We start from the raw sequence: 72,089 nt of genomic DNA, 5'->3' as shown, positions 1-72,089 counted from the left end.
CCATACCCTGGATCAGGTGTTTTCGTCTGTCCCACTTACGGAGGTCGACACCCTGCCGGTGCTCTGGACCGATCACAGGTTGATCAGATTTTCGGTGCTGGAGTGCGCGCGGCCCGACAACAGAGCCTCTACCCTATCTAGACCGGCCTCGAGAGCGCTGCACAGAGTAACACCTGATATGCTGGAGCAGGCGCTGCTGGATCACCCATGCCATCTTTCGGGTGATTTGGAAAGCGACATTGAGGCTCTGCAGCTATGGCTTATAGATAGGCTGGACGACCTTGCCCCTAAGGCAGCTCCTCGGTCCTCGGTGGCACGGCAATCTGCACCGTGGTTTACGGAGGCGCTTCGTGTGGCTCGTAGTCAATGCAAGGTGGCCGAGAGGGCCTGGCGCCGTCTGTACGATGGGGAGGCTAAACTCGCCTATAAGGCGGTGGTGAAGGCCTACCATCGGGACATCCTGGGAGCCAAGAGGGACTATTTGGCTAGGAGGATTGAGGCATCTGCGAACTCCTGTAAGGAGATCTTCACTATCGTGAAGGAGTTCACGACCCCCAGCTCACACCTGCCCCCACCAGCTTCTTCGGATGCGTGGGCGTGTGATCTTGCCGGTTTTTTCACCAATAAGATCAAGGCGATCCAGGCCACCTTTGTGGAGGGACCGGAGGATGGAAGTGGCGTCATCGGGGCAGGTTGCGGACTTCCGCGTACTCCTGCGGCGGTGCTGTCCGATTTCCCTGCTGTTGCCATCGAGGTGTCCAGGTCGCTGCTGGCCAATCTCAAATCGGGTTCGCCACTTGACCCCTGCCCCGCCAAATTTTTGGCGGGGATGGCGATGGTGGTGAATCCACTGGTCAATCCCATCCTCAATGCCTCCTTGAGGGAGGGGAGGGTCCCCAGCTCTTGGAAAAGAGCGATGGTGATCCCCCTCCTAAAAAAGCCGGGTCTCGATGTCGAGGCGTTGGCCAATTATAGGCCAATCTCGCTTCTTCCGGCTCTAGCGAAGATCACGGAAAAACACGTCCATGGTGTCCTGTCGAGCTTTCTGGAAGCTAACAATCTGCTCCACACATCCCAATCCAGTTCCCGTCCTAATTTTAGTACGGAAACGGCTTTGGTGGAGGTCACCGAGATCATCAGGGTGACCTTGTTATGTCGGCGGCAGGGCCATGTTGGTCATGTTAGACCTATCGGCGGCTTTCGACACCGTCCCCCACAAGGCGCTTTTACTTAGGCTTTATGACATCGGCCTTAGGGGGACGGTGCTCAGGTGGTTCACATCTTTCCTTGAAGGCCGCCGCCAGACAGTCTGGATCTCCCAGAGTTCTGCCGAGATGCCGCCATTGGGAGTCGGGGTTCCACAGGGTTCTGTGTTGAGCCCCACGCTGTTTAACATCTTCATGTCCCCTTTGGCGGCCTTGTTGGAGGCATATGGGGCCCAGATCGTCTCCTACGCCGACGATACGCAACTCCTCTTCACCTGCGGGAAAAATCAAGAGTTTGACGGAGAGAGAATTCGGGACTGTCTTGCATCGGTCTTCAACTGGTTCCAGAAGAACAGTTTGAAGGCCAATTCAAGCAAATCTGAGGTTCTATTCTTTGGTTGCGTTGTCGATCCAGAGTGGCAGCAATGGTGGCCGTCCGACATGAGCCCTCCTGCACAGTCCTCCGTGGTGGCCAAAAATCTGGGTGTCAAGCTTGACAACCAGCTGTCCCTGAGAACACATATCCTTGGTCTGGCTGGTGCCTGTTACGGAATTTTGAAAATGCTCCGTAAATTTTTGCCCTTGCTGTCTGAGGAGCACAGGCGAATTGTTGTGCAGGCTCTTGTAGGCTCAAGGTTAGATTATGCCAATGCCCTCTTTATTGGCCTCCCTGACTACCTGGTTCAGCGCCTTCAGGTGGTACAGAACTCTGCTACCCGGGCCATTTTTGGCCTGCGCAGACGAGCCCGAGCCTCCGGCCTGCTACAGGCGTTACACTGGCTGCCCATTCGGAAGCGGATTCAGTTCAAGTCTCTTATTCTGATGCACAAAGCTCTGTTTGGATCAGGGGCTGGATATCTGCGGCGGAGACTGGCTTTCTATAGACCAGCCCGCTCTTTGCGTTCGGAATCCCTCTATAAAGCGGTGGTCCCGCGGGTGAGGAAGGCTCGCGTAGGTGGGCGTTCTTTCAGCTGCAGAGCTTCCCAGCTGTGGAACTCGCTTCCCCTTTCTCTTCGTAGCACTGTTAACTTGCTCCAGTTCAGGAAGAGCCTGAAGACCTGGCTTTTTAATCTCTAGTCTGTTTTTACTGGTTACTGTTTTTGCTGTTTCCTTTTCTGTTTCTTTCTCATTTCCGCTGTGTTGTGTTATTTTTACTTGAGTTGCAGGTGGAAAGCGCCGGGACACTCCTTTGGAGTAGCCGTGCGCTATATAAAAGTCACATAACATAACATAACATAACATAACATAACTCCGGTGTCTCATCCCTCTCATCTGCCTTTCTCTTTCCTCTCTAATGCCTCTACTTCTCAAAATGGTGTCACTTCCTTTTGTCTATCCCTCCTTTCACCCAAGCCTCTTTTTGTCTCTCAAATCTGCTCATTGTTTGTTTCTTCCTTTTCCCAAACGCACCTTCCTTCTCCTTGCCTCTCTCTTATTTTACAGTCAAGCTGTTCTGTTAGTTTCTCTTCTCCTTTCTCCCTTTTGACTGTTTACCATCTAAAATCACCCCCATATATTTGTATCTCACCTTCACTCTGCTCTCAATATGTAGCTGCTTTTCTCTCTCTCCCGCCTCACACATTCTGCTCTTTTTGTGTCACCACAATCTTCCTCCTTTTTGTGTACTTGTCTCCTTCCCTTGCACTTATTTCCCAACTTTTTGTCTCTTTACTACATACCCCATGCAAATCTTGTACGTATTTCATTCTCAGATGTGCTGTAATATGAAATATGTTTTTTTATGGACTGTTAAGCTTCCATGTGGGTCTTTTCCTTGTACACACCACAACACATTCTGTTATGGACTGTTATACAGCATCAAGTTGCATTCTGGGCATTACAGTTTCACTCTTTGACTATTCAGTACACTGCCGAAAGTGCACATGATGTTGGCTTTGCTTATGGCTGGCAAAAAGTCTAAAAATTGATACAACCTCTAAGCAGCCTAGAAAATTGAAGTAACTCACTACCATGGTGGAAGCGGTCAGAGTTCCTTACAGTTGCAAGTGGTCAGAGCTCCTTGCAGGTGTAGGAGAGGTCAATGAAACATTGCTTGATAAAGTAGTTCAGTGGGCTTATTACCTGCCCCTTGGGTTGCATGGCAACATGTTTGAATTTCAAACTAACAAGCGTGATTGGAGAAACAATGGGTTTCAAAGTTTCCCTAGAATACACCTTTTAGCCATGTCCCTACGAGTTTTACAGAACGCAAATTCCACAGGCAATGAGTTGCTGGAAATATGTTAATATACACCTTAGTGCTTGTTACTTAATTTACTACATCATGTCTGCCTAGATGACATAGGCGTAAGTTTAGGAGAGCAGAAAAACGCACTACCAATGTTTGCTAATACCTACAAATTTGTGTTTGCTCAGTATACTCGTGTGGAACTCCCATGTGAGCAGCAATTTTCATGTTGCAAACATGTCTGGGTGAAATTTTAGTTTTCCTAGAGCAATTGCAAAATTATTTAATAGTAGTATTGATCAGATGGGATCTGGTGCAGGGCAGAAAATAAAGATCGGTGAATTAAAATAGGATAGAGGACCTAGAAAGGAAATTTTCTTGTAAAAAACAAGAACAGCGCAATATCATAGCAGTTTAAACAAACATCTGCAAGGGGGTAACATGTTTCAGCCTAATGGGAAAAAGGACCCAGGCTTTCTTCAGGGCCTCTGTTCTCAAAAGTAATGCTACTGCATATAGTGCAAATAATGTGACAAAGCAAAAATGTCAAAAGACAATAGTTTTTTACCGGACAATCTGGGTGAATAGATCATGTCCTTACAGCTTAACATTTTGGACATGTGTTCTTTCACAAGTAATCTTTACAGTGGGGTCACTATGTGTTTTTTCTATTGTAGATGTAACTAATACACCAGGTGTCACAGAGGAGAATTAACAGACGTCGGAAATATATCCTTTGCTGTTATAGTATGACACTCACTATTGTCTTTTGACATTTTTGCTTTGTCACATTATTTGCACTATATGCAGTAGCATTATTTTTGAGAACAGAGGCCCTGAAGAAAGCCTGGGTCCTTTTTCCCATTAGGCTGAAACATGTTGGCCCCCTTGCAGATATTTGTTTAAACTGCTATGATATTGCGCTGTTCTTGTTTTTAACAGGAAGAGACCTTCCCTATTAAAATTTCCTTTCTAGGTCCTCTATCCTATTTTAATTCACCACTCTTTATTTTCTGCACTGCACCAGATCCCATCTGATCAATACTACATGGTCCAACAGTGATTGTGGGTCAGAACCCTTATCCACCACAGGGTACGATCCTTGTCTCAATGATCTAGAGACACACGACCCTAAGGACGACCAAATGATAACATTGATCATCACAAGTCTTTGATGGGAATCCTATAAAAGGTTTTGTTGATCTACAGTCACTGGTGGCCCCCTGTTTTAGGTTTTTTGTGTTCTGTTAGAACTATTTAGTCTTGACTCCAACCAGATGTACTATGCTAGACGTCGGGTTAAGTAATTAGGAATTTCCATGGTACTTTCCTGCAGAGACCCCCTAGGTTTTCTTGTTTTTCATTCAATTCTTTAAGGGGTACTACCTAGGCTGGTATATAAATATCAACTCACGTTCTGTTTTTTGAGCCATACTTATATAACTGGGATGGGGTATAGTACATTTGGTGCAGGAACTTATAATGGATAAGCTTAAAGTTACCATTCACCGCAAAACTCCCAGTCATCCGGCAGCTCTCCTCCCACTCCTCATCCGTCAGCTGCTGCGGCAGACATGCATCCCACCTATCTCTAGAACAGGGTGGCGCCGCACCCTCATCAACTTGAGGCATGATAAAGACGGGAGACCAGCTTGACTTTAGTGGTCATCGTGTACACTAACTGCAGCGCCCCCAGTGTTGCCGGTTCATCCGGGAAGCTTGGATACAGACCGCGTAACGCTGCCCGAAGCCGAGCACAGATAAACGTGGGCATCGCCTCAGTCACTCCCGCGGGTATGAAGGCGGGCAGCGAAATGAACGTCCCTCCCACAAACACGTCACCCATCACCCGGACCCGAGTTGCATGCATGACCCTGGGCGCTCCCGTTTCACTCGTCACCGACAGAGCCGCGTGATGCAGCAAAGGCATCGCTAAAGCATATAGTGGCAGTCGCTGCGCTCTCCTTTCCAGTTCAGCCCAGGCCCCAGCCGTGCATTGCACCGTGTCTATCTCCCCACGGTCATATACTGTATGTGTATTGACTATCATCGCCTGCAGGGGAATAGGGTGCACCGCTCCCGCTTCAACAGCAACATGTGGTGTAAATGGTGGCGCATTCTGCCAATAATATGCAAATTGTGCTTGAGCACAAAGATAATATAACTGCATGTCTGGTACCGAAAACCCACCCAGGTCATATGGCTTGATCAACGTGTCCCATCCTACAAGTGGCTTCTTACCACCCCAGGTGAGAGTAATCAGGAGTGAGCGCAATGATGCAAAAAAATGTCGTTTCAGAGGAAGACGGACGTTAACAAATAAATATAAAAATCCGGCAAAACCACCATTTTAATTAAAGCGACCCTGTCCGCAAATGTCAGGGGCAACCTCACCCATCTAGCCACTTTGTCTTCGAGCTTGGACACTGCCACGCCGTAGTTGGCCCTGAGAATTTCTTGCGGGTCCCGATGCACCCAGATGCCAAGGTACCGCACAGGCTCAGAAGCCCATTCCAGCGGGTATTTCAACGTGAAGGGCACCGTGCTCTGGGTGAAAGATAAGATGATAAATTTATTCCAATTTATGGTCAAGCCCGAGAACCACTCGAAATGGACATACTCCCTGATGACTTGTTCCAGATACCGTGGTGGTTCTCTAATATACAGGACCATATCGTCCGCATACATCGACACGGCTAATGGCCGTTGATGGAACCGTAATGCAGAGGCTGCGTGCCTCTGCCGCAGCACACACGCAAGAGGTTCTAAAACAAGCGCGAATATTAAATGAGAGAGGGGACACCCCTGTCGAGTGCCCCTTTGAACCGGAAACACCTCTGAAATATGACCATTCACTCGCACTCGTGCCACTGGGTCTGTATACAACAACTTTATCCAGCTAGTAAAAATATAAGGGACTCCCATACGATGCATCACGGCGAACATGTAAGTTCATGCAATCGAATCAAATGCCTTTGCGGCGTCTAACAGCACTGCCACTGCCGGAAGTTCCGGTTTCAACAGGTGCAGGACTGCAAACAGCGCCCTCAAATTATGTGCCGTAGATCGTGTGGGAATAAATCCTGACTGGTCCGGGAGGACCATAACTTTGAGTAACAGACGCAGGCATGTGGCGAGGATGTTAGCGAGTATTTTGACGTCAGTGTTCATGAGCGAGAGCGGTCCATACGACTCACATTTGTCATACGGTTTGCCCGGCTTCAGTAACACGACAATCAAGGCTTCCCTGAGCATATCCGGCAGTCTCTGCTGGTCGAACGCCTCCGCATACATGGCCGCCAGACGGGGTATTAACAAATCGGCGTATTCTTTATAAAATTCAGACGGCAGACCATCTGTCCCCGCCGCTTTACCGTTGGGCAACGCAGAGATGGCTTCCCTAATTTCCGTTTCCGTTATATGGTGCATCAAAAAATCTTGCTGTCTCTTAGACAACCATACTAACGCAACATCATCTAGGTACTGTGCTATTTCTTCCTCAGCAGCTGTCGGCCTATGGCCGTACATGGTCTTATAGTAGGTAACAAAGCTCTCCAAAATACCAACAGTATCGGAGATGGATCGATCACCCTCCGTAAGCAATTGAACACCACAATATTTAGCCCAAGGTTCCATAATTCTTTCAGCCAATGCGCACCCAGGCCTACCCCCTTCTCCGTAATACCGAGCTTTGCAACGGCGCGATAGGTGACGCACTTCCTGGTCAGCCAAGTCATTGTACTTGGTTATGTGGGAATGTATGTCAGTCAAGGTCGCAGCAGCGGGGCCTCCTCATACTGTTGCTCCAATCGCACCAACTCACGCTCCAGCCGCACCATAGTCCCGCAACGATTTCAGCACCCCAGCCTGTAGACCTATACAAGCCCCTCTAAGGGTCACTTTGAATGGCTCCCAGAGGACACACTCACTCCGCACTGTTCCAGCATTCTCATAAAAATAGTGTTCAATAACCTCTCGCACACCTTCCTTAAATACGGGGTCTAATAAGGCTGTAGGTTGCAACCTCCATCAAAAGGGGGCCGGGGCATAGGTAGGGAGGAGCATTTCGAACAGGACTGGCACATGGTCCGATAAGTTACGTGGTAAGTGTGAGACCTCGGACACCCATGTTGCAACGTCACGCATCGCCAACCAATAGTCCAAACGGGACCAAGTGTCATGAGCATAGGTATAACAAGTCCCCTCCCGCACCCCAGGGTGCTGCAGCCGCCACACATCCACAAGGCCCAAGTCACACATACTGACACGCAAGCCTGTGCAGCCCTCTTGACGTGCGCAATGAAGCGCGATTGTCTATCCAGCGTCTCGTCTAAGACAACAATAAAGTCCCCCCCACATAGAATGGCAGAGACTGGCAAGGCATAGATCTTGTTCCACAATAGTGTATAAAACTCTGAGTCATAAACATTGGGGCGTACACATTGTCCAATGTAATCAGCGTACCACATAATTTCCCCTGTACAATAATATATCTGCCATCCCTGGCAACCTCCTCATGCAGGATCTAGAACGGCACACCCCTCCTCACCAGCACCATGACTCCCCTTGCATACGAGGAATAGGACGCAGGAATCCTCACACCAGCCCATTTTTTAGACACGCACTCCGCAGCGCGGTCGGTAAGGTGAGTCGCCTGTTAAAATGCCAGTTGTACATTGTGCCGGTCAAGATAAGCCAGCACCTGTCTCGTATTTTTAGGGTTTTTTATTCCCCGGAACATTCCAAGTAATGCAAGTAAGTTTACCCGCCTTATGCAGTATCAATCAATTGTAGTGAGCTGATGACATAAGAATACAATGAACCCATTCGTGGACACGCCAGAAGGAAGAGCACCAGCACACCTACTGCACAGACAAACAGCAGCAACCCGAACCCCCACCCCTCCCACACAATAACACTTGAAGTAGAAAACATAGCCAAACCCCATCCCCAAACGCCCAAGCAACCAAGCCCCCCCAAACCTCCCCAGTTCCTCCCTTCCCCCCACCCACTTCAACTCCCCCAACATGCCAAAGGTCCCCCAATACCTCAACAACCTCCCCTCTCCCACCCAGCCCATCAAACCAATGTTGGGGTGCACCCATATGCAGGGGCGTAGAGCCAGAACACTCCCACAGAGTAGGAGCAGAGCATGCCAAGTAGAATAATACATAACACGTCACGCATAAAACCAGCAAATGAGGACCTCCCCAACAACTGCGCATAGCACCCAACAGAATGCAGTGGCATAGAGCAGAAACAAATCATAAATACACAGCACAGATGTAGCATAGCTCAAGAGAATCAAAAACATGCACAAGTTCTGACAGGAATGCAGTTCAAGGCGCACCAGGAGCCACTCAGACCATAAAGACCTCACCAGCCCCTTGCAAGGCCCTCAGTGTCCAGCGCCATCTAGCTCCTCCGCATCCGGCACCGCAGCAGAGTCTCTCTTCTGGCGTTTCAGCTTAGTCCATGGCGGCCTTTGGGGTAGAGAAGATCTTATTATCAGCCATAGCTCCTATACGAAGGCGCGCCAGATACAGCATGGCGTACGAGACTCCCTCATTCCTTAGAAATTGCTTCACGATGCCAAACTCTCTCCGTGCCACCTGCACGGCCACAGTAAAATCAGGAAAAAACGTCAAGGTATTCCCCTGATAGTCAATGGTGCCCTTCTCCCTGGCCAAGCGCAAAATGGCATCCCGGTCTCTGTAATTTAAAATCCGAGCTATGATAGGGCGAGGCGGAGCGCCTGGAACAGGCCGCGCGGCCAGAGATCGATGGGCCCTTTCCACAATAAACACAGGGGATAGATGCTCCGTGCCAAAGATGTGTGTAATGAGGCGCTCCATATAGACTTCCATTCTGCCCACGTTTGTGGATTCTGGCAGCCCCGTGACGTGGATGTTATAGCGCCGGGACCGCGCCTCCAAATCCTCATTTTTGGCCTGTATGAGGGAAAGAACCTTTTCCATCTTCAAATTTTTGCCCGTGACCGCGGTCAGGCCATCCTCCGCCGCTGAGACCCTCTGTTCCACTTCCCCCATTCGTGCGGTCTGTTTCTCCAATTGGGAGGACATATGATCCAGCCTGGTATTGACGGCCGCCATTGATCCCTCAATGGACTGTAGGGATTTTTGCATTGCCATCAAGGTAGCCTCTAGCGTAGATGTATCTTCCACAACAGTGTCCGCCTCCGAATCCGAGGCTGCCCTCTGTGGCGTTTTTGCCGCCTTTCGAGTCTCGAAGGCAAGCTTTGTCTGACTCTTGTCCGTTCTACCCAAGGTTAGGGAGCAGGCCAACAGTGCTAGCACAGAAGACAGGTAAGGCTCCTCCACTCAAACCGGTGTGTACGTCGGAAAACTACAGTGCGCCCTCCGAAGTCAGGAAACGCAACCGTCCAACTAGGGCACTAATAGGGAGTACACCAGCAACTAATCTGGAGATGAACGCGCCCAAACCGCGACGAATGAGGACAAGGACGACGTGTCCAGAGTGCGTAGGCGCAGATACCCACAATATAAGGGAATAACACCGCAGGCCACAGTTCCAGTGCACCATAAAGTACTTCCCCCGCAGAGCCACCACCAGGAGAGTTGGGGCAAGAACAAAATGAAGGCCCAAGGCCAGTTGATGGTCACATAAATTGCGTAAAATCTCCCCAGCAGGCAGTACTGGATCCTCCCCACAGGTGGGCCCGGGATTTGCACCAATGACAGGGCCCACAGGCCCAGATCACCCACAGGAGGGCTCAAGTGTTAGGGACCACGCCACAGGCCAGAAAGAGCCTCCCCACCCCCAGTGCCAGACCCCGCACCAGGCACAGCAAGCCGAGCGCAGACCCAGCCCCAGGCCCAGTCCCGCCTCCGCAGTCCAGGCCCCGAACCAAGCCGGCCCACTCACCGCACCTAGCGCCGACGGGCGCTGACACCAGAGCTTAGGGTTCCGCTCCGCTCCCACTCAGGCATGCAATGCCCAAGTTCTCCGGCAAGCAGCTTCAGAAGGCCTCCCGTCTCGTCACGAGTCACCCGCTCTGCCAGGAGGGCTCCAGATCCACAGCAATCGCTCCTGTTGCCCCCGCAGGGGTCGCGCCACAGCCGCTCCTGCCGCTGCGCGAGGCGGGCCTATGTGCGGGTCGCAGAGTCCGCCCGCCAGCGCACACCAGCCCCGACTGCCGACGTCCACAGCCAGACGGCCTGCAGGTCTTCTCGCGGCGCCGGAGGGCCCCCCAGTCAGAGGGACGTCGCAAGCACCAATCGGGGACCACCACCAACTCTTCGCCGCACAAGTCAGGGCCCAGAACGCCTCCTTGCCCAGCGGCCTACCGGACTCCACCAGCCGCCATCTTCTATGTGCGCAGCGCCTGTCAGATCCGGAGTCGCGTTTCCTTCGGCACAGGTAGGGATTTGAGGGGCAGGAAACACAGCGATAGGCCCAGCAGGATTGTACAAGTCCCCCCAGTGCTTCATGCAGCTTCAGCGACGCGTTCATATATGTTAGGCTCAGGCAGAGTGTGAGGGCAGTTACCCCTTCATATCCACAGGGACCGCAGGTCCTGCCTCCACTGCATGCAATACTTCAATCTGACACACCACCTCATGTGACATCCCATTCTCTACCGTACCATACAAACATCCTGTAAGGTAGACCAGACAAGATCACAAGTAAACTGGGAGACTGACCTAGGCACTACCCTACTAGGCAATCAGTGGGAGAACTGCTGTAGACACACTGGATACATCACTGCCAATAGTCGACTTCGTATGATACATTATACATTTCTTCATCGCCTTTATTACACAACGGTAAAGATCTCTTAAATTTCACTTGAGGGATAGCAATAAATGTGATTGCTGCGGTGAGGAAGCTGCAGGCTTCCTTCACCTGGCATGGGAATGACCGGAAGTCAATCAATTCTGGCATCAGGTACTTTATACATTGACACAAATGATCGGGTCTCCCCTGCAGACATCACTGGTCACAGGCTTACTAGGGTATACAGAGGATGTTGTGGAGGCCACATACAGAAGTACACAGCCCTGGGGTTGTTAATAGCCAAACGCAGGGTTGACTGCAGATGGGGCAGGGGAAGGGCTCATAAATTTAAGGAGTAGATTCGAGATCTCATATTCTGGCAGGAGCAATCACTTCCATATGCGGAGCAGCTTCCGCTATCTTATAGACTGAAAGATATCGGGGATCCTTTGAAAACGTATATATACTGGCCAATCCGATATAATTTATAGGGCTAGGCAATCAGAAAAGCCATAAGAAATAGGAATGTGGCAGCAACAAAATTTGTGTATATGTAATCATACATACCCCCACTCATATAGATGTGTTAAGTCACAGGGAAGGGCGAGATATCATAGATCAAATAAATATAAGCCAAGGAACATGTCATAGTATGATGATACGAAGTGGGCAGAATTGAAAATGGCAAAATCTGATGATATTGAGCAGCTCAATTCGACAATGTATCTTGCAAACTTTAAAACTGCATTTGTGGCTGTATTAATTGGTAAATTGTATTGAATATGTGCTGCTGATTTTGTTATATTTGAGATATGAATAAACAGATTTAAAAAATGAAAAGAGAAAGAAAGAAGGGTTGGGAGGCTTCGGAAAACAACAAGCTCAGTATTGTCAAGTCTTCACAGAAGAAACTTCCAGTGCAAAGAAAAGCTGCTCTAGGTAACTGCACTGGGATATTTCCTTTAAATGATTTGTTGACAACAAAGAGGTGATTTTTTAAATTCGAGTCATCTCAAGAATGTATATTTAAAGTGTGCTTTTGTACAGTGTAAAATAATATTTTAAAGTGTGTGATGTATTTCCCAATGTTTTCAGAATGTAAATGTAAATGTGTGTATACTTGTAAAGTGCACTATCACCTAGAAGGTATCTTGGCGCTGCAGAAGCACCAACATGTGTTATCGATAATGCAGCTAATCTCCCAACCGTGGAAACAACTGCTTGTAATGTAGGGTTGATTTATGTTTTTCTAATTCCACATTTGTCCTCTCTCACCAAAATGTGTCCTGTTTCCAGTACATTAATGTTCTGATTTCCCAATAATAAAATCCCATCACATTAAATCACATCCCTGTTTGGCTTCCAAAAGTATATATTCTGGCCCCAGTAGTATCACCGAAGCAATACCAAGCTGAGGCATAGCACTTAGAAGTGACCTATTTGCTTATGCATGCTTGGAGCATAAGTCACTCCAGAATGTTTACTATTTTCCTTCATATTTTTCAGCCAACTAATCACAGGGGGGCGTATTCACAAGAAACTGGTGGAGCACGGAATTACGCCAACATTGGTAACGCTGCGCTCTGACAATTTCAAAATGCAGGACTTCGCCGTATTTTCAAGAATGCAGCACACCCCTGCGTTACTCCTTGCGCTGTCGCAAAAAAAGCTGCATAGCACCTGTGCCGGCCCCCTAGCTCCATTTAGCTAGGGTGCTTCTGTTGCAGGGGCAATTACATTCACGGCCAATACAGGTAAGATCGGTGGGGCCCGGTGAGGGGGATTTCGACGGACGATGAAGAGGTAAAATTAAATTATTAATTAATTTTCCCCTGTCGTCGTCTGTCTAAATCCCTCCCCCAGTAGGCCACACTGCTCTTACCTACACGGGCAGTGGCTGAGCAATTGTTTATGTGCAGGAAGGGACACCTTCCTGCACACAAGCAATCTTTACAGACGATTTGCTCTAACTATATGTGTTGCAGACTGTAGCACATGTGGAAAGAGCAAAATACAAGGAGAAATGTATTCATTTCTCCTCGTATAGCTTGTTTAATACCAGGTATTCTCTGGTAGATTTTGTGGCACTGCCCCATACCTTGTAAATATGGGGAAGCGTAAAAAAGAAATGCAACACCCAATGCATCCCCCTTTAACGCTAAGTGCAGCTTGAATAGGGGCATTATTTACAAGGTGGCAGTAACCCACGCTAAGTGGCTTAACACTGCCTTGCAAAGGAGTTAACACCACCAGAATTTCGTAAAAAGTGATGTTCTGGTGGCGTTAACTCCTTGTAAATATGCCCCAGTATCTTCTAAGTTAAATGCAAGATCACAAGGCAAGCTCAGTACATCTAAAGTTAATTCTCAAGGGGGCAGATGTATCAAAATACCTATTTGCGTTTCTCAAATAGCGATTTTTTGAGAATCGTTATTTGAGAATAGCAAAATGGTATGTATGTAAAAATTCGCTATTTTTTTGCGATTTCTTAAAATTCCTTAATTGCGATTAGCAAATTGCTAATCGCAATTAAGGAATAATTTCCCAATCATTTCTATGGGCCAGGAGGCCCATAGGAAGGAATGGGAAGTTATTCTCAATTTGCGATTCGCAATTTGCTAATCGCAAATTGAGAACAATTTCAAGGGTGCAAGGGTTGTCTGAAGGACACCCTGCTGCACCCCTGAAATTTACATGTGTGCGCATATGGCGCACATACATGCCCTAAGGGCATGTAAGAGCGCCAAATGGCACCTTTACAAATGTCAAAAAGTGCATTTGTAAAAGAATTTGCAAATTAACACCAACAACAAGTTGGTGGTAATTTGCGATTTCTTAGTGTAAATTCGCAAAACCTGAATGCTTCATACATAAAATTTAAGGAATCGCAATTTGCGATTCCTTAAATGCTGACGCAAACTTAAGGAATTGCAAATTTTGCGATTCCTTAAGTTTGCGATGCGATTTCAATGATACATCGTATTGTCCGATTTTTTGGTCGCAAACGCTGCTGTTTTGTGATTCACAGCATTTGCGACAAAAAAAAACGTTTGATACTTCTGCCCCTAAATGAGATAAATAGGAGCTGTTTGAGGGCTTTGAAATGATAAATAAGCCTAAAATGCAAAGTTGTATAAACAATACATTGGTTTGTGAGCTTCATCTTTTTTTTTCACTGTGGTCAATATAGTGGTTTTCTTGAATGGAATGTTGTAGTGGTTCACTTTGTACGCATCCATTAGTAGCCTTTATGGAAAAAATACATATCTGCTAAGCCTAGGAGAAATGTGTAATCTCCGAGAAAGTTTCCTGGATTTCACCATTCTCTTGTTACGTGAAATGATACAGATTACATCATTATGCCATGTCACGTAACTGAAATGTCTCTTGGAAAAAAATCCTAGCACAGGAAGAATGTGAAAAAAGCAAAAGCAAGCAGCTGTTTGCACAGTTGTTCAGCATGAAATATGTCCTCACATCCAAAATGGATACCATGACATATTTCATGTTGATGGCTGACCAACATTTCACATAATGATGTGTAACTTTTGGGAAATTTCATGTAATTGCTGCAAAGGAAACTACACACATTTTACCTAGGCCTAATATATATATTATTATAACTGTATATAAACACAGGACCCGATTTATTAAGAAGTCACACATAGCAGGGCTGCAAGTACAATTGATGCATTGTAATTGATGCATTGTATTACATTGCAGTGTGTTGATTGGAAGGGAGAAAGCAGAACATCAACATATCTTCTATAATATGACACTGCTCTCTCCCTGTGTTCTGGCCCACTATAGGCAGCTATGCCCCAATGCAGACACCCTTGTACCACTGTCTGTGTTGACTGGAGCATAAGTTGACTGGAATTGGTACCTTCCAGCGCAAAACCTATGCTTTAAGGCATTTCTCACTTTGCATGTGTGCTGTACAATGCAGCACACATGCTGAGTGTTAAAAATGAGGAAAATTAAAAACAGTCCTCCTCCTTTTGCCTGCCTAGAGGAGGCCATTGGTGGTTGCATGGGAATGCCTATGCACCACCCATTAAATGCCCCCTTCACACAAAGTAATGCAAGGCCCAACTTTGTTTCACTTTGTGTTACTATCCAACACAAAACATTATTTGCGTGGGAGAATAAACCCCACCTGAACATTTTGCATTGGGTTTGCTTCAAAAAAAAAGCAAGCCCCAGGCAAAATATTTTGAGCTCTAATATGGATTAATATTGCCATCAAGGGGTTCTGGGAAAATTCAAAACCAGGAGGCTCAGGGGCAAATGGTTTGTAAATGTCACTGGAACCCAGAGAAGGCAATGTAGGACCATATACTACTACATATCTAGAGATTTGTAGAGGGCAACAGCTACTCATTGAGTGTAAGTACTGATCCTAAGTGTCATGGAGTTTAGACTACAAAACCAAAAAGCCAGGTTTTGGGCTGGAGCTTGAAGTCCAAGATGCCCTCTGTGGCCCGAAGCTGCTGTGGGAGGTCATTCCAATCTTTAGCAGTCAGGTAGGAATAAAAGCTGCCGCTCCGCCTGTTCCTTCTTAATTTTGGAATCACCACCAGAAGAACAGAGTGATCTAGGTGGATGATAGGGGATAATCCTTTTTTACCGTATCGAGGACCAGAGTGACAGAAGGCTTTGTCTGTCATGACAAGTCCTTTAAACGTCACCTGCCCCTTGATGGGAAGACAGTGAAGTTCTTTCAGGTGAGGCTGGATGTGAGTCCTCTTAGGCAGCATCAGCAGAAGTCGTGCTGCGGCATCCTGCACAAACTTCAGTCTTCTCATGAGATAACTCGGTAGGCCCAAATAAAGTGAAATTGTGTAATCTAGCCCAGAGGTGAATCACTATTTTCTGCTACAGAATAGGGAGAAAGTAGAGGAACGTTTTAATGCTTCTTGGTAGTCCAAAACAGCAGATAACAACACTCACTACCTGGGGGCAAAGGTATCTCAGTTCTCATTAATTAATTCCAAATTCCAGGCCACCACAGCAGGGGCTGGGAGGCAGGACCCCATTGGGTCAAATGTTATTGTTCCAGTCTGGGTGGGGGGAGGGATATCCTGAAGAGCAATATTTTGGTTTTACTGGCATTGTGTTGCAGGTTGCTAATGTGTAGCCAGCGAAACACTGCAGAAATGCAGGCCTTGAAATTTCTCAGCGCATTTGTTTTTTTCTTTTTTTTCTTTAGGGCGAGGTGTAGTTGTGTATCGTTGGCGTAAATAACAATTTGTACACCATAGCACTCAACATGGGTCGCCAAAGGAGTCATATGCACACTGAAGTATGTAGGACTCAGTGCAGAATCTTGGGGTACCCAGAAGCTTCGATTCTGAAGTAAACGTGGCCATCCATACAGATGTCCCTCTGTCTGCCACGAAGGAACGGAGGTAGGACTTTACAAGACCACTAACACCGATGTCGCCTAGACGCTGTAGTAATATAGGGTGTGACTCATTGTCGAAAACCGCATATTGATCAAGGAGAATCAGGCACACCTGATTCACTTGATCCACCACCAGCTTAAGAGTGTCAGCAACCTACAGAAGAGTGGTCTGGGTGCTGAATCCAGGGCGAAAGCCTGAGTCGGAGGGGTGTAAAAGTTTATTCCTCTCTAAAAAGTCAGAAAGTTACCAGTTTATACATTTCTCCACTATCTTGGCAAAAGCGGGCAGCAAAGAAAGGACAGATTGGATTTGTCCTCTGATGGACTTTTAGTCAAGTAATTAATTTTGCCTGTTTCCAAAAACAAGGAGCAATAGCCATCTGTAGAGATATGTTTAGCAGTTGATTTAGGGTGGGGTTTATTGCTGTGCAGTTGAAAAGAGAATGTTGGGGGGACATGGATTGTCTGGAGACTCAGATATGCACATATTCAGGGTCTGAGCATATTCCTCCATTGAAATTGGGGTAAAGTCTTAAAAGGAGGGGCAAATGAGTGAAGGTGAGGATTTCCTGTCCTACTCGAGGCTCGTTGTTGCCTATAGAGTCGGTGTGTGGCAACTGAAGGGAATCAATGATTGTTTTCATTTTAGAGTCAAACAAATCTGAATGTTAGGCACACAGCTTGAGTTGAAGTATGGCATCTGGGTGTGTAAATGTTTTAACAATTTTGAATAGCTTATCCAGTTTGTTATGGTAAGTGTCAATTTGAGCTGTGAGTAAGTCTGATTGGGTTTTCCTAACTGCTTGGTGGTATTTCTTAAATGCGATCTTATAGAACAATTTGTCCTGGGGAAGGTAATGATGCCTTCCACTTCTTTTGAGTCTTTTACATAGTTTGAAAAGCTCCTTGACCTCCTCGTTGAACTAAGGCGCTGATTGACATTTGACCACTCATGTGGCACCTATGGATTTGACAGGGGCAATGGTCTCAGCCTTCTGAGAAAGCCAAGCATTAAGCAGGTTCTTTTCAGCGGTGGCCATAGTCCAATTTACAAGTAAAAGAAATGCCAGCGTGGTCAGGCCAGGACTAGCCCATTAGAGAAAATGGTGTCTAGTGTATGATATGCTACATGGGTTGTTTGGGTCACGAAATGGTGCATGTCCCATTAGGACATGTTATCTAAAAGAAGTTTCCAGTGTGGGTCAGAGGATGAGGCCATGTGTAGGTTGAGATCTAAAATCATAAATTTAGAGTGTTTTAACATGTATTTAGAAAGAATTTCAACTAGCAAAGAAAGAAATTCTCCTGCAGGACCGATGGAAGATATGCCAACACTCCAGCCATGACTATGTCTGCAGAAAGTGTGATACAGAAATCCATTGATTCAGTCCCCTGAAGCTCCTTTGAGTCAAAAGTGGCACAAATATAGGTGTATCCGTATGCAATTGCAATGCCACCCCTTCCTTTGCCTACTCTGTCGCAGCATAACTTAGAATACCCAGCTGGAATGGCAGTTGTGACATCCAGTGCTGAGCTGTCGGACATCCATGTTTCAGTGAGGAAGAATATATCAACCTTATCCTCATTATGGGCCTCATTTGTGAGGTTTTGGCACAGTGCAGCGCTGCAAGGAATCTTGCAGCGCTGCCCTACATCAAAAATAAAGGTCAGGAGGTGCGTTGTATCTATGAGATAGGGCACATTCCTGTGCTTTTCCTTTGCGCTGGTGTACAATGGGCTGCCATGTGCCAACGCAGGCACTCTTGCATCATGGTGCGAGGGGGCATGCATTGTGGGGCTGATTGATTTTGTGCAGGAAGGGACACCTTCATGCACAAAATCAATAATTTGAGATTTCCTATTTCTATGTGTGCTGCAGAAATTAAGACATTTCTCCTTGTTGTGCCTCTCTAACACCACGCCTGAGGTGGCGTTAGAATCTGATGCATTCCCATGTTCACGATTCCTCTGGACAGCATGGCTATTGCTGAGCGCGGGCTGAGCACGGACAGGCCCAGAGAGGTTTGCCTTGGGCACGCCAGCATTGGGTTCGTGCACCGGCTCGCTTTATATGAAGTGCAGGAATCTGATTAATGCCTAGAAACTAGACCACTGACCGATCTAATATGGCGACTGCAGCAGTAGTTTGGAGAGTGCGAATCCCCTACTCTCTTCTCAAGAATAAAATGCAAACTCTAGTGCAGTTAAGATAAAAACGCTCCTGTTACAACTCTCCTGGTCAGAGTAACTTTACAACTTTTTTTAGTAAACACAAAAGTAAAGAGCATAAGTGACAAATTCAGATTTACCCAAGTTACTAGTAATGCCTTATATTACATGTATATTTTGCAGTGGTTGGAATGAAAAAGCTGTTTCCTTCTAAGTGCAGCCTTAAATGTGCTCTTATTTAAAGACAGATATTTTGGTTTTGTTTACTGTTCATTAATAAACTGTTGATAAAACAACAGAAAATGGTTCATGATAGTCGTTGTATACAAGTCCATGGAAGCAGCATTTATCACATAATTATAGATTCACCATATTTGCTACTGACCTTTTTGAATAATGAAATAATTTGCAGAAACCACATGAAATACGATTTTTTGCTCAAATGCATCAATATAATCTTTTCAGTAATATGCTGCATAATTAGAGTTTTTTTTGTAGCATTGCATTCTGTGCAATGCAATCCCCGAAACATGCAATATATATCAGGGATTTCCAATCTATTCTATATTGAGAGCTATTTCAATGAAATTAGTCCCATAGCTACTAATGGCTTTGACAGTTGTTACAGTAGTGACCACATTAGAGACAACCAGAATAGTGGCCACACTTTGCAAAAATACTTGTAGTGGCTATCCAGATGTATGGCAAAGTACTGAGTGATTTCAAAATAGCATGCCTAGAATACTGACTGATACAATATCAAGAATGTACACATACGGGTAAGAATAGATTTACAATTTACAACTCTACATCTACACACATTGAAGAAATAAACCTTCAAGACAAATTCCTGTGGAATTAGGAATATAAATACAACTATGATTATCTTTACATACTTACCTTTATGCTATTTTAGTCTGTGTGCTTTATACACTATTTTGACTGAAAAATATTTAGAATTCAATATTGTTATTGAGCACCAACCTCCCCGATGCAATACCTGTAGCAGTGCCAGGAAAAGCTGCATCGTAATAAAACGCCTCCAGATGACTTTGGGGCCATATGTATCAAAATACCTATTTGCGATTCTCAAATAGCGATTTTTAAGGAATCGCTATTTGAGAATCGCAAATGGGTATGTATGTACAAAATCCCAATTTTTTCCGATTCCTTAGAATTCCTTAATTGCGATTAGCAAATTGCGAATCGCAATTAAGGAATATTTTCCCATTCATTTCTATGGGCCAGGAGGCCCATAGGAATTAATGGGAAATAATTCTCAATTTGCGATTCACAATTTGCTAATCGCAAATTGAGAATAATTTCAAGGGCGGAGGGGTGTCTAAAGGACACCCTGTTGCACCCCTGGAATATGCATGGGTGCACATGTGGCGCACATACATGCCCTAAGGGCATGTATGTGCGTCACATGGCACTTTGAAAAATACAAAAATGTGCATATTTAAAGGAATTCGCAACTTACCACCAACTGGAAGTTGGTGGTAATTTGCGATTCCTTAAGGCCAATTTGCGAATTTCTTTGGCTTCTTACATTGCATTTAAGGAATCGCAAAATTTGCGATTCCTTAAATGCAATCGCAAAATAAGGAATCGCAAATTTTGCGATTCCTTATTTTTAAAGCACATTTCCTTCATACATACCATTTGTCCAAATTACATTCGCAAACGCCGAAATTCTGCGAATTTCGGCGTTTGCAAAGTTAATTTGGCTTGATACATATGGCCCTTTATTTTTTATTTTGAGTTTTATGTAGCACAAACTAGACCCGAGACATCGGGTATCAGAGCACTTTACATGAACACAAGTTACGTTACAGATGAACACATTCATTTTTGTTCGGCACGAGGAGATTGTGATTTGCCCAGAATCAAAGGATATTGACTGTTGTTGCCGAGGCTCGAACCCTGTTTCCCAGGTCCGAGGTTGACCGCTCTAGCCGTAAGGCTACATCCTCTCCCCAGGGTTTCCCAGGTCTGAGGTTGACCGCTCTAGTCGTGAGGCTACATCCTCTCCCCAATGACTAAAGACAAAACAGCAGTAGCAGTAAGAGCCCACCGGCAGAAACAAAAAGCTACAAATCTCCTCAACACTGTCTGAACAATTACTCAAAGAGCATCTAAAATGTGTTTTGGATTTTCAATCTTGATGTTTACAAACCTAAATTTCTTTCTATATGGTTGTCTATCAAATATGCACTTCCCATTTTGGGTTAATCCACTAAAAGAAAATCTTGAATTGTTCTTAAAAAGAGAACTTATTTAATATGAGTATACTAGAACCCCTAAATTAAGTACACTGCACTTCATGGGGCCTCTTCCAGGGTGCCAGTGCACTACCAGTAGCTCCTGAACTACCCTTTGGAGACCACTGATATACATGTTCTTATGTCCATAGCATGACAAATTGAGGTGCAAGCAGAATACAATATTTTGTCTAATAATATATGGGTTTCCATTTTTAATGTATTTATTTATTACAAAAACAGACAAGCAAAATACTGCAGGATTTAATTACATTAGACCTGAGTAAAGAAGGTTCCTAGACCACAGGGCAGTTTTCTTTGAGGTCATGGAGGTGGCACCTAAGCACCGCCCCCCTTTCAAAGCATCTAAGGTCACATTCCGACGTTGGGTAAAAGGTAAACGGCAGGGATTTAAAAGAGGCACTTAACCACTCCCCTGCAACTCTAGACAGTGACAACGAGGTAGCAAACTCACAGTTTAATGAGTGGATACAGAGGGTGGCCGACTGTGTTGCACCAGAACAAATGGGAATGGCTAAAAGACGCCCGCTGGCAACACCCTGGTATAGACCTAAACTTAAAGGATTAAAGGTGGAGTGTAGAAGGTCTGAGCGTCTCTGCAGAGTAGACTATAGCAACATTAGCAAAGAGGCCTACAACGGGGCTCTAAAACTGTACCAGGAGGCCATTCTTGAAGCTAAATGGGCATATTTTACGGACAAAATCCAAGTGGCAGGAAATTCAGCCAGAGAACTTTTTAAATTGGTTACATTTTTAGCCAAGCCACAGCAGGTAAACAGATTTAAGCCTGACCAGGATTTTTGTAATCAGCTTGCTACCTTTTTTCAAAACAAGGTGCAAGTGATATACAATGAGCTGGCCAACTCATCAAACCTCATGGCAGAGAATAGGTCATCATCCTCTGGGATGGAGACAGTGCACTCTAGGTTAACAGGTTTTAAACCACTTTTGGCTGATGAAGTTTTGCAATCAATAAAATCTGGCTCACCCAATGATCCCTGCCCCCGCTATTATGCACTTGGCCGCTGGAAAGATCAGTGAGACACTCACCTCCCTAATCAATCACATTTTGGTATCTGGGATCTACCTCACAGCCTGGAAGACAGCATGCATAAAGCCAATCCTGAAGAAGATAAGAGCTAACCCCACAGAGCACAAAAACTACTGTCCCATCTCGGGCTTGCCCTTTGCAGCTAAGGTCCTTGAAAAGGTGGTCAATAAGACCCTGACCAACTATTTGGATACCAATAGGCTACTGGATCCTACGCAGCATGGGTTTCGACCAAGATACTCAACGGAGTTGGCTTTGATTGCTGCTTCAGAGGAGATCCGGAAGGTGGTGGATGGATGAGGCAAGGAGATTCTCGTTCTCCTAGATCTCTAGGCCGCATTCGACACCGTGAATCACACAGTGTTGGTGCGGCGACTGCAGGAGGTAGGAATTAGGGGGTCGGCTCTGGCCCTCTTCTCCTCCTTTTTAGAAAACAGGAAACAGAGCCTGAGCAGGGAAGGTTTACAATCTGCTTCAACATGACCTGTGGTGTTCCACAGGGATCAGCCCTATCGCCGATGTTGTTCAATGTCTATGTAACACCACTGGCAAGACTCATCAAGAAGCATGGATTCACATTTTTATCCTACGCAGACGACTCGCAATTGGTGATATCCCTCTCGGACAAGTCTGAGATCACAGCTGCCAGTTTTCATAGCTGTCTAAAGGAAATTATGAACTGGATAAACCTAAGTACTTTGAAAATGAATACAGAAAAGATGGAGGTGATCAAGTTTGGTAAGGGAATGTCACTGTGGAATAACACATGATGGCCGCCGGAGGAGGGTGAATGCACCTGCCCCGTCAGGAATCTGGGAGTAATTTTTTACAACAAGCTTAATATGTCGGCACAGGTTAATAGTCTAACGTTGTCAAGTTTCTTTCTGTTAAAGACTCTTCATAAGATCTTTCCCTTTATCCCTCTCAATTTACAGAAGACAGTAATGGCTGCCCTCTTTTTGACCAAACTGGATTACTGTAACGCGCTTTTCTTGGGTTCTGACAAAACCCATATAAAGAAATTGCAATCTTTACAGAATGCTGCGGCACGACTACTTATAAACCTTTCCAAGGGCCATCTTACATCACAGAGAATAAGAGCATTACACTGGCTCCCTATTCAGCAGGGAATAGAATTCGAGTCACTCTATCTGGTGCATAAGGCACATTATGGTGGCGGCTCAGATGATAGCCAGAAAATGTTCAAGCTCTACACCCCTGCGCAAAACCTTCGGTCTACTAGTCTTGGCCTGATATGCATCCCCAAGTTTCGAAGAGCCAGATGAGGGGGAAGGTCCTTGTCATACTGTGCAGGAAAGTTGTGGAACAAACTGCCAGTGGCTCTGAGACTACAACCTAATTTATTGCTTTTCAGGCAAGTCTTGAAAACGCGGCGGTTCACACCTGAGTAGATCCAGCGTGTTTCAGTTACACACCACAGCGCCAAGACACCTCAGCATTCGAGCACTTAATAAGCCACATATCATCATCATCAGAGTCTGATGGGTACCACCATCACTAGGTAATTTTGAGTGTGAGCAGCAGATTTTTTAAGATAGTGCTTCTAAATTGCAGCTTATATATAGAACAAGGGTTGCATGCAGATAGGGAATCCATTTCAATAGCAATTAATGATCAAAATTTGCCTCAATAGAAGAAACAATATAGACTAACATTGCTGGTAAAATGTTTACTGCCTAATAAATTGTCAGCCCTCAGGTGATCACAAAGTGAAATTCATAAAAGTTGACATAGTACATACCCAAAAAAGCAATGGAACAAAGATGATTAATAAAATATTAGCAATGCAAATATGAGTACCAGTTAAGTGGAATAATCCAAGAGAATTCTAATTGCCCTGTTTGTCGATGGTATTTTAATTCATGAGGATTAATGGTTCATTATCAGGACCTTGGGAGATAGTTATGTACTACCAAAAATAAATGTACGGTTCACTGATAGAATATTGATGCCAAAAATAATGATGTTCTAAATATAAAAATATATATATATATAGAATGCAAAAACATCGACTCCTATACCTAAACAGGTAAGTACAAAAATGTTGAATCAAAAATATTGATGTAAAAATTATAGATGTAAAAAATATCTATTTCAATATACATATAAAATAAAATATTATATATTAAATAGATTAAATATTATATTAATTTTAACAATATTAATTATATTTAATATACATTGTTACAAAATATAACAAATAAACGTAATTTGAAGAAAATAAACACACAAACATCATTTATACCTTTTATATTTACTTTAAAATAATGAATAAACTATTATCTTTAATGTATTATAAAATCATATGAAAATAATAAATATATATATATATAAGAATTTAAAATATAAAATAATTGGGAGGAGCCAAGATGGCGGACGGGACGGACGTGTGAGCTCCCGGCTCCGCAAGCCGTCTGCCTTTATAAGACTATCCTGTTATTTCTTTGCCCTACGCCGCGCTGCAACGGAGCCACTAATGCGCTGATGAGGATGACGTTTTTTCGAGACCCCCGCCGGCGGAATTGGTGCGAAAATCGGGTCGTACGCTGACCTCCATTGCGGTCATTGCAACCCTCGCCGACCCCCATCGCCGAGCACTGCTGGCCGTTGCCGGAGAGGTGGCTGAAGGGGTGATACGGACTGCGGATGGCACGTTGCTCACAGGACTGCTGAGACTGGCCCCTTCCTTACGCTGGCTCCCCTTTGCTGGAGAGGCTCTCCCCTGTGTTGCCGGCATCTCAGGAGGCGCCTTGCTACGCTATGTTGCTTATGGCTGTGAGACTCCATCTTGGGGCGCCTCCTGGCTCCCGTTCTGATCGCGGGCTGCTCGGAGGTCTTCATCATATGCTGCCCTGAGTACCCCTGAGCGAGGGACAGCACCGAGGATTTCACCACATACCAGGACCTGCCTGATAATGCAGGAGGATTGGACCTACGCTGATGTCTTGGCTGCCCTGGATGACCTGCTGGGCAGCAGGTCGGAGAAATGTCCGCGAGCTAACGATGAAGATCGACGCGGCTGCGTTTGCTGCAAGGCGACCAGGTCCTGCCGACCCCCTGGTACCACTAACCATTCCTGAGTGTGCTACATTATTATCGAGTGGTACGGCGAGGGAGCTGCGTGTCCCTGGTAACATTGTTGCGTGTTTCTGTGCTGAAGAGACCGTGGCTACAAAGTCTCCCTCCACCCCAGCCATTGTGACTCTGCCCGTGCGATTGCTCCCGGGGGCTTGCTTCCCGGTCCCTCAATTGCTGGCCCCTTTGGACACTTCTGCCCCTAGTGCTCCTTTTCCGACCTGGCAAAGTGTATATTCTCCTGTCACGGAGGTACAGTCCGTCCCTATTGCCATTGTACTGGTTATGGACTTGGGACTTTCGTCCCTTCCTCCTTTGTTTCTTTGTTGTCCGGGGCGGCCATCTTGCTCCTTTGTCCCTATCGAGAGAGGCTTGCAGTGGTGGACATATTTGGAGGGTTTTCAGCGTTCGGGGCAGGGATGAGGGCGACCTCCTCAGGATATTGACTGTTTGGCAGGCGACGACCCGGACTGCTCCTCATTTTTGAAATGTTATTGCAATGTGGCATATCCTGCCTTCTCTTATTTTACATTGAAATTGACTTGTCTTATGTCTATTCTTGCCGGTGGTGGGGTGGTTTTTAGCTGACCTGAGGTCCTGAGTTACCGATCCTGTCCCTCGGTTCCATTATGTCCCTATTTTATCGTTATGCACGGTGTGGGAGCTAATTGCGGCTGGGAAGTTCGGGTGCTCTGAGGCTGGGTGGGCTCCTCCCCCACTTTCTTTCCCTGGGAGTCGCAGACTAGTTTATTCTTTTCTCGCTCCCTATATTCAGAGTTATTTCTCTTCTTCCTTTCCTCCTTCTTCTTTTCTCGTCTATATTTCGGGTTCTTTAGAGGGCGACAGGCACTTTGTTGGGGGGGGGGCAGGCCGTAGCCTCCACAATGGTGCAGGGTGGGGGGGTAATTTGATACTTCTTAGTTCTATGGGCCTTATTTTTTCTTTTTCTGCGCTTTCTTAAGCTGGTTCGATTCTGGGTCCGGGTTGGGATTGACAGGGAGGGGGCGGCACTGCAGGGGGTGCTTAAATACTGGATGAAGATTTGCTGTTATTTTGCACCGCCATTTTGTTCTAATCGCTTACTTCTACTGTTGTTTTAACTATATTGCTGCTTGCCCATGTCGTGAAGCCATAGTGCGGACTCGAATCTTCTTAATTCCTATTCTTCACTGACTCATCTTATTATGAAAATGCATAAAAAAAAACTTAAAAATTAACCTTCACTTCTCCTCTCCCCCGGCGATGTGCCCTTTCCCAATGTGGCGCACGTTGATTGTTGGCGTTTTACCTGTTGCTGCTGGGGATGTAATGCTTTTACCTATTGCTGCTGGGGGATGTAGTGCTTGCTCCTGTGCTAACATAAGTATCGTGGTCGGCCTGGCGGTTGTAGACCCGTATTTGTCCTCTTATTCATGCACAATAAAGGTTTTCAAAAATTTAAAAAAAAAATATATATATAAAATAATTCTAGAATAAATCAAAAAAATATTTAAACTTGAATTGCCCAATACAATCAGTGCAATAGTAGAGAAAGTTTTGGATAGCAAAATAATTAAATTTACTATTCCAATTCCAGTGTATGCAACAGTAGGAAAAGTGTTAGATAGTGAGGATGTAATAATTACTACTCCCACTCCAAAGAGTGCAACAGTAGGGAAAGTGTTGGATAGCGGATGGGTAAAAATTGCTATTCCCATTCCAGTGAGTGCAGCAGTAGGGAAAATGCTGGGTAGCGGAGGGGTAAATATAACTTTTCCTACCCCAGTGAATGAAACAGTAGGGAAAGTGTTGGATAGTGGGGAAAAAAGAATTACTATTCACACTCAAACAATTAAACAAAAATGAATAAACAATATTTAAAAACATAAATATATAAAATATTAAACATAAATATAACACATATTAAATATTAATTATATGTAACAAAAATCTAGAAATGTTATAAGAAATAAAATAATAAATACATTGACCCAAAAATAATTATTTTATACTAGAAAATATTTACAAACTAAAAAATTATTTAAACAGTATTTATTTTATTTCCTACCCTATAACACCACACCAATACCAAAACACTTCAATATTCAATATTCAAACTAAATGTATTTACATAATTATTAATAAAAATAAATATTAATAAAAAAACTAATAAACATTACTTAACAACACAAACTTTAACACTATAATATCTACAAAACACACCTAAATTAAACTATAAAATAATTAAGGACGATAACAAGTAATAATTAAATAATTAAATTCGAATAATACCCACCCATAACCCCTTCAAAAGTAAAAAAAACCACACACAAAATAAACAATTACCTAAAATACTTATGAAATAATTAACATTATTAACAACTATATAATAATTAATTAAACAAAAATGACTTACTACCCTTTACTCCTATAAACACAACACACACCTAAAAGTAATAACACAATTACCCTAATTAATAACCAATTAATTATTTAAATTAATTAACAACCAATTATTAATCTACCAGTTAAAAATAAATATACAACAGTGTGCAAGCAAAGTAATAGATTTTGGACATGTTTACAAATGTCCCAGTAAAGTTAACAAAGCAATAAAATACAGGGCACATATATAACATGATATTATGCATACACGCCATTTTGTATGGGCAGTTTAATCTTGACAACTTTCTATTTAATTGCAAACAAATAAAACACAGGAGATGACTTTTACAACTTTGCAACTGAAATTTGCTCAAGTAAAAAGTTGCATCTCCACCGCGGAACAGATTTACAAAGACCTCACACAATGCAGTGCAGAAACCAAAGTATTTCTAAATCTGCTCAGTGGTGCAAATGCAACTCTATAACTTATGCAAGATTGAACCACAGGTGCTGCCCTGCATTACTGGAGAGAGAGCACTAAAGTACCATATCTACTAAGACATGGAACTGCCCTGTTCTCTCCTAGAACTATTGCTACTAGTGCTACCAGTCAGGCTGCCAGGTGCCACACACAAACCTTTGCACCATAGTGCAAAGGATTTTGCGTCATGTCTAGCATAGGTTTGTACTAGAAGGAAACCTTCCAGTGTAAAAGACTATGCCTGGACAAACTTTAGAACTTTTCCCACTTTGGATGTCTGCTGCACAGTGCAGTGCGCATGCAAAGTAAGAAAACTGTAGAGAAATAAAAGCGTTTCTCCAAGTTAACCCCAATGTCAAAGAGATGGTAATTTTTGGCACAAAACCCGTCTACTAGTGTTAGTAAATAGAACCTTGCATTAAAACCTTTGGGTAGTTGCCTGGGAACGTCCATGCATCACACATGGAATGTCCCCAAAGCACAGTAATGGAAAGCATTGCAAAACACTGCTTTGCACAAATTTGAGATAACTTTCCAGCGCAAAGCAAGTTTTGCACTGGAAAGTAAATTCGAAGGTAAAACTTTGCACTGGTTTATGTTACTTTGTGACACAAACTGTTAGTAAATCTGCACCCACAAATGGCAGATTTTAATATCCAATAATCTTAGTCCGCACATTTTTATGGACAAAGACGGGACTCACTTCAGCAGAATATCTTCATGCTAGAAATTTAGTGGTGATATGTGGATGAAATTCACATAATCTGCTTTGGTGTAATTAAATTCAGCACAAATTGTGCAAAATTTGGCAAAAGGCAAAACCAGCATTAAGCGCTCTATTTTGGATGAGAGAATGCATTTCATGATAAAAACACAAAAGGCACAAGTGCTGCAAACAACAGACACCCATGCTCAGGTCACTCGTGGTGTTCTGCAGTGAGAAGGAAAGCCTGCCGATGTCAGCTTGTGCATATTCTCTGTGTTCGTGTAATTCAGATATGCATATATATATTCCATATCATGCTCTCTGTCCTAGGCTCCAGCATGTTTTTAAGGCAAGTTAAATTCTTTGAACTTTTTTATTGTTTTTAAAAAAGATAACTTTAGAAAAATCTCTTTAAATAGACATAAAAACTCTTGTTCCACTCAGCATGAAGTGTCACAGGACTGAAATCTCAGACAAACAAACTGGTAACAAGCACATGTCACATGTGTGAAAACGTAAAACACAGCAGATATAAGCACCGTGTTTAAAATCACTTTTAAATGCTATTTTGGAATCTTCTAAATGAAACTTCAAATGGAAACTCTAAAGCAGTTTAAATGTAAAATATTATTTTTAAAAGCATAACCGTGCACATTTGAACATATGGGTAAAAGATCTAAAGCATTTACTTCTGGGTGCTACCAGCAAGTGCTTCCTGGCTTTACAGGAAGTGGCATCTCCCAGAACTTGAGAAAAAAGAGCCTCCATCTTCCAGAGACGTCGTGACTTCTGGCATTCTCTCCACCTCCTCAGATCTGCGGAGTCAAACTAATAGAATGCACGCAAACCAACACATGAAGAACAGGCTTCCATTCCAAAGCCCATTCAAACCAAAGTGATTGTTGTCCATTAACCAGAGTGATTGGAAAGTAGTGACAGTAAAAAACAAAAAATGTCTCCCTCGCCGAAAGAGATGACTCCTAAGGCTAGGGGGGCATTCGCATTTTTCATTTTCAAAAGGAAACCAGTTTGGTGCAAGGCTCCATATGTTGACAGAGCAAAGGACCTAACTGCGAAAAGCATTGACAGGAAACACCATGATTCTGATGCTTGAGAAGTGACCGCCAGCTTGGTGGTCATAGGTAATCACGCACACAACAGACGATGAGAGTAGGGTCTAAGGGCGAGTTTACCGACCGACCAGGTACATGCCCCAAAATACAATGTTATCACAACAAAATATACCTGGGGGTCACAAAGGGGAGTCAAAACAGAGTGGATCACAACACCAATACTACACAAAAGACACCAGTGAGAAAGTCATCTATATTAGTGAAATGCAGGCCAAGTAGAGGCTCAAGAGCATATGGAGAAATAGTTCCCATCAGAAGCCACACTGTACCGCCCTCTTTCTCATCATTTGGGTTCTCCTTACCCAGGAGACAGAACGGCCGGTCAGATGTTACCGTAACCGATATATGTGAGATAAGGGGTGGTGTATAGAGTACAAAAATTAACGTGGCTACTGAGAAAAGCAGTGTTGCAGTGATGAGAGTGTTAAGTGAGGGGAAATACAATAAAATTAGATGATCAGGTAGACAAACAACATTTATTAGTGTCTCCCAATCCCTAAGGTTTAAAAAGCAAATGTGAGTGTGGGTTTTAAATAATCACCATACTCAATCGTGGTCAACATGTTTCTGCATTATATTGAACAAAGTTTCGAAATGCATTCTTCAGGACCGAAAATATAAAAACACTGCTACTTAAATTAAAGAATTAAGAACAAAGACACCTGGACTTCAGGTACATACTCAACCGTATACTGTTGTATCGCACGGCATTAGATCCACATAGAAAGACAAACAAATAGAAAAAGAACATGAATATGTCATATTCCCATGAGTTATATACTGTGATGAATGCACATTCACATGTATAGGGACAAACATTATCAATTAACAAACTCACCCAAATTTGTTGGTTGAGAGGCTTCACCCCACCTGGCTACAGCGCAGGTATGAGGAGCACCGCTCTAAAAATAATTCATAAATAGTATCTTTAGAGCAGAAAATCAAAAAAGAAAGTGAGTTCCTAAGGTGGCAGATTACTCAGTATCTCTACAGAGTCCACGTTAGTGAAAATGTGGGCCATCCCACCAGTACTCGACTCCATCATTCCAACAATGGCAGGTCTAGTCAAAGACCAAGTAAAAATAAGCATCAATATTGTAAAACGTTAAGCGTTTTAAGTAATTGAGCTATTTCGCTGGTCGAATAAATATACTCCTTAAGTGTCAACCTGATCGATTTCATGCATCGCGCTGATGGTATAATGTGTCATAATTGTCAGCGTGATGAAAAGCAGTTAGCCACAATGCGCGATGAAAAGGCAGGTAGTCCCAGTGTGCAATGGGCGTTCCAGCGCGAAAAAGCGCCGATCCGCAGTAGCGCGATCGGTTTCTAGCAGCGCGTTGTTAATCAGGCAGCGTGCTCATGCCAAACGAGCGCTCGCTTACCTGTCCGTCGGTGTCTCCTGGCAGTCAACTGTACTGTCTGGGGGGGCACCGACGCTTCTCAAAGCAGGACTGATATGCACTTCCTCGTTTCGCATGTCGGCAGTCACGTGGTGTGGTCACGTGATCGCGGGCATGCTGGGATATGTAGTCCCAAAAAGGAAAAGTGCATATTATAGACAACCAGGCGGAATGATCTATGCGCAAGTTGTATATAGAGGTTCAAATAGGCGACTAATAGCAAAGTGGGGGTGCTAAGAGGCAAAGCCAGAAAACTAGCGAAAACCCATATCATTGACTGATTAAGGGTTCATATCGGGTAGGAAGACATTGGTTATAAGGACATCCAAGGGATAGGTTCGTTCAGTCCCTCTTTGTCACTGTTCATGCGGTACACCCACTTTTGTTCAATTTTGAACAAGAAACAGCTGGTGTCAGTGCAGGATAGGGGTATTAGTGGTTGTTCTAGGACAGTCCAACAAAAATCTTCAGGGCCATGTCCCTTTTCCAAAAAGTGTGCGGTGAGACGGGTAGCTTGTTTTTTACACCGCACTGTACTTTTATGTTCTTGAATCCTTGTCCTGATTTTCCGGGTCGTCATGCCGACGTATCGCAAAGAGCATGGACAGGTTATCAAGTATATAAGATTACTGCTGTTGCAGTTAGTGAATCTTTTTTGTATCCAAGGGCGATTGGTCCCAATATCGACCTCAGTAGATTTTTGGGTTTGGGGACAGACAGTACACGCCCCACAAGGATGGTGTCCAGAAACTGGAGGTAAGTCCCACAGCGTGCCCACTTGTCTAGGTTCTTTGTTTCTTGGGCGCGTATGGACCAATTGATCTTTTAAGTTTTGTCCTCTTTTGAAGGCAAAAATGGGTAAAGCGATGTCATCATTTCCAGTCTTCAGGATAGACCAATGCTTCTTCATGATTTTCTGTACCTGATTAGAGCGAGTATTGAAAGTGTTCACAAAGGCAATGCGATTAGTCTTGTCTTTCGGTGGCTGTATTTCCAGTAGGGCCTCCCTGTTATTGTTGGAAGCCCTCTTTTTTGATTGCCGAATGATCTTTTTCGGATAGTTCTTTTCACTCAGTTGGGTTTCCAAGTTCTTAGAGTGAGTTTCGAAGGCTTCTTTACTGGAGCAATTCCTTTGTACCCTAAGAAACTGGCCGAAGGGCAGATTGTCCCTCAGGGCTCGCGGATGACAACTGTCATACCTCAATAATGCATTTCTAGCCATCGGCTTCCGGTAGAGTTCTGATTCAATACCATTATTGGTCGCATGTAGCCTCAGATCTAAGAAGGCTTGAGATGTTCTACTGTGTTCGATAGTGAATTTCAAGTAGGCATTCTTACTATTCAGCCAACCATGGAATAGTAGTAAGTCTTCTTCAGTGCCCCGCCACACCACCAGAATGTCGTCTATATATCGTTTCCATATATATAATGACGATAGATATGGGTTGGTGGGCGCCAAGACCTCCTGCTGTTCAAAGTTATGGACGTAGAGGTTCGCCAGACTCGGCGCGAAAACACTGCCCATACTGGTCCCGGATGTTTGCAGGTAGATGGTATCCTCAAAGCGAAAATAGTTCTCTTTCATCGCAATTTCGGCTAAATGCATGATGAAGCTCGTGGGTGTGATGGATTGGTGATCACTCTGTTCCAGTAGAGCACCTACTACCTCCAGGGTCTCAGTTTGTGGAATGGACGTATATAGAGACTCTACGTCAAATGATACCAGAATATCGGTTCCGATGTCATATTCTATTGTTGGTAATAGTCTGAGGACATCTTTTGTGTCCTGCAGAAAAGTAGGCATAGCCTTGACCATTGGATTCAAAAAATGATCAACAAAAGTTGATAGCGGTTCAAGGACCGAGCCGATACCAGAAATAATAGGCCTGCCAGGTGGCGGCCTCTGGGGTTTGTGCACCTTTGGAAGGCAATAGAAGTACGGCACTGTAGGATGTTTAGTGATAAGGTATTGTCCCTCTTGGGGCGTTATCCAACCCTCTCCGGTTGCTTCCTCTACCAGATTGTTGATTTTAATCTGCAATCTTTCTGTTGGATCTTCTCTCAATGGGAGATATGATTTCTGGTCACTCAGTTGCCGTATGCACTCATTTCGGTATGTCTCAGATCTAAGATGTCTGTTGCTCCACCCTTGTCGGCAGGCTTGATAATGATCTTGTCGTTAGATGATAATGAACGAAGAGCAAGCTGCTCGTCCTTTGAGAGGTTCATGAATGGTCTAGTCTCTGTTTTGTAGATACGATTGATGTCATTTTCCACTGCCGCTTCAAACGTCAGCACCTTCGGTGGTAAAACGGCGGCAGGTGGATTGAAATTGGAAGGTTTTCTCAATCCCGTGTTATTGTCTTCAAGGACAGTGCTTGTGTGTTCCGGTTTAGAAAAGAAATAATGCAATCTTATCTTTCGAAAAAACTTTGCCAGTTCGATTTGGGCTACGAAAGGATCCCCTTTCTGAGTAGCCACGAAACCCAAGCCTTTATTCAGAAGACGCTCTTCAGTCGGAGAGAGTGTGTGTGAACTCAGGTTCATCACGAGGCTTGTTGGTTGCTGGTCCCTGCAGTGTCCTGTGGGACTTTCTTTCCGCTGCGGAGATCCATTCTCGATTGTTGAGGAGTTTCCGTGTTCCAGTGAACCGGTGGTGTCGTGGTTCCTTGTCTCCTCCTGCCCCTGCCTCGTCTCGGGCCAAAACCTAAAAAAGGAAACGACCCTGGACCCTGTTGCATTGGAGGGGGGCCAAAAGCACCCATTTGGGGGGGACATTGAGGTCCAAACATCCAGGGATTGGCTGGCCACCAAGGTTGGAAGTTATTGAAGTTCTGAGGATGATTGCCACCTCTCCAGTTTCTTCTATTACCTCGGCCTCTGGAAGTTTGATCCGCAGATCCATGTTGTGAGGTATCTGAGTCACTGGATGCTCCATCCGAACTAGATGTACCATATGTGGAGCCACCCTTCTTGCCACCTCGATTAAATGTTGGTGCTATGTATGTGTCACTTGTGTATGGATATATGCGTTCCATTGAGAATTTGGCTAAGTCTTTCTTAAACTTTTCTAACTTAGTGAAAAGAATAGATTCTTTAAAATCTTTATTGTTCTTATCACTATCTTCCTGTCCCTTTTTAAACATTCCGCTTTTTAGTGTAGTTTTAATCTGGCCCTCTAGAACCTGAATCTCAATTAGTATCTTATCAGCTACTCTCTTTGCGGTCTTTATGATCAGGACTAGCCAGTCCCTTGTACACCTCCAGGCTATCATCGACCAGTCCTTGAGAAACTCTTTATCATCAAGGAATAGACGTGGAGCGTTGTTGACAATAAGACCTGAAGGTGCACAGTTGCCTCGAAGGTATTGTGCCATGATTAGTCCATGTACGGATGTTCTTGAGTGGGATTTTTTGAGGAGGAGAATTTTTGCCCATCCGTCATCATTGTTTGGTGTCTGGACAGAAACTGGAATGGTGTCTAAGAGACTAGGGTTTTCGTCTAAGATGTTCTGGACCTCTGCACTCTCAAAAGCTAGACCCCAGTTAGTCGCCATGTCGGAAGACAGAGGAGTACAAAGTGGTGAAGGACAGGAATAAGCCACTCAGTAAACCCAAATGGGCCGGAGACCAAGTGGTCAACCAGCGGTTAAAAAGACCCACAGACTTAGCTGTACAGTTCGCACACACAACAGACGATGAGAGTAGGGTCTAAGGGCGAGTTTACCGACCGACCAGGTACATGCCCCAAAATACAATGTTATCACAACAAGGTCATAGGTAATCGCCGTCAGATGACGGACTCATTTACTGTCCCTCTGGTGGATAAACAGGCCGTCTGCCTATACGTAAACCGGACCCTAGGTTAAATAAAATATTTAAATAGGTGTAACTCAGCCAAATGGAGTGCTGTGTAACCATTTCGGCTAACCAGATAAAAAAAATGTAACTGTTGCTGTTCTAGCATGTTTCCTTTTTTGGATTGGAATGGGAAAAATGAGTAACTGTCTTTAGATTTGTGTTCCAGGACCTCACACGTGCATAGAGATATTCTACCTTCCATGAACACCAAAGTGAATCCAATAGCAACAAATCAATGCTTGTCTGGTAATATATGGCCCTAAAAACAAAGAAAATGTTTCCAAAATGTATGGTGGCTTTGAGGGAATGTCTTCTTCTTATACAGTGGGATGACCCACAAATAGTCATTGCTTTATTTTATGTTCTTTATTCAAATGTCAACCTGCTTGATAGTTTCAATTCACTGAAATTCAGATAAATACGCATAACCTAAGGAACCTATTTATTTTTAATATTCCAAAATAACAATGAAACTACTGAAGTGCTTTCAAATATCAATTTTTCATATTTATTTCTATTTGCCAAGGTATGTAATACATAGAGAATGAAATATTAAAACTATTATACACTATACAGAAATATTTAAAATATCATAAACAAATGCAAAATCCATAATGCATATAATGCAGAATTAAAAACGATATATGCATATGTTGAATATCTGTTTCGTCGGGTCAGTGGGCTTTTAACAATTTATCCGCTGCTGGTGTAAACCATCATTAGCCTGTTGGAAGAAAAAAACAAAAGGTACATACAATTAGATTGAGAGATACAAAGCACAAAACGGCCTGAAACAAAAACAACGAATTAGATGATAGAAATGATATGCGCGATTACAGAGTGATTGCACAGTCTTGGTTTGTGTAAGTGAGCCACTCAATGGGTGTGCCCTGTGCATGCTGAAATAAGAGAGTCAAACTACCAATTCATCTTTCACCGAAGATGGACCCAGTCTCAAATTTGGATCACAGTAACCATTTTCACTGGTGATGGGGGCATGGTCTCCTCTAAAAAGGGGCCATAGAGATTGCACTAACAATGCATTACTTCCAAGTTGGTGTTTGCCAGGTTGCTTGTGAGCACATATTTGTAATATGGCAGCACCCTTCTCTAGAAGAACTGATTAGGCAATTCATGGTCTTGATGGTGCTTGAAAGACCCCTGAAGGATGTCTTCTATCATAAATTCCAAAGCCTTTTCTACTTCTTGCCACATTTAGTAGAGTAAGTCAAAATCTTCATTAACTCTTTTGATATTCAATCTATGTAAATCATTGTCAGCCTCATATTGCTGTCTGTCTATAAGAATGACAGTAAGTAGATGTTTGATTGCACGTTAAGCAAATGGCAGTGAAAACATTTAAGTAACCAGAGATAATAGTCTTGCCTTATAGGCATACCCAACTATGCATCTAGGAAGACCCACACATTTACCTAAACTTCAGTTGGATCAAGAGAAGTAAAAGCTAGCTCGTGCTTCAAAGTGTTTTTCTCTTGTTGCTGACAAGTTTCTTTTTTACTGGCTCTACTAAAGCAGACTTGTCCTAATGTTGAATTAGACAACAAGGTAGGGCAATTTCCGAGGAGCATCTTTATACATTGGGTCACAGACTTCATGTTTAAGTTGAACTACATCCATGCGCATGATCCATGCAGAAGGCTGTTCTCTATATGATCAAGATGAGGAAACCATCGACTAAAATATTTTAAGGGAAGTGTGGAAAGGTTAGCGTCAGTTGTGGTCACTTCTAAGCAAATGCTTTTTGTTTTTTGTCTTGCTTGTCAAAGTACAAATGTTCTAGGTCATCAGGCAATCAAAGGTTAACACGTTATGTTCATCTACTGAAATTGCCACAGCAGGATTAACAGGTCGTAGAGCAGAGAAAGGAATCTTGGAGACAGAAGGGACTAAGGTAGCAAGATCAGCATGTGGTGGCAACAAAAACACTCATGCAAGGCCACAAATGGGCTAGCACAAAGGGGATGCTCCACACCTGAATGGGTTCCATACACAAAACAGCTAAATACTGAAATACAGAAACTGGCAAAGGAAAAATAACAGCCAGCACTGAAGCAGAAAACCATCAAGAGTAAATCCATGATAGTCACTTGATGGTATGACCGTAATTGCAGGAATTGATTCTTTATCACTTGCATCTACAGGTAATGAGTATACATTATTCCAGGATGGCAAGCAAGAATGTTACGCACCTGAAGGAACAACTACTAATTAACATCTACGTCTTCGGGGGAGACAGCAACAAAAGAGTCTGCAAAAAGTAAAAGAAAAGTTTGATTTAATTAACACCCAGCTGTCTCATTTAACTGTACTCATCATGGGTGACATTTGGTAAATAGAGGTCTTAGAAACTCTGGGGCATATTTACAATAACTGGCGCATCCCTGCATATCAGCAGGGATGTGCCAGTTATTGTGCTCCACAGCTCCGCCATCATGGATGCGCCGCATTTACAATGCGGCGCACCATGGGACAAAAATGGCACAGATGCATGATGCATCTGTGCCGTAAGAGTGGCGCGCCGTAAGAGTGGCGCATTGCTGGAGTTGCGTCGCAAGCGCGACGCAGCTCCAGCAATGCTCTGGGGGCCCTATCTAGTTAATGCTGAGTCAATCCTTACGCCTGCATCAGGCAGGCGCAGGGTTTTGACGCAGCATGGGCCTAAAAGTGACTGAGTGAAATCTTGTAGATTTCACTCAGCCACTTTTAGGAGGCGTTCCTGCGCCGGAACCCCCCCCCCCCCCCCCCTGCCCCGGTGCCCAGGAACGCCTACATGTGGCGCAGGGCTTTACAACGTTACACATCTCCCAGATGCGTCACGTTGTAAGTACCTCGGACCATGGCGCAGTATTTGCACCACCGCTGCGTCACAAAAGTGACGCAACGGCGGCGTAAATAAGTCGCTCTATGATTTATGGTTCATATGATTTCTGGCAGAAGATTATTATGGGTTCTTGGGGCTACACAGAATATAGCACAATGTGTGATAGCAGCTTTTGGCCAAATGCGTTGATGTGTGTTACTTTGCGAGTGTAGTCATGTGTGTCTACAAACTCCTTTGGAGCTCAGTGGACAACAACAAATAATCTCCTTTCCCTCAAGAGGCAAGCTATCCAGCATTCAAATCTTTGCTAGTGCATCATAAAAAGCGACCACCTTGAATACCATGTTGTGTGTACATTTCCATAGCATACATTATTGTTTTTTGTCGTTGTTGGAAATGGATTCCACTGATATAGTCAGGCTGTATTTTCTGCTTTAGTTTACCCTATTTTTGGACCTTGGGGTTCAATGTATAAAGCCTTTGCAATGCCCATGCATCATGCAAGGTGAGGCAAAGACAATGCAAAGGCTTCAATAATATGTACAAAGCCATGCAAGGTCTGATGCATGGCTTTGTAAAGAAATATAACTCAAGGCAGCTGCCTGAACTTCATTATGGTATATTTTAATTTGAGAGGCATTCCATGGATGGAGCATGGGCGTTCCTATGCATCCATTCATGGATTTTGGTGTATTCCCAGATTTAAAAATACTTGTCATCTTGGGAATGCATCAAAATGCTACATATTCCCAAGTGAGGCATAACAAGGGGAAAATATATTATTTTCTCTTTCTACACGTGCTGTATTCTGCAGCACCCATAGAAAGAGGAAAAAGCCTTCACACATTGATTTTGTGCACAAAAGTGTCCCTTCCGACACAAAAACAATCCAGCGGTAACACAGGCACCCTTGCACTATGGTAACTGCATCTCAGACCTCGCTCACATTAATTAAAGGAATGAAGAAATATCATGGTTTTTAACTCCACTTTCTCTCTTCAGATAAAACATTTACAAATGTATACAATATTGCATACCTTTGCCACCACTTTCTTCCAGTAGAGGTTTCACTGGATCTATAAAACAAACAATGTTGAAAAATGCATCAATTTTCGTTCAACTATGGGTTTGTTCTTACAAATCTCTTCAACACACGCACACACTTACAGATATATCAAAGTGCAAAACTTTCTTAAATAGTATCGCCCTATGAAATGAAATCTAGAAGTTAAGGAAGTCCTTCCTCTAAAACTCTCCTGATTACTCAGGTAAGAACAGTACTGTCCTTATCTGAGCAGAGAACCATCTAAATGTGGGTATCAGCGCACTCTTATTAATGTAACATTAACGATCTTGTACTAAAATTTTAATGGTGGGCTCATAGGCTGTCACCTTCTGGTCATAAGTGCAAATTGCTTGTATCCCAGCAGCACTAATCCTGAACTAGGATAGTGTCTCCCTTTACACCCACACTGTCTCCAATGAGTTTCTTAATTTAATTCTTAAAACAAACTCATTCATCATGATAAAAAACATTTGCAATCCATTTATATTCAATCGAATCAACTGAGTTCCCAAAGGTTATTCCATGTGTTATGCTCATAAATTCATTATAAACACATCCAAAAGTGCATTCCAAATCCCCAGTGTGAATTAGTGAAAATCAAAATCCCTAATTGATTTCAGACGAACAGAGGTCCTTCGTCAGGAGTCTCCTATGGAACAAAAAAGAACACTGCTGTTTTGGAACAACAATGTATTGCGTAATTGACATACAATGCTTCTTAGCTGACTGAAACATAACATTTGGGAACTCGGTTGTTTCAATTGATTATAAATGGATTACGAATGGTTTATTCATCATGATGAATTAGTTTGGATTGAAGGACTAAATTTAGAAGCCCACTGGGTGCAACAGGGGTGCTAAAGGGGAGACACTATCCTAATATAGAATTAGTGCTATTGGAATCAGGGTACCATCTCGCATACAGAAGAATTAATAAAATTCCACTTCTCAGCTAGCCATCATCTAGACTTTTTTTTAAATGTTCATCAAGATCCTGGTTTGGCACAATGGGGAACTGAAGTCCTACTAGACTTTTATGCACTTTGTCACTACCTTCAAGGCCTTTGTCACCATGCAGAATGTGATAGAAGAACGCTTAAAAGCAACTGTGTCACCTGCCTGCAGGCACGTTCTATTCAAATCTGATCTCAGCAGGCCCTATCACCTTTAACTGGCATCCAATCAAATTCTTTGATCTGCTTTACTCGATTCAATTAAGAACTATGTATATGTTGCAAACCCAAACTGCTATATATTGCTTTTCCTGAAAAGAAATGTGGGTGGCTACAAGTTGCAGTGGTTTGCACAAACCACAAAACCACAAAGTAAGTAAAATAAATAATTTGGCCATTATTTAGAGTGTGGTGGGTGGGATAATCCTTCCACCCATGGAGGATATCTCCCCCACCGAATTACAAGTGCCTATGCACTTGAAATACATTGGAGGGGGCATTTACCATGTTAGTAAAGGGCTATACTGTTTGCCAAACTCTAAACAAGGCCCATTTTCTTTATTATTATTTATATTTTATCTGTAATGTTTTTCAATACTACAATCCTGCATGTTAGGGGTGTAACGGTAGATCTACTTCATAGAGAACTTGGTGATGAAGGAAGGAGGAGAATGTGGAGCATGATGAGGCAGTAGGTGAGACAGCAAATATGCTGGGGGTGAAAACTAAAAAGTGGAACTGCGCACAAGTTGCGGCAGCCAGGTCACCCTCTTACTCTTGCATCAGTACCAAGATGTGCTAATCCAGCATCCAATTTTTGTTTTGTTTAAAAAAATACTGCAAGCTCTGCATTTTGAAAAACTTGCAAATTTGCTAATGTGTTGGTCAATCATTTTGGTAACCTGGTGCCTGCCTAGGTAAAATGAGGACTGAAGTTGGTTTACATTGATTAGCAATAGTAATTAAGGGCTAATAACTAATGGCTTTGACACTAATTAACTGTAAAAAGATTTCATAGTGGAATATGGGTGGTGACACTGACAGCGACACATGTACTTCATTTGAAAGGCTTCAAGACATCTTTCTACTTTTGTCATATTAAGAAAACCTCCCATCATATGCCATTATGCTACAGAGACTACCTCTGTAAATCAACAGTTCAAGGTCGCAACCAAAAATATTTAATAAATTAATTATCGGAAGTACTTACCTAGACACTACATCAGTCAGCGTCTCACTGCCTACACAAACAAAAAAATACAATAGAATTTGAGAAAGAGCGTGGATTAAGTAGAGGTAGGAGGGATGCAGAAAGAGAGAAATAGCAAGAGAGCAAGAAAACAGAGGAAAGAACTGGGGCTGCTCCTCCGCTGAGATGCAGTAGAATGACCCCACTGCTCTCAAAGCAGTGAAAAAAGAAAATGATAATAGCTTTCTTATTTTAATTTTACTTTTGGTACCTGCTGGGCTGGGTTAGGGCAGAGCTGGGGTCACAGGGGGTGGAGTGGTGGGCACACTCTAAGTGTGCATGACGTCTTGGGCCGGCCAAACAGTCATGTGAACTTTGCATGTTCCCCACCAGGTTGTAATGCACAGCCTGGTAGGGAACATTCACAGGCTCCCTGTCCCCATCTGAGCAACAAGTCACGGTGCTCAAACCAATCACAACGAATGTATGACGTTACAACACATACATTTACAACGAATGCCTTTACAATGCAGTTTTTACATCGTAACATCCTTTACACCGCATTCCTTTACATCGCATGCTATTACATCGCATTTTTCGAAACTACCTTTACAACGCTTTCCATTATATTGCATCATACCATTACAACGCATACCATTACAACGAATATCATTACATCATTTAGGGTAAGTGTTGAATAGTGTAGGGGTAAAATGTACTATTCTAACTCCAGTGAGTGCAACAGTAGGGTAAGTGTCGGATAGTGTAAGGGTACTCTGCATTGTAATGGTATGCGTTGTAATGACTTGTGATGTAATGCCTGCATTGTAGTGATATGCATTGTAATGACATGCATTGTAGTGACATGCGATGTAAAGGCTGTGTTGTAATGACATGCGATGTAAAGGATGTTGCGATGTAATGACTGCGTTGTAAAGGTTGTTCCCCAATCACAACACTGCATTGCAGCACTGTGATTGACTTTGGGGAGCCTGTGTGTGCTCCCTGCTTTGTTCTGGGACATCCGCAGGGAAGCAGAGGAGAGACGCGGCCAGCCGAAGAGGGAAGTGTTTAGTTTGTTTTTTTCAAACCTCACCTCCCCTATTCCCTGCCAGCCGCTACTGGAATAGAAACAGCCAATAAGAAAAAGAAACAGTACACTGGCTGAATCTTTTAGACAGGAGAGGCATGTAGTTATGGCTCCTTGAAGGAGACCGGTAAAAAATCTTGGCTCTCACTATACATTAGGCTGCTACCACCGTCAGTCCAAATTGTGAACTAGCTTGGGACATAATCCTGCTTAGTCCTTGGTGCCCGTGCTATAGGCCTTCCTACACCACACCTATTTGTCCCCTAAACTATTGGTCCGCATGTATCCTGGAGCTTCAACTAAATACCCCTGATGTGCAGAACAAGATGCTGATTTTGTATATATAGTGTGGCCCTGTATAGTAATACCTTGATTTTGGAATGAAATACTTAAATGCTTGACTGAACTGACGAGTCGACTGACACCGCAGGACATGACTTCATGCTTACTTGAGCTGATGGTCTGATCTAGGGAAGAGGCAGATGGCAATAGCCTGGAAGGCAGCATCAGCACCATCGATTAGAGACTGGCTGAGGGGCAGTCGTAAGTGCGCCTGGGAAGAGATTGATGCACTATTGGGCCCCCAACTGGGGTGGGAGGGGCACACAAAACACAACGTAGGATGCCTATTTGGGAAACTTTGAGGGCTAGTCACGCATCCGACCCCCGTGAAGAGGTTGGCATTATGTATTTTGGAAGTATACGTGCTGAGTATTGGTGCAACTGGAGAGGAGATATAATAAATTGAGGTGAAAATATTAGTTTGTTTCTTTTCTGTGATCTGGTCAGTGGCAATGAAAATTATGATCCGCAAACATGTCACATTTCACTCCTTTGTGGAGGGGGAGGGCGGTTGTTTTTTTTCTCTTTGTCTGAATATACGTTGCCTCACTGGTAGAACTATGTTATGTTAATTCCGCAAAGAGATGATGAGAGTCGAAGGTTAATGCACAAATTGTGGTCGTTTCTCTACAAAAATGCTCAGAAGGGCAAGAAATCTATAACTGTGGTGACATTCATTGAATATGTGTAGTTTGCTAATAAAAATAGAAATCTACTGGGGACAAATGTTTCAATAACAAACACATCTAGAAGATGCAGTCTTTACCTTCATCCGAAGCATCAGCTGCAAGCTCCTGTAAAGTCAACAACAAGAATTATTACTGTGATTTACAAACAGCCCTACACTCATGTCTGCCATCTAGAAACAGAAGTATAGATTTATCAAAATATCTGGCGATGCAACGCGGCAAGACAACTTGCTGCGCTGCACTACATTGCGTGGCATGGAGACAGCAGGAATGCACCATATGTACTGAGACATGCCGCATGCCTGCTCTCTCCCTTGGCTGGCGCACTCAGTGCAGCCCAGTGCCAACGCAGGCACACTTCTGCCACGGTGCAAGGGTAACAGGCAGGAATGTTTTTGGGCAGGAAGGATATGTCCCTGCACAAAAACATTCCTTGGAGGCATTGTGTTATTTCTATGTGTGCCACAGATTCACTCAGAAAGAGTAAACAATGAGTAGAAATAAGGATATTTCTCCTTTTTACGCTTCCATTGGGAAGGGAAGGTGCACCATTTTGACGTAATCCCAGGTCTGCTATCCTTAGTAAATCTGGGACAGCGTCAAAAACCATGGTGGTTGCATGGGAACGCTGATGCTCCACCTATGGAATGGCATCCGAATGCAGAATAACGCAAGGCAGCAATTTACGCAGTGCTTAATTTGAGCCGGGGGGGGGGGGGGGTTCCCGGGGCTGGGCACAGGCACTTAATTGTCAACCACAGGGCTTGTAACAGTCTGGCACATGGTGGTTCTGCATGTCTAATTTAAAGATGAGCACAACCGCAGTTGTTTATTAATTCACTTTGCATTAGAAATGACTATTCACTGCTGCCCATACCATTCTTATAGTTTTGGGGGACAGGAATAGTCTGAATTGTCAGAGTTTGATGGTTAGTAGGTGTATTTGTACTGCCATTGGAAGCGCTGGTAGGGGCAATGTGTGGTGAGAGCTGCAATGGCCTGCTGGCAAGGGCCCTTGCACTTATTTTATTACAAATTAAGCACTGGATTTACTTTACCTTGAGCTACTCTGGATTTACTAAGCCAAGCCTTGCATAATGCAAGAGCAACACAAGGGCTCTGGCCCCTGAATACTGTTAAGGTCGGTCCTTGAACATCCCACCTGCCGGACTACCCACTGACTCCCGTACAGCTCCACCAGTATGTCTTGCCTCAATGATTGGCACTAACTGGTGCACCACCTCCCACCATTGTGTTTCAAAACACAGACATTGATGTTTCTGCTCCATGTCTGAAGACTCAGCATGAACAACTGCAGTGATGGATCTGAGGTGCCACTGATCAGAAACAGAATATCCTCCATTTCCAACTGTAATTTAGCAGAGAATGTGCAAAGATTTCCAATTCCCCCCAAAAGCACTCTGGCTCCCTAGTCAGCCTTGCTGAATCCTACAGAGGGGCTGCTATGGCAACTATGTGTGAAGCTTTTCATGCTGGCATCTGCACCCTGTGCAGGTAAGAGCGGTGGGCAGGGAGGGTGAGGGATTTTGACAGACAATGGCAAGAGAAAATTAATTATATATTTAATTTTCCCTCATCATCGTCAGTCGAAATCCCCCCCCCCCCCCCCCCCCCCAAGCCGGCCCCACCGCTCCTACCTGCACGGGCCGCGGCCGCAAGTTGAAGACACCACTATTGCACAGCAAGCACCTCTCTCAATCAAAAACTGGAGGGAATACGTCGACTATAGATACATTTTAGAGAAATGCTTATTGACCTTAGGGAGAATTTCCCACAGTAAGGTGCTTCTGAGGGTACAAACAAGCTGATGTAAAATAGTGACATATTGGTAATCTAAAAATAGGCATAATCGATAGCACAAATCACAGATTGTTCGCAAATCACATTCATTTTATGGTGACCAGGTTCTACGTGGGGCAAAGAAAAGAAAAAAACAGGTTTCATTGGTGAAAATTCTGCACCATATGTGCTCCTGATTAAATGCATTATATATGATACTATTGAGTTTCCCAATAACTCAGTTAGTGCCTTAAAGTCCACACGAAAGAAGAGCTGTATAGAAAGCTGAAATACAAAAAATTAAAACCCTTGAGTGGAAAAGGTGGAAAAAGCCACTGTCATTCATGATCAATACTGGAATTGGCTACCAAAGGTGGATTGCACTTCTATGCACACTGATGTCCACTCAAACTTCTAATGAGTTGACCTCTCCTGCCACCACTGACCCCTTTAACACGAATCACCTGTACTCATGCAGATTATTACAAGAATGAAGGGCTCGGCAAATAATGAATACAAGGTTTATGGGGGTGTCTTCGATCTGACACTGCCTCCATGTGTACACTCTTCTGAAAAAGGCTCCATGTTGACCTCCTCGATTGGATTTTGGAAAATAGGAGGAGGAACAGAATCTGTATGAATCTGTCACTTTATGTCCCTGTACCTCTTAGGAACCTAAACCTCTCTTACATTAAATTGGAAAAAGCCAGAAAAGTAAGCGAAAAGAGTCTCATATACTTATGTCACTCAAGTGGTAGATGAAGAAAAAATATATAACTAAGGCTGCCTCTTAGCCAATCAGAACATATTCTATATGAATAAATGTGATGCTTTCAGAAACGTGAGAGATATTTGTCTAACAACAAGGGCAAAGGCTTTATGGTTCGATATGCACATTTTTAAACACGAGTTAGAACTTAAAGGTAAAATGTGGCTGTTCCTCATTGACAGTGGTTGTACCCACACTTGCTCATGTGTTAATTCTGTTGTAACTGCAACCTAAGGTCTGGAGTCTTTGTGGTATGCAAAGGGTCATGGGAATGGTAGTTTTGCACTACATTCCAGAATGGATGGATTTCCCATTTGATTTATATGTCCCAACTGTAAATGTATTTCAAAACTGAGAGAGATGGTGTTTGATGAGTGATTGGACATGGAGCTTCTTGACTGGGTGATCGTTTTTATCTTGTCTCATTTGTGACTCAATATTCCTTCCCTTTGGCACTTTCAGGTGGAGTCACTTGAGGGCATGGGGAGGGGGGGGGGGGGGGTTAGGAGAAAATCTATTTACAAACGGGGGAGCTCACAATTCCTGTAATTTTCCCCACCCTGTACATGCCTCTACATGAATGTGGTCTGTTAAAGGACAATTTAATCCTATCGTGAGACAACTGTTCCACATACTGTATGCATACACTGACAAATCATTTTTGATTATAAAAAATATTTGTTACCTCAATGCAGTCGTCTGAGGGTTGGCTCTCTAGACTTTCTTCATCAGGTAAATCCACAAGGACCTGTCCATGTAACTCCACCGCCCTTTGAATTTGCTCCTCCAAGGCATCTCCACTATCCATAATAGATGGCTCATCCTCTTCAGTGTCCCCACTTTCAGTCAACTGCCACTTACCAGCCCACAGCAGCAGTGACCCATCTTGTCCTAACTTCCATCCCTTGCCGACCACTTCTACCCTCCTCCTATATCCTGCCTCTTCTGCATTTCCTCCCATGCCTGCACCGCAAAAACTTTCCTCCCAACCAAACAGCTCCTTCCAGTCGCACCGGTGCCTTGACTCTTCTTCCCATGAACCCCATCCCTGGCTCACTCCTTCTGCCCCCAATATCTGTCCTGCGTCTTCAGCCATTTCAATCTCCCCTGCCTCACCGGCACCTGCAAACCTTTGATCCCAGCTAACCAGCCTCCCGCAGTCCAACGGCTGCTTGAACCCTACTGCAGTTCCATTTGAATCCGGACTGTCCACAGCCAGGCCTGCCTGTAGACCTGTGCTCTCTCCTTCTCCCAAACACAGTTGACCGACAAACTCTGTACTCCTCCCATGGGGCTCACCGCCACTCAGACTGCCTCCTCGATGTCCACCAAAACCACCCAGCCATCCCAGCTTCAGATCTAAGCTGCAAGGATAATGGCAAAAGACTGACCCATCCCGAGGTGACACATTTAAAGAGTCACCACTCTCTGTAAATAATACTGTGGTGGCTGTACTACCGGTGTATATTTCCCGTGTCACCATTTCTGGGGTAAATGAAGCTTCTGTGTGCCTATCCCCCCTATACGGAAAAACAGACAGGTCTTGCTCTGTCCAATGTAATTTAGTGGACTCTTTGGCTTCATCCTCCCCCTCAGAGTCCCCCTGGTCCTCTCTGCCCTCCATGGCAGTGTTCTTTAGAACTAGCGCCCCCTGCAAGAAGTCGCTCCAGTTCTCCCCTTCTCCATCCTGCGTATGGTGGTCCAAGCAGGTCTCCGTTGGCTGAAATATAGAGCAGGTTACACATTAGTTTAATAGTAAATAATTATGATACAACAGTCTAGTACATACAGTTGATTCACTGGACCAGGGAGTCCCTGATCACGGGGAGAAGGGAAAAGATGAAGAAATAATGGAAAGCTGGGAATCATTTTCCATGAGCCACTCTTTTTGGAACGAGTCAACACAAAAAGGAACAATCTGTGTTTGTCTCCAAAAAGTGATGTGCCCCTTAAAGAGCATTTGCATTGATGCACATAAAATGTGGTTGTACATTAGAATGTGTTATATATTTTTCTCCTTTATGCAGCTTTCTGATTAACTTCTAAGCATAAGAAAACACAGCATGTAAAAAATTATTTTTCTCAATTGTACAATTACAAAATAATATTCAGGCAATTTCAAAGTATGAAAGCCATGTCCTATCCTGGCAAATGACTCTGGCTCCAAGCACTGGCATAGCGAAGACATCATACACTGAAAATGGGCCCCGTAAACACCCATGTTTGGGGTCCAGCAGGCGGTTCACATGCCTGTACCCCGGTGACACTGCACCTGCAGCACTATTGATAGCCACGTCTCTGGCTCTGAGGCACAGGCTCTTCAATCCTCTGGAGCTACTGAATTAACTCACTGTGAATTCAGAACAGAGATTGGCCTTTAGACATCTGCTTGATACATGTCTTAAAGGGACACTACTCCGAAGTGCATCATAAGAACATAACGGGAGACAAGATCCAACTAAAAGTGGGGTTGCCAGAAACATTACTAGGTAGCCCAAGCGGAGGCATCTCAGTTATCCAGAAGTTATCAAGGTGTACAATAATGGTTACAGGACATAAAGCTTTAGAGAATGCTCCCTAAAAAAAGCAAGATGAACCCCTTCCTCAATTTTGCTCGTTAACATATGTTATTGTATTCATATATTCATCAGGCTTGATGTCTGATTTGTAGTTTGGCAGAGACGACACTCGACCAAAACAAAGGTCCACGCACCTCATTTTGAGTCAGGTGGGCCTTCAGTATGGCGAAGGTGGATACCACGCTCCTCCGTTGTCGATATACACCTATGACGGCCCGACAGAGTAAGAGCTGTCGGAGGTTTGGTCACTTGTCTGACCACCTTATTTAGAGGGGGCAGACAAACGGCCAGTTTTTACTGTCCGTCAGCTCCATGTAAAACCTCGCTGTATGGGACAGTGAAAACCGTAAAATGGCTCTCACTCCATGGGATGAAACTTCCATGGTGAGGGGATCATTGTCTTTGTTTTATTTTTTTAAAGAAAATCACACTTTGGGATTTTAATTTTCAAAATAAAAAAAGATTTACTGGAACGTTTTGTTGGCCTTAAGACACTGAGCACTTTACAAATGCTAACCAGTGCTAAAGTGCATGTGCTGCTCCCTTAAACATGGTAACGTTGGTAACATTGGTGTGTACACAATTGCCATTTGTGGTTTACTGCTAAGTGTCTTGTAAGTGGTAAACAATATACCCAGGGGCCCATAATCTGAATCCTACTAGTTGGCCTGTGGCACTGATTGTGCCATTCACACCAGTAGCCTTTCAAACCTGTCTCAGGCCGGGCATTGCAGGACATGTATGTGCAGTATACTGTCTCTTCGAATTGGCACTTAAAACAATTGCCAAGCCTTATAAGCCCCTTTTGATACACCTAAATCACCCCTAAGTTAGGCCCTAAATGACCTTAAGGGCAAGGTGCTGCGTAACTAAAAGGTAGGACATATACTTTTAAGATCTGCATGTCCTGGCAGTGACTAACAGCTACATTCACTTTGTACTGCTGTGAGGCCTGCTCTTCTCATGGGCTTACACTGGGAGTTCTCTTATAAATCTTTAAGTGGTAATTCCTGTTCAGAGAGGAGCAGCTGTATTACGTTTGGTATGGTGAATCTGCTTTAATGGTAAAGTTGTATTTGGAATTACTATTTTAGAAATGCCACTTTTAGAAAGTGGACATTTCTCTGCTCTTAACTTTGCTTTGTGTGCCTGCAGCTTGTCTCCAATACCTTTTAGTATAAGTACCAGGGCTCTGTCACTATGAAATTAGTACACTACTGGACCTGTAAAAGAACTCTGCTGGAGTAAAGGCTGTTGTGCTGAAAAGTTGCCATTCTGCTGTGTCTAACTTTTCTAAGGAACTGCTTCCCTGGTTTGTTGAGCTGCCCTTCTGCCTGCTGACCTCTGGCCTGCATAAAAATCAAGGAATAACTCCCACAGTGACTCTCAGGGTGAAACAACCTTACATCGGGTTCATAGACTGCAATTCTTTTACAACGCGGTTGTTACCATTACCGCGGTGTTACAACACAATGCCATTACTACGCAAGTCATTACATCGACTTGCAGTAGATGGCGCTCTAACATAAGGACTAGTATAATTTACTATTCCAACACCTTCCCTACTGTTGTGTAGGCTGGAGTTGGAATAGTAAATTATACATTCCTAATGTTACGGCGCCATCTACTGCAAGTCAATGTAATGACTTGCATAGTAATGGAATCGCTTTGTAACAACATGGTCATTTTAATGACCGCATTGTTAAATACCGCAGAGTAAAAGCATGCATTGTAACATGCTATATTCCTCTAAGGGCTTGCTGGCTTGCCCCCTTTCTGAAGTCTCAGGGCCATCAAAGATTTCACTGATGCATCACTACAGTGGAACTCTGTCCCTCCTCCTTCTGATCAAAGTGGTTCACCCTGGCTAAGGAGAGTCGAGGGGCTGAGAAAGCACTGTTCACCCGAGGTAAAAAAGCACAGCTTTCTGCTGTCCGTGGCAGCACGCTTCCGCTCTACGCCTGCATTTCTTCTCCCCGATGCCGGCTGCCTCGTAAATTCACCCAAACCCGGAGGGGGGAGGTTTGGAGATGCAGCCTCAACCAAGACCGAAGTTGGGTGATGGTGGGGGACTGTCATGCTTTACATTCCTGGGGAGCGGCCTCTGTACCGACTCAGCCACGAACCACCATCTTAGCCTATCAGATTAGTAATATTCTGGTAACCATTTGGTATTTCATTGCTCTGCACATGAATGTTTGTAGTGGCTTGACTTAATGCTCAGAATCTGATGGAACACATACAATTTTGCCAAACATGGTTTTGTTGAGGATGTCGATGACTGGTGGATGGTTCAAGTGTTGATTAGTTGATTAGCAGTTTTCTTCAACAGGTTCATCTTGATGGCTCTTCAGAGATGCACTCTCTGAGGTCTAATTGTTTTCTAGTTGTGTATCTTGTGTTTCTTCCTTTTGAAAATGGTGAGAGTGGTCTGATCAGCACTCCTTGATGAGAAGTGATGGCTGCAGGTCGCTTCGGTTTGTAAAATGTGGCGTTGTCGCTCCAAAGGTTGTACAAACCCAGATTTCTCTATTACTCCAACCCTTTGTTGACACTAAAGTCAAGTTTCTAAATGGGTGTGAAAAACCACCAGAAATGTCTGTGAATAAACAAGCATCCATGACTTTATGGACCACTCTCCTACTACGGACCCTAGGAATTCACTTCTTCCCACACCTAACTATGAAGTTACAAGTGTGGAAAACCAATGGAGGATGTCTGCCTTAATAAGTTCCATTTCAAAGCTTAAATGTCTACGAATGAGTTGTTTATGATAGAAAATGATGAAGTATTTGTTCTTAATAATAGAAATGTCTTGGTTACAACTGGAATGGGTCAAAGGTAGTTTAAAGTGAAAGTACAGACAGAAATTACAATATCTGAAGAACATTCAACACAAAACATTGCCATAATATATATTCCTACTCACCAGAGTTGCGTCTTGTGCTCCAGCTGCCCTAAAAAGCAAACATTTATGATATTTAAATATCATGTGTATATATCAAACGAAGAACATTCATCTAATGCTTTGTCATGGTGCAGTTACCTAGATAGAAATCTTAGTAGGAACTTATTTCAGATTACATAAATGAAGTATAATAGGATGTTCCAGTCTGCAAAAAGGGTGTTAGGTAGGAAAGGAGAAATTATGAGTCTGCTTTCCAACAAGGCCTCTTTTAAGGAAAGCAGACTCATCATTTTTTTCCTTTTCTACCTCCCCCTTCTTAGACTTAATGTCTAGGGGTCAGATTAGATTAGTCACACCCACTAGCCAAGTATTTTTAAACTTCTCCTTACTTAAACCCCCCAACTCCTATTTCTTAAACATCGTCTTTATCATTATACAGAAAGCACTCCATCGTAGTCCATAGGTCGCAGCATGCCTCATTCCGCAGCGGAACAGGATGGACCCGCTGATGAAGCATGCCACAAGGGGTAACCCTGGTGGGAGAGGATTTCACGAGAAAACTGTTGTTTTCTCCAGTGGAGGTCAAACTTCTAAACATAGCTAGGTTCCTTTTTCGTGAAGTAAGTTTAATGTGGAGGATGAACCTACTATTTCCTCTCACTTGCTCTTATTTTTGATACATAATCAAGGGAGTAGCCAGACAATTAAAATACTCCCCACTTAGAACTAACCCTCTAATGAGCGAAGCAACCCTTCCTAGAATAGTTACATTCACACTACATTCACCCATTTAGTCGTTCATCTTCCCATCCTCAATTCACTCTATTCATGCATTCTTTGACCTATCCATCCTTCCATTAGTTCACTCCTCCATGCATCCTTTCACCATTGCCTACACCTGTTCACATATTTGTCCATTCTTTTACAAATCCACCAATCAATCCATCCATCAATGCATCCATCTTTGCTTCCCATTTTTTCTTTGTTCTTTTTGCCATTAACTTTTTTCTGTTCATCATTCCTTTCCTTTCCTTCATGTGTTCATTCCTTCCTTTCACGTTATCTTACTTTCACCCTTTCTTTCTTTCCCCCTGCATCCTATCCATTTTCGACCTCCAATCTTTCCTTATTTTCTCATCTTTTCCCTCTTACCTTTCTCTTGCCTCTTGTCTCATTTTCTGCCTCACAGTTTTCAATGTTTATATTATTTCTTTATCTGTCCCTTTAAATGAACTTGGCTAACTTAGCAGGCCTTTACCACAGTCTCTGTCCTGACCTGATATTCTCAAAATGAGCTTTTCTGAGCTTTTGTCTGCATAATCCAAAATGAAACTAATAAACAATTTGGTTGGTCATTTTTCCAGGCCATCGTGTTTAGCTCCTAAAGTGGGGGTTAACAAAGGAAAAATGCTGGCAAGTGTATACAGGTGGTACATAAAAGCAAAGAATAAACGGCTGTGGAACATGGAATCAAAGTAGTGGCTATAACATTGACAATTGAATGGAAGACAATAAGTACAAATAATCAGTAGCCTAACATAACAAAACACAACGTAACTAAGGAAATCATAGAATTGAATGTACATATCGTGACAATAGGAGCAGTAGTATCAATAAGTTGGTTCACAGGTTGATGAAGCTTCTGACAAGACTGTCTAGTTAACCAGCTAAGTAGAAAGGGAGGCACGAGCCGGTCTAGAATGCAGAAAAGGTGAGCGGGTCGGGGGTGCATGCAGGAGGCTCATGGTGGTTTGTGGGTGCTAAAATAGTTGTCAAGAGTGATCCACAGTCACCTCCGAGGGGGTCACCAAGGTGAGTGCTGAAGTGATATATTGTCAACGCCTCGAAGATTGATTACCCAATTTAACCAGCAGGCAAAGTTAGATTTTTGGGTATCTTTCCAATTATTAAGAACAACTTTCACAGCAGCCATGAGGAGTAGGTCTAATAAGTCTGTGTCATTGTCATTGAGGGACGTGGCTTTGAGGAAACCAAAGACTAGGTAGGACAATTCTCTGGGTGGGGAGAAAGAGAAGACCTTATTGAGAAATTCGAAGGCTTTATCCCAAAAGGGGACCACGCACTCGCAATGGAGTATGAGATGTTCAAGATCACCTTCAACACACTTACAGTTCCAACAGGTTGCATCAGCTCTGATGTTGTGAGCGAAAAGACATGCTGGTGTCTAGAAAGCTTTATGGAGCATCCAAAATTTTGTCTAGGATAGTGTAGGGCTGATTTTGTGTTGTATGGTAGATTCCCAGGTTTTGGCCTATTCTACCTATGATATAGGGAAAGAGGAGTGTGATTCCCAGATCTGTGTGAGTTGCTTATTAAAATTGGAATGTTGAGGGCGTAGGAGCTTATAGATCCAGGACACTTGGTGGCCAGCCTATTTAGTCTAGAGAGGTAGGCCGGGAGAGAGGGAGGGCTTTCAGAGAGTTTTGACCTAGTGATTGCCGTCATTTACGTACAGGAAGTTATAAAATTCAATTGGGTCACGATTATATTTGGATTGGAGATCCTTGAAGGAGAGGAGTTATGATCCCTCATATAGTTGGTGTGGGAAACAAATACCCTTTTTAATCCAGAGGTCATTTCATAATGGTTTGCCCTTGTATAGCACTGTATGGTTATGTCATATCGACTCCTATCGAGAGCGTCGGATGGTGCTATCTAGTAGTTTATCTACTTTTAGTAGGGCGATTTTCGTGTTCCGAAAAATTGGCCTCGAGCAGGTGACTGTGTTCAGACTTGCGGACAAAGCAGCCACGGGGGCAATATTTCCAAGAAGGGCTTTTTCTATCTCTAACCAAACAGGGTTATAATCGGTAGGGGGTGACATCCAGTAAGAGCCCTGTTTGGCGAGAAAAGCAGTTTGGTACAGTTTGAAGTCTGGTAAGTGGACCCCCCCCTAGAGACTTGTCCAGACGGAGTTTCTTTATGCTAATTCTTGCTCTTTTCCCTTTCCAGAGAAAATTGGTGAGTGTGGCATCTAATGTGTGATGAAAGTCCGGGGAAAAAGTAAGGGGTAGCATAGTGATGAGGTAATTCACTAGCGGGGAGATCATCATCTTGATGGTCTCAATTCTCCCCCACCAAGTTATGAAACAAAGCCTGTCCATCAAGATGCGATTTAATTTTCTCTAAGGTGGTTTTTTCGTTGCGCTGGAGAGTTTCAAGAAGGGTATTACCAATTCAATTCCAAGGTATTTAATGAAGCCGGTCTGCCAAAACAGGCCTGAGTTTTCCAGCATGTCTCTGGTGCCGTGTACGTTCAGAGGTTTAACCTCAGACTTGTCCCGGTTCAATTTGAAGCCAGAGATGAGGGAGTAATTTTCTATGGTGGTCATGAGGGCCTCGATTGAGGAGTCTGGCTGTTCAGTGACCACCAGGATGTCATCCGCATATGCAGCAAATTTTATACACATTTCACCAAATTCCACAAGCTTGTTATCATCAATTCATTTTATATCCGCGATGAGGGGTTCAAGGGCCAGGAGGAATAGAGCTGGTGAAAGGGGACAGCCTTGCCTAGTCCCTTGTTCTAAGCTAAATGGATTGGACAGAGAGCCATTTATAGCGATTCTGGTAGAAGGGGAGGAATAAAGGGCCATTACCATGTCAATAAAGGATTTCCCCAGGTTGAAAGATTGCATACATTGTTTTAAAAAGTGCCACAACACTCTTGAATGATTTTTCCGCGTCCAGGGTGATGGCAACGGAGGGAGTGGCTATTATTTTGGCTTTTTCCAAAACATGGCAAAGTAGTCTTGTGTTATCATTGGACATGCGGTATTTTACCCCTTAAGTGCTGCTGACGGGCAATGGTCGTCAGCAGCGCTACCTCCCCAGTGCTGCGCACGTCCATTCAGCACTAGTTCTAATGGACAGCGCAGCACTGGGGAGGAATGTGTAATAGCAGCTATGAGGTTAAGGAACCTCACTTGAGAATTACTAATCAATTTAGGGAGGATTGGATTGAGTCTGTTAGCTAGGGTTTTCGCGTATATTTTGAAGTCTAGATTTATTATCGAAATTGGGTGGGAATTTTTTGTTAGAAGGGGATCTTCTCCCTCTTTTGGGATGACAATTATGGTGGCCTCACTCATTGAATCAGTGACATCACCTTTAATGGTAAAGGATGGAACAGGTTTAGTAGGACAGGGCTGATATTTTTCTCAAACTCCTTATAGAAGCTGGCTGAAAAGCTGTCAGGTCCTGGAGCTTTATTGCTCTTCAGGGTTTTAAAGGAGGAGGAGATTTACTTGACCGTGAAGGGGGATCCTAACTTGGAGCTGTCCTCATCAGAGAGTCTAGGGAGGTCTAACAAGTTTAGGTAATTGGTGCATGCCTCTGGGTTGAACGCCATCTTGTTTTTATAAAGGTCTTCATAGAAAGACTGGAAGGTGTCTAGGATTTTGTTTTGCTTGGTATGGATGGTGTTGGCTGGATTTTTTATCGAAGCTATGTTGAATTGTTTTTGTTTATGTTTGAGGTAAGACGCAAGTAATTTCCCTGCTTTATTACCCTCGCATTCAGTGCTTTGAATTTATTTACCCATACCCCAGCGCTCTTGCTTATGATTGCATTATATTCGTATTTCTTTTTAGTGAGAAGGTCTAGAGTGGAATTGTTGTTCAAGTTGGCCGAATGGGAGATTTCCAGTGTCTTGATGTCCCTCTCAAGAGTTTCTAGTTCTAAGTTCAGTTTTTTATTTGTTTGTGCTCGGATACCTATAATGACACCCCTAATTGTGGTTTTAAGTGCAACCCACACAACGGATATGTCTGCGCCTGGTATATCGTTCAATACAATGTACTCATGGATGGCGTTCTCTATTCGTTTTTTGTTTTCAGGGTCGGAAAGGATGTCATCATTAAAACGCCAGCGTTTCGAGGGGAGGATAGAGCTTGAACCTGCTAGTTTAGCATTTATACAGAAGTGGTCTGAGACCAGTTTGGATGCTATGTCCATTTCTTCTATAAGGTGTGTAAAAGGGCGGGAGATTAGTATGTAGTCAATTCTTGAGTAAGAATTGTGGGGAGCCGAATAAAATGTATAATCTCTCCCGTCCGGGTGTTGTAGACGCCAGGAGTCGCGTACGTTATATTTGGAGCAGAGACGGTTGAGTATATGATGGGAACTTGAAGGGTGATATGTGCATTTTGATTGGCGATCCAGAAGGGGGTCTAGAGGGAGGTTGAAGTCTCTGCCAACTATCAAGAGCTCATCTTGGGGAATGCCGTCAATTGCTGATGAGACAGATTCCCAGAACTCACGAACATCAGAGTTCGGCCCGTAAATGTTTACCACATGGATAGGGTCATCATCTCTCATTAGGTGTGCAACAATCAGTCTGCCATCATTGTCTTGAGTGTGTGAGGTCATGGAAATGTTTGACTTTTTCGAGACTAACGTGATCACCCCCCTCTTCTTGTGGACGGCTGGGGAACAAAGATGCTTAATGAACTCAGTATCTTCTTTTGATAGTTTTGTCTCATGCATTAGGATGATATCTCCTTTGGATTTTGCCAAATAGTCAAGGACTTTTCTGTGCTTTACTGGGTGATTAAGACCCTTGACGTTTAGGGAAACTATATTAAGGCTCTCTGCCAGGATTTTGGTTTGAGTCATCTAACCGGTAAATGTCGCAAGGGAAGTGGCTGGCTTACAGCGGGTGCAGCTGTGTAAGCTATGGGAACAATGTGAATCGCAGAAGGGGTGTGAACTACATGACTGGAAACTATTAACGGGAGAAACCCTCTTCTGAAAGCGGACTTGTGGTGATCAATATTGGGATAGTATGATGAATAGGGTGCATATAATACTACATTTGAAATCTGGGCAGCGAGTAACAAAAGAGATAATAGAAACAATAAGGAAAAGACTAAAATTACAATTCCCCCAAACCACATATACCCCCCTTCCCTCCCCACATTACCCTTGCTCCCCCCAACCCTCCCTCCCCTCCCTTCCCTCCCCCCACCCCCCAAAGAGTTCAAACTTAGAAGCTGCGATGGCAGTACCGTCTGGGGACAACACAGGAAAATGTAGTAGGGTAGTAACTCAACAGGAGAAGTATACGTATTGAACGAACCCAGTGTAACCGTGCAAAAGTATATACCATATCATATGCGGTACATAGAACCTAGGTGAGGCTCAAACCTATCTCAAATACATTGTAGCAACTGTGAGCATCTTTTAACCCCATTGAGCCTATTTGAGAAAGAATGAAGACATACAAGGACTAGGGGCGTAATTACCTATGAGGAGTGAAGCAGCATAATTTCTGGAAACCGGCTTTACGGCTTGAAGTTCAAAGAGTCCCTGCACCCAATAACATATGTGGTATTTAGAAAACATTAAATTCAGGTATGCCTCAAGTATGAATGCATGGAACTCAGTTATGGCACAAGTATGTTATAACACACGTGAATGGCTTCTAACATTTTTGAACATTTTTTAAAAAGAGTGATCTCGTACAGGATCAAGGAACATAACTACTCATGAAGAGTGAACCTATAATGGGCAATGCTAATTAGCTAGGATTAAATAGTTCCGCTTATACCATTAGACTTAGGAGAGAGTACCATCACCTGACAAGAAAACAATTTTACGACTTGGAGCTAAGACAATCTATGACAGAAAGTCGTGACTAAAGAACAGCATGGTGCGCTTTCTGACTCATAGAAGAATGAGCCAACAGAAGTATCAGGGAGCCCATCAGACCCATAGCTCACCTGAGCAACAGTTCAGCGGTCAGTGGCTAGAAGTATTGTGGGTATCCGTTTTCCGTTTATTCGAAGAGCCACTAGAGGAGTCCATGGACTGTGGAGGCGAGTCTTCCAGGAGATGTGCAAAGGCTTGAGGGCTCTGAAGAAACGTGATCTGCCATGGTCGATAATCTTAAACTTTGACGGGCCAGCGAATGAGAATTGAATGTCTTTTGCCTTCAATTTATCTCTTAGAGATAGGAATCCTTTTCTTGTTTCGACAGTCTCTTTGGAATAGTCCTGAGTAAAGGTTATACGATGACCTTCCCAAGTGATGTAATGATTTTACCTGGCGAATTGCAAAATGGCCTCAGTGTGTTGATAACGGAGTGGTTTGCAGATCAAGGGATGAGGACCTTTCTTTCCCTGGGTTGTAGTTCCGTAGTTTGAGGGTCTGAGGTTCGGTGGTTCCGAACCTGTTCAATAAAGGTCGTCTGAAATAGACGATTTTGGTGTCAGCGGACCGCAAATCACGAGTGCGGTGTGTACGAGTGTTTTTGCGTTAATCGATCAAAGAGAACACTATATGTTCAGGGATTTCGTTTGAACCCTCGGGTTCCATTTTGTGATCGGCAGCCATTTTTCTGTGGTTGCCCTCACATAGGCCGATGACTGCGGCGGAGCGAGTCCTTGGGACACGTACACCTTAGCTGACTCCTGAATGACCTGGCCGAACTGACTCCCTTGCCCGAGGCTGACCCCGCTGAGCCAGTTTCTTGTTAGGCAGCTGGTCAGATAAAGATCAAAGAGCAGGACATTGCCGAATTTACAGTACACTGCACCCACCCTTCTATCTTGCTTCCAATCTGTTTCTGCTCCTTCCTTTACGACATAATCACTGATTTGGGTTAAGGTTTTATGATGGGTTTGTCCGGCCTGATCGAACAGGAAAGTTGGAATTTGCTTTGTCATTTCTGGTGGGCTGGATAACGGAAAATGGGATTGTCGTCATGCGCTACTTTTGAAATGTCACATTGTCATTGGTCAGTTTGTGTGTAACCGATGCTACTTTGGAATGTGATTTTTGGCATAAAAGACCATGCTCCGCTCATTGAAATTATGCAGTCTCTAGCGAACCACCCGTGTTGTGCTTCGTAGATCCTGGTTTCAGCCAATAAACTTTGGTCTTTGACGTCATTGCGAAGTGTCCCGTGTCTCTGTTTGCCGAGGCAGGGGAATCCGAAGACTTCGAGCATTTTCCCTGGCGCTGCTGGGTTCTAAAACCCAGTTCTTCAGTTGGCGCCCACGTGGGGCGACTTCAGCGGTACCGGTCCAAGCCCGAAGATTGTGGAGAGCTTCTGGAGGAAGGCCTGCCACTTCTCGACCCCTGTATGTCGTCGTGGTCCGAAAGTCTTTGCTGCGAGGTTCCCCGCCTTCCGACGGCTACGAAGGACTGCTGCCCTGACTGTCGCCCTGTCTTGGAGCCATAGACGATTTGTAGAGCGAGACGATAGACGGGTCTTCTGGTGACGCCATCGACATTTCAGTTTAGTATGAGTGGAGCGTCTCCCAGTCCTTAGTTTGTTTTGGTATCCCTTCGTGGATCGCTTTGATTTGGTACCTGCAGGCCCCAAAGCCAAGGGACTCGTGTATTCACGAGACTATCGTTTTTGAGATTGCCCTTGAAGTTTGAAGCTAGGCTAGTGAGCGAAGATGCCTGGTCTTAGCAGACTTGGAAAAATATTTAGTTGTGGTTGTTCTAAGGATTCCCAGTTGGAGGATTCGTGTCCGGTTCCTCCGATTGGAACTCCGACCTATGAACTATACTTAAAACATGTTGTGGGCCCCATTGGATATAATGACATTTGGGTGAAATATACGAAGAAAGACGGTGTCCTACAGTGGCCCCGTTACGGTAGCTTTGAAACAGAGATTTTAGACAATCTCGAAGTTAAATTGTTCAAGAAGAAAGCCCGCCGGCAATGTTTGACTCTTTCCGCATCTGGCGCAAAGAAGCCAAACAGAAAGAAATTAAATTAGCAAAGAAGAATAAAAGAGAACGAGGTTTGTCAATGGTGCAAGCTGCTGTAGCGTTTAGGGATAATGAGGAAGAGCAAGAGAGCGAACAGATGCTTAGGGTTAGGAAGTTAGCGGTAGATAAGTGCTACCCAGCTTTGCCACCTAAAGAGCAAGAAGAGAAGAAAGATCTTGCGAAAGATCCTTTAATGTCGCATCTATTGAGTTCGCCACCCCCTTATGCACAGAATGCTACTGCACCACCGCCACCAGTTGTAGTTGCGCAACCTCCGGTTGCTTTGCCACCTGCGATTCCTCTACAGCCAGCTCCTCTTCCATTGGCTACTATTCCTTTGGCGCAGCCTCCTCAGGGGCCGCCAATTTTGCCTCCCCCTTTGTCTGCTACTCCTACGCCTATCTATAATACTCCTTCTGTTCCGACTTTGGATTCTTCTACTATTGTTCAGTCTTCTCTTATTCTTTCACCTTCTCCTTCTGCTAGACAGAAAATGTCTGCTGCAGTTTCTAGTTTCTTTTCTCCTTTGTTGGGACCATTGGGTATGTCTCCTGTTGTCGAGCGCAGACAATCACGTAGTCAGTTGCCTGATGCTAATGAACGTACGGTTTTGGATCACATGTCGCGTAAATGGGTTACGTACGCTACACAGTATGATCTTGAAGGTATTATGGATGTTTTCCTTCAATGGGAAGTACCAAAGCAACGGTACGTCTTTGAGATGATGTGTATATTCCTCCATGAACAGTGGATTGAAGAAGTAGGTCAAGCTCCTTCTCAGTTGTACCGAATACGTACCGAATTTGCGAAAGCGACCATTGTGGGTCCTTCTGATGTTGGGAAAGCAGTTGGGACTTTGTCATTTCGTAGTGACACTCCTTATGAGCGACTGTTTGAGCCTGATTCGTCGGTTAGGAGGGAGATTGGCCGGTAGTTTTTGGCCTCTGATCTATTTCTTTTTTTAAATATAGGAATAATTGTGGACTCGCCCCAGGTTGACGGTGTACCTTCCAAAACAGCCGCATTAAAAACCCTGGTCAGCACAGGGGCCCAAAGGGCTGGATTGGCTTTGTACAAGTCAACTGGCACACCGTCCGGCCCCGGTGCTTTCCCCCCCTTGCTGTTGCTAATACCATATTCTACCTCTAAGTGTGTAATATTAAGAGGGAAATTTGGCCAGACATCTACATCCCGGCTGATTTCCCCAGAGTTAAAAATACCGGAAAAGTGTGCTACCCATGTTTCCTCACTGCCATGAGATGTTAAGTCAGGGGCATCCTCATTTCTTAAAAAAGGGGAATTAACTGTGTCCCAGAACATCTTACTGTTAGATATCTCTACTGCCATAGTCAATTTGTCCCAGGCTTCTTCCTGTAGCTCCTTCTTCCTTCGTTTTACCTGTTATTTATATGCTATTCTCAGGTTAACAATGGTTGTCCTATCCCTGGGTCTTTCTGATAAAGCTAGCTTTAATTGCTGCAGGGATTGTGTGCAAGCGTGGTCAAACCACCCTTTATTCTGTGCTAACCTATTTGCCTTATTGGCGGTCAAGATGTTATTAATTTTGGCATTAATCATGTTAAAGCACATAAGGGTATACATGGGGTCAACATCGTCATCCAGAAACTCATGAAGCTCGGCTTGGCATGCTGCAACAATACTTTTTTGGAGTCTAACAGAATTTTCCCCCTTCCACTTAATCCTGGGGCCGTTGGTTCTACATGGGGCAATATCATCTACGATGGTTTGGGTAGTCTAATTTCTAGAACCCCAAATGTGAAGTGTTTGAGCAATGCCATTGTGGTCACTAGTGGATAGTTCTAATATCTTCGGTGTGGTACGGCTAGCGCTTACATTTACAGAGGTCAACAAGTGATCAATGATGGTACAGGCATTCCTACCAGTAAATGTCGGTACCATATTACCGACCCCATCTTTGGCACCCTGCAACACCTCCATATCAAATTTAACCATGACAGAGTTCAATTCCTCTCCATAAGTACTATGCAGAAAGTGAGCACATGCATCACCAACATCATTATTAAGCCCACAGACCTTTGTTAGGGACAGTGGACACAAAGAAATGTTAAAATCACCCCCCCCCCCCCATATGAAATCAAAGTTAACCTGGTTGTCAGAACATAATTTGTCCAATACGTTCTCTAATTCATTAACCACTTTATGTTGCATAGAATTGAACTGATTATTAAAGAAGTTAATTAACAGTACATTTCGGCCATTTTTGTGTTGTAGCCACAAAATTTGAGAGTGGCCATTTTCTACAGTTTTACTTCTAATGGGAACTTAACAGACAAGAGTATTAAAAGACCTCCTTTTGCTCTGCCAGCGGCACATCCCAGTGCTGGTAAATTAAAGGAGACATACCCATCTCCTGGAGGCAGAAAATATCAAAACTATTTAAAAAATCCTTCCAACCTAGGGATTCTATCTTCCGGGACCACCCAGCTATATTCCAGGAAATAAGGCTATACCCATTACCGGTACCATAAACTCTGGCCCTGGGACCAACTACTTCGTACAGCAAGGGGTTGACAGTGGCAACTTCTTTTGGCATGCCATCCACTTCCTTAGGTAGACAAATATCAGGACTTTCTAGATCTACATCCAGTTGAGTACCTAGCATGTACTCCTTTGTTAGCCTATTAGCCCCTGTACTATTAACATCCACAATGAGGTTATCTGAGGATCTTACAGACCCTTGAAAACACCTATTTTCTTGTTCCACCATGCATAGGCTATGGTGGTCAGGGTTATGTATAAAATCACTATATCCCAAATCATTTAATCTACTTACAGGGCTATGGGGAATGTGGATCTGCCAGACATTATCGGGGGTACTATTGTCGCAATGGATTAGATGTCAATCGCACTCTTCTAGATCTGAAAGGGCATCATACCTATTCCTTAAACAAACACCGGGACCTCCCCTAGGCCTGTAAGCTAACCCACTCCCCCCTCCTCGAGCGTTCTGGGACTCTTGGTAGTAGGATGAGTAGAAATATGTCCAGGGGAGTGTTTTAATTTTGGAATCGACACCTTGATTTTCCCACCCGCATATATGTTCTACTGCCCTGGCATCCCTAAAGTTTATAATAACACTATCACCCTTAGTGGTTTTGCGTCTTAGTCCAACCCATTCCACCCGTCTTACTAAAAGAATTACTGCTGACACCCTAGGCGGTAGAGACCGATTAGCATTGAGCCAGTGAATACATTTGTTCTTCAATTCAACATAAGTTTCACATTGGCCTGGCCTCAATGGGGTAACCCCTGTTAGGATGGACACATATGGTTCAGATGCCAGGGGAAGGTCTCTACATGGCAGGTAATAAAGGGATACATCTTTAGACGCCCTATAATTATTTTTGGGTGGTTTGTCCCTGAGTTAGCACTCCCCAACCCTATCTCCATTATCACATGTAGATCGAACACTAGATGTACCACTTTTACTTTTACTAGTTTGCAAAATTGGGTCCCTGTCTATCGTGGTAGAATTACATTTCTGCACCACAGACTTTACTGGCTGGGTTGGGAAGGCAGTGCTTAATCCGACCTCAGAATTGCCCCCAACTCCAGCACTGCTCGAGCACCCATCCGCAGACCCAAACTTACTATTATCCTTGGACTTGGACTTTCGGATTCCAATATTGTAAGTCTCTCTTCAATGCTGTCCAGTCTTTTGTAAATGAGAGTACAAGATTTATAAAAAAGCTGTTCAAGTTTGTCCCACATTACCTCACTCCATTCCAAGGGTAGCTCCCTACCAGTTGGCAAAACTGAACCTTCTCCAACAATCCTCGTTGTCATATCCACTATGCTGTCATGGTGTGATTTTGATGCAATTCTATGAGGTTCTGCAGATGTAGCAATCTTTTTAACTTTAGCTTTTCTGCCTTTCAGGGCAGCACCACCCCTTTTCCTTTTAATGACTACTGATGGTTGACCAGATTTCGCGCCACGAGTAAGTGGTGCCCTGGCAATATTCTCCGGGGTGGCTGCAACAATGCTGTATTCGGGAATGCTTTCTCGGGTATCAAACACATTACCCTCGACGATACTTGAGCATCCAGAAACATCAAGGGCGGAGTGAATTTGTACTAAATGGACCCCATGGACCCCTTTGTCCCCAACACCATCGCTTGGAGGAACGTCTGGACCAGGGAGGGTAGATGGAGACGCCACCCCTGCCAGCCTTCCCAATGAAGACCTTTTGTTAAATAATGGGTCCAGTGACAGTTGTTTTTCCGTGCGATCAATTTCGTGAGCTACGATTGACGAGGCTCTCACAATAAACTGATCTAATGTTCCCATAAAGGAGCGCGTGGCAGCTGCTTTCCCACCCTTCTGTGCTTTTAATCGCATTTTCCAGTAGATATGGTTTTCCTTTAAAATACTATACCAATTACAGAATCGTAATTAGGGTGAGTAAAAACTGCTAGGTACAAGGTGTAGGGAGATCCTAAGTACAAAAGAGAGGTAACCTTGCCCCGTCAGTGAAAGGGGGTAGTCCTCCGGGCGTACTCGGGCGGGCTCAGCGGGGGTGATGATGTGCTATGTAAGCGCACAGTTGATGAATCTCAGGTGTGGGCTAGTCAGCGTGCCCCCTGGGACATGTAGTCTCTGCCTCCAGCAAACAACCAGGAAAACGAAGCGGCAATTCAATGCAGGCCAGCCGTCAGTCCACAATGTACTGCTATACAAACAAATTACGAGAGTGTAATACTCAAAGTCTTTCCGGTTAGTCTTTTTGCAAATTAACACTGGGCTGGAACTACAACCCGTTGGTCTTAGTTATCCTATCCAGCTCCCTTCGTGTTCCACTGCATGGGTGCACCGCCTCAGTCATTGCAAAGTCCGGACCGGAGCGGCAAATGCAGCGGAGCAGAGTCAGCCTCAGTCACGGAGCACCGTGCTAATGCCAGACTCGAACCGCTAACGATTACTCACTCACCAGACGATGCCAGCGGTGTCCCCGCTCAGGTTTCAATCGCCTGCGACCGCGTGAGTGACTGGTGTCGCCCCTGGCAGTCCTCCGGTTCCTTACGGGCAATGAAGCAGCTCGATGTCACGTCATTACTCGGCAGCAGTAGCAGTTGAACACGGTCAGCCTCAGATCCACAGGGGAAGCACCAAACACGATGCCGATTCGTGAGAGACCGTCAATTGTGGCGGTCCGCAGGGATAAATCTGACTGGAGCTCTCTAGCTACAATGTCACCTGACCGTAGAAGAGCAGCCAAGCAACTAGCCTCGGAACAACCCCCCAAAGGCTGTCAATTCACAAAGTACTTGGGACTGGCTTCAGCAGTCCTAGGGGGGACCCCCTACTTCACTGGGGTTAATCAAATTACAATAGGGGGTTTGATAGAGTTTAGGACTAGCAGGGGAGGGATCAATTCACACTATGTACATCAAAGATACCCCGTTGACCATAAATCCTGATAGTTACTTAATTAGACACACTGGAGTCAGTCAGTTTGTACTACACAAAAACCCTTTTCAGACTTGTAAAAGTGTTGCACATCACATTCTCACACTATATTGACAACTCTTATATGGGTACATAGATCCTTGGTCATCCCTGGGGTTAAAAGCCCAGAGTGGGACCTGGATCAGTCCTGGGGAAAGCTACACTGCTTTTCTGGACAGGTCAGGCCTTGAGTCAGAGCTCTGGATAGCCTGACATGTGGCCCCCCGTGACCCGGGTTCCACCCGCCAACCCACTGTATCTTAGTGTGCCCAGGGCAGCCTTCCACAGGCCAGGGGAGGACTTCCTGCTTTACCAAGATAAGATTCTCTGACCGTGCCCAGCTGGCTCGGAGTTGCAAGTCGTCAGCCCTGGGTTCCATTCTATATCCTGCCATGTCACAAAGTGACTGGGATGGGGTTACAAAGGCCCGGAGGGCTTCCCTACTTTACCTGCTTAATATGTTCTGAAAAGGTCCCAGGTGCTCCGTGTTCAAGTCTTAGAGTGCACAGAACGAGCTTCCTGTAAGTCCTAGGATGGTTCCTCTGCCTTGCTGGGTTAAGAAGCTATGACCTAGTGTCAGAACACCAGCTCACCATATCTCAGAGTCCCCAGGACAGGCTTTCACATGCTTGTAAGAGGGAGAAGCCCTGGGTCTCAGCTCAGGCTGGCCTGGTGGAGCAAGCCCCTGTCTCTGGGCTCCATTCTTCAGCCTGCCATGCCACAAACTGTCTGTGATGGGGGTCCACAGGGCAGGGGCAGGGCTCTGTTGTGTCACATGCTTTAGAAACTCTGAGCAGGCCCCGTTTGGAGCTTCAACATGCCCCGGGTGAGGCCTTTCAGGGCCCAAGGTCCATGTGTTATGCTACTATGTCTCAGAGTGGCCTGGAAGGGCTTCCACAGACTATGGAGAGCTAAAGGGATTCACTCTGTTAATAAGTTCTCACCAGGAACAGAGTCAAGAGCTTCATCATACCCCTAGTTAGGGCACCTGGTGCAGGCCTCTGCTGACCCAAGGAGGGCTCTCCTGCTTCGCTGGGTTAAGAAGGTCTGACTGGATGATGGGTCAGAGCTCTGGCTAGCCTTGGGCAAAGGGCCCTGCCTCCTTCCTGCAGGCTGCCCAGGATAGGATTCCTCAGGCCGAGGAAATGCTCTCCAGCTTCGCCAGATGAAAAGCCTTGACCGAGCCCCTAATTAGAGCTCTGGTAGACCCTGAAACAGTCCCCCAGCAAAATGGTTCGATGCAACAGGCCACCGATTATCAGAGTGTCCAGAACTGAATTTCACAGGCCTGTGGTGGGCTTCCCTGCTTTACCTGGGTGGAAAGCTCTGAGGAGCTCTTGGGTGGGGTCACCCCTTCCTGGCTGGACCTCAGGTTGGGCACAGGGTCTGAGCCCTGGCCTGCGGAATCTCTCTGAACCCCTCTCACATGAGCAGAAAAGCTTTCAAGAAGCCATGATGAGATCAGATAGCCATTCTGTTCTGGGCCCGGCCATCGGATGGTACGCACAGTAAGAGTGAATTGGTGTGGTCAGAAGGCTTGGCTGCCTCAGACTTCAAGTCCAGTTAGGGCTCCAGGAAGGCAGATAAATTCACTTGAATGCCCCTCTCTGTCGTTGGATGTGAAAAGATTACATGAGTGACCTGTGGACTTCGTCTGCATTAGTGGAGCAAGGGTTTTGTTGACATTTTTCCATCTGGCTGCTCTCTTCAGAAGTGCAATGTTTCTGGAAGCGTTATGAAAGCAACCAGATGGCCAGTCTCTGCTCTCTGTAGAGTGAACAACTCTGCCAGGGCCCGGGTCAGAGCTCAGGTGGACATTAGGGACCAAGGGCCATGTACCTGCCTGCATTGTCACAGAGAGCCTAGGATGGGATTCTGCAGGCCCAGGGAAGGGTGTCCTTGCTTTAGTGCTTGGTGCCTCATGGCAGGCCAGCCTACCCATAGAAAAGGAAGGGTTTCTGAAGATAAACATCCAAGCCAGTGCAGCCTGCTTGGTGATGGTCGAACTCCTGATGAGGGCTCATTTGACACTTGAGGCTCAGCCAGGGCTCCACAAGGTGGATACATTTGAACGTCCTCCCTCCGTCACCCTGTGTGTAGACATTACAAGGAAGGCCGGTGGCCTTTTCCCAGATAAGAAGGGACCAGATGCTCAGAACCTGTTGGTCATCCATGTGTTCTCTGTGGGCACTGTCATGGCCCTGGACAACAAGTCCCTGTCCATCCTCCACCCCGTTTGAGGAGCCTGGCCTGGAGGAGGCTTTTATGACAAACTAGCAGGGATCTGAAAAAACCTCCTCCACAGTCCCAACTAACCTCTAGCTCTCTAGTGTGTCACCACTGGCCCACACCCCCAGAAGCCCATCTTTGCTTCTGGCTTCCCTTCCCCCCATAGTCCTGTCTAACCTCCAGAGCCCCATTCCCTTCCTGGCATGTCTCACGACTGGCCCTCGTTGCACAGGGTCACCATTGGCTACATTCCCTCTACTGTCTTGTGTTTCCTCTGGTGCAATTCCCTCTATAAACCTTTCTCATCTCTGGTCCACCACCAACTCTGTCTTATTTCACTCCTGGTCACCACGTCCATTGTTCCAACTATCATTTGCTATCAACTGTTGCCCTGACTCATCTCTGCCCCACCACTCACACTCTGAGCCATCTTCCCTCTTAACTCCTCCTCCATCTTCCCAAATCACCTCTTTCACCCTTGCCTTGCTGTCCAATCTTATGCCTAGACCCATTGTGCCCTCTGCCCCTTAATGCCTGAGCTCCAGCTCCACTTGAAGCCTCTTTTAAACTCTGAGCCCTCCATCCACTGCTGGTGTCAGCTCTGGACCTTCCACTCACTGCCCCTTGTCTCATTAGGCATTGATCCGCCCAGGGCCCAATCTTACCTCTGGCCCCATGCCACTTTTGTCCAGTCTAACTTCTGGTCCCTTCATCCCTTGTCACCTTTAGCCCACCTCCCCCCCCCCCTGACTCCACTCCTATATTAGCAATGTCTCACCTCTGTCCGTCTCTCTTCAATGGGCTCTGTAGCTTCTGACCCCCCTCCTTCTGCTGCTCTCTCACCTCTAGACACTCCCCACTTCTGTTTTGTCACCTGTGTCCCCATCTCCCCACCTCTGGAACCCCTCCAGTTGTGTCACATTTCGCACCTTACCCTGAAAGTCCCATCTGACCTCGGAACCCCTATTGTGCTGTGTTTTATCTGGCTTTCTTTACCCTAGTATTTTACACCCACATCCAGGCCCCCTCTCACCATTGCCCTGTCTCACTTCTGGAATGAGGCTGGCTTAAATCATCAAAGACAGCCCTCTCCTCTGCTGCCATCTCCCTTCTTTCCAGCTTCTCCCACTATCCCATCTCACCTATGTCCCCTCCCTTACTGTCCCCTATCATCTCTGGTCCCTCCTGCCTGTCTTACTTTTGTTGCCCTTCCCATAGCCTTTTGTCTCGCCGTGCCAGCACAACCAGGTTTGAGTCTCCTTTCGCACTCTGGCCCTAAAAACCCTTCTTAACCTCTAGCCCATCTCCTACCACCTGCCCTGCCTCACCAGTTGCCCCCGTTGTCATTGTCGCCTTTGGTCCCTCTTGACCCACTGTCCTTGATCATTATTGATCCTGGTTTACCGACTGCTCTGTCTCAACTCTAATCGCAAAACAATTTCTAGGTCTCGGTTTTATTTGAGCTGCTCTTATTTAAGGCAGACTCAGCACCTCGATAAATTTATTGGTAGGTGCTGACGTATTTATCATCAGGTATTTATTGTCATATCACTTAAAACAATTGTAACTTTCAAAATGTCCAAGTATGACACACTACAAAAGATTTACAAATCATAAACAATTTCTCACAAACAATGTATGCAAAAAACATATGCAACAAATTAATTATACATAACAGAATGCAGTTAAAATATACATTGCGATAGTACACCAGTACTTTTTTGTCCTAACAGTCCTGTGTCATTTACTCAGTATATTGTAGAACTGTTCTCACAAGGGACAATTTTTTAATGGATATAACTTTATTGTACGTGTACACCACGTTGATGTACACTCTTGATCTAATGGCCCTTTGTGGAAAATATAGAAGTCTATGAAACAGCCGACGCGTTTCCAAACCCGCTAATGATTTCCCGGGTTTTTCATCAGGGCTTGACTGGCTACCTATTAAATAATAGAGGGGGAACAGTTGAGTATATTTGCCTTCACCTTCGTTCTGTCGAACTTTATTTATGTGGGTTCAAATAGTTACCTCTGTCCTTCGCGGACACTTTGTTTCTTATGTCAGTGCTCTTGGCGTTTTCCTGAAACACCTTTAAGTCCTAAATAGAGAAAGAGACAAATCGATTGTCCCTTACAGGGACACTTTGTTGTCTCAACTCTAGGCCTCCTCAGCCCTGCAGTCCCTTCAATCCTTTCTCCACCCCTTTTTACTGTTATACATCACCTCTTTACCGCTCGCCTCTGCTACAATGTCTCATCTATGCGGTCTTCTGAAGGCCCCACCTGTGATATCGCAGAACCATGAAAGACACACCAGAATGAGCAGGTATGTGGATCTCACTATATTAGATATTCAGTGTACCGCGCTCCACGTGCATTTCATACCCACTTCTTATTGTACTACCCCCTTCCCTCTCTTGCCACTTTGTTCTCCCTCTATAGCTTCATCTCACAGTCACTCTTGACCCCTGAGTGTTTTCTGTCACTGATTGTGGTGTCCTCAGGAACACTGACCACCAATGCCACTGTCCATTACACCTCCCATCTTTCTGGAATGTGAGATTTCCGCGTGTTAGTGGATCACATTTCTACAATGAGTCTTGTGGGCTTTTAAGAGGGCCCTCCCCAATAGTCTGGTGGATTCGTGTTGTCCTCTGGGATGGAATGGGTTTCATTGTTGTCTTCCGCATCGTCGAATTTGATTTTAGACATAGTTTGAGAACTATTTTCCTGATTTGTTTTATAGTGAGAGATGTTTCTGGTTATATTTGGGCCCATCTTCATTACCATTGAGCCCTTCGGGTCACGATTTGCATTGGTTCTGGGTTAAACTTCATGGCTTGTTCTTGTTTTTTTTTTTTTTACTTTTTATGTATGGTATTTATACATACAGTAAACAGGGTTTACTTCCTTTTGGGAAGCCCGCTGGTGAGCATACAGGTTAAACAACACAGAGTCACCACAACAAGGTGCAGCAGTGTCACAATAGGTTTTTGAAGAATTCATCAAGGGTCAATAAAAGGGAGTTCGACATTGCTAGGAGGGCAATGAACAAAGCATGCTATGGAAAATATACTACTCTGAGTCAGGCCCATTCACAGAACGTTTATGAGGAAAGCAACTTCAAGGAGAAAATGTTAGCCTGGCAGGCATGTGGACAAGCTGCTAAAAACAGGATAAATGCCGTGAAGTGCCCAACTACGGGAATTACGAGTAGGGTACCAGAGAAAGTCGAAAAACCGACATATGGATAATTGGAGGTAAGTAAACAATTTAATTAATAAAACAAATTTCATAGCGTGCCCTGCATCGCAAAATGCAGGGTACGCTACGCAAAATGCCCCTGCCCCGCCCCGCCTCTCTGCCCCACCGCAACTCCCTCCACGGGCCGCGGCTGTGCTTTCCCCTTGTTAAAATATCAGTTCTTCCACTGTTCAATTTCTTGTTTTGGGCCATTCTGTGTGTTTTGTGCACTGCTTTTTTAAACTCTGTAGCGTCTATGTTCTCTTCATTTATCTGTCAGGGAAAATCAGCCAGAATTGCGCTAAGAACTTTATACGAACCACGGGAGGATGGAGGGTTGGTGCTCCCGGATCTTAAAGATCACTACTTTGCCTATTTTGAACAATATATATATTTTTTAAAAACACCCAGCATATTTGTAAGGAAATGGCTGTTTTTGCATTATCACCCCCACAGTTTTGAGCTGATGCGCTAGTTTTTAAACTCTGAGGCTTGCTAACCAGACCTCAGTGACAGGGGAACCTCTTACTAAGTGTATGTTGCATTGGCTACCCCCAACTGGCATAAACTGACTTACTTATAAGTACATAGTAAATGGTACCAAGGGTACCCAGGCATGTAGGAGGAGCCTCCGGGAGAGCGGACGCATGAGCCCAGGGAGCTCCGCGCCGGTCCCAAGTCTATTGTCTTAATTTACTGGCGGCTGGTACCTGTGAGTGGGCCGAATCTGGTCCGGTAACTCCACTGATGAGCAGGGCTGCTTTGTACAGCTCAAGCGCCCATAGGAGCGACAGGGGCAAGCACTGCCCCGGGGAGCCAGCAAGGTGCCAGACTCTGACATGGCGGCTGCGCTCAGTCTGTGAGCCAGCCTAATACTGCGAGCAGAGAGTGAGTCTATAGAAAGTGCCATGGTATGCCAATCTCAATCTAAACAGTGGACGGGCTTCAGAGGCGGTGAGTGGGGGAGCGGAAAACAGCCGCTTGCAATCCCAATGTTGGTTCAGAGGTAATGCTGGTGCCTAAATGTATCCCCCATCAAACT

General features: G+C 44.5%; 1 protein-coding gene across 1 annotated transcript; it reads right to left on the bottom strand.

The window, feature by feature from the left end:
• Window positions 1-35,595: 35,595 nt before the first annotated feature.
• On the bottom strand, window positions 35,596-47,443 carry LOC147688615 (uncharacterized). Its single transcript, XM_086939945.1, has 6 exons — window positions 46,533-47,443; window positions 43,356-43,383; window positions 41,179-41,209; window positions 38,987-39,025; window positions 37,318-37,376; window positions 35,596-35,831 (listed from the first exon to the last, which is right to left on the bottom strand). Exons 1-5 carry the CDS (start codon window positions 47,328-47,330, stop codon window positions 37,337-37,339), a joined length of 936 nt encoding a protein of 311 aa, XP_086796071.1. The 5' UTR covers window positions 47,331-47,443; the 3' UTR covers window positions 35,596-35,831; window positions 37,318-37,336.
• Window positions 47,444-72,089: the final 24,646 nt, after the last annotated feature.

This window comes from Lissotriton vulgaris, chromosome 10 (assembly GCF_964263255.1).
Source record: "Lissotriton vulgaris chromosome 10, aLisVul1.2, whole genome shotgun sequence".
NCBI lineage: Eukaryota > Metazoa > Chordata > Amphibia > Caudata > Salamandridae > Lissotriton > Lissotriton vulgaris.
This window is presented reverse-complemented; position numbering and strand designations above follow the sequence as displayed.

Bases quoted from the DNA above. Each gene is read 5' to 3' on its own strand.
- LOC147688615 (XM_086939945.1), bottom strand. From the start codon at position 47,330: ATGGTGACACGGGAAATATACACCGGTAGTACAGCCACCACAGTATTA. The intron at 43,384-46,532 runs GTAACAAATATT...TTGACTTTACAG, and splicing joins CCTCAGACGACTGCATTGAG to GAGCTTGCAGCTGATGCTTC. The intron at 41,210-43,355 runs GTAAAGACTGCA...TTGTTTGTGTAG, and splicing joins AGCTGATGCTTCGGATGAAG to GCAGTGAGACGCTGACTGAT.